This window comes from Psammomys obesus, unplaced genomic scaffold, assembly GCF_907164565.1.
Source record: "Psammomys obesus unplaced genomic scaffold, mPsaObe1.curated_primary_1811, whole genome shotgun sequence".
Lineage (NCBI taxonomy): Eukaryota > Metazoa > Chordata > Mammalia > Rodentia > Muridae > Psammomys > Psammomys obesus.
In genome coordinates, this window is record NW_026596088.1 from 14,974,644 (window position 1) to 15,045,312 (window position 70,669).

The 70,669-nt window shown below is 48.7% G+C and overlaps 2 protein-coding genes across 3 annotated transcripts in view; one reads left to right on the plus strand and one right to left on the minus strand.

Annotated features, from left to right (window-relative positions):
* The first annotated feature begins 18,808 nt into the window (after positions 1-18,808).
* On the plus strand, positions 18,809-60,614 carry Dkk3 (dickkopf WNT signaling pathway inhibitor 3). Of its 2 annotated transcripts, XM_055627595.1 has the most exons (8): positions 18,809-19,100; positions 19,635-19,870; positions 26,988-27,125; positions 29,255-29,338; positions 55,133-55,225; positions 56,340-56,484; positions 57,299-57,455; positions 58,220-60,614. In XM_055627595.1, exons 2-8 carry the CDS (start codon positions 19,658-19,660, stop codon positions 58,431-58,433), a joined length of 1,044 nt encoding a protein of 347 aa, XP_055483570.1. In that variant the 5' UTR covers positions 18,809-19,100; positions 19,635-19,657; the 3' UTR covers positions 58,434-60,614. The 2 variants fall into 2 exon arrangements, with proteins under 2 accessions (XP_055483570.1, XP_055483571.1); XM_055627596.1 differs by lacking the exon at positions 18,809-19,100 and having other exon boundaries at positions 19,606-19,870.
* Positions 60,615-66,390: 5,776 nt separating this feature from the next.
* Positions 66,391-70,669, minus strand: part of Usp47 (ubiquitin specific peptidase 47) — an 82,861-nt gene continuing 78,582 nt past the window's right edge. The window contains exons 25-28 of the mRNA XM_055627357.1: positions 69,800-69,930; positions 68,202-68,249; positions 67,981-68,111; positions 66,391-66,919 (exon numbers count right to left, since the gene is read on the minus strand). Of these exons, the coding sequence (XP_055483332.1) occupies positions 66,745-66,919; positions 67,981-68,111; positions 68,202-68,249; positions 69,800-69,930 (485 nt within the window). The 3' untranslated portion in view covers positions 66,391-66,744. The remainder of the gene's footprint in view (positions 66,920-67,980; positions 68,112-68,201; positions 68,250-69,799; positions 69,931-70,669) is intronic.

Here is a 70,669-nt window from a genome sequence, read left to right on the forward strand (position 1 = left end):
TAAATATTAAGCACCTGTAGTCCCAGCACTTGGGAGGCTGACCTGGGCTGCAGAGTATGACGCTGTTTCAAAAACTAAGATAAAACAACATGCACCGAGCTGGATGATGGCTCAGTTGGCAAAGTGCTTGCCCTGAGAGTGTGGGGACATAAGTTTGGATCCCCAGAACCCACATAAAAAGTGGGGCCCTGTGGCCTGTCGCCCCAGCACTGGGGAGAGGAAATAAAGACAAGTGGGTCCCTAAAGTGTATTCACCAGCCAGTCTCGCCTATCCAGCGAGGTCCGGTTTACCACAAAAGCCTGTCTCGGAATGAGACCACAACAACGTCAGCCTCTGGCCTCCCTCTGCACACACATGCCTCCCCCTCACACGGCACACAGTCACACAGGCAACTGCACACATATTCAACACACACACACACACACACTAAATACTGGCATGTGGTACTCCTGTAGCAATTCTATAATTCAATAATTACAATCCTATAATTCAGTAATCTAGAGCTGTATTTAAGATGGACTTCACGGAAAACATTAGAAATCATTAAGAAAGGGTCTGGGCACACGGCTCAGTGGTGGCACAGGCCTGTGAGCCCAGCCCTCAGGACCTGGGGACAAAAGCAGTGGAAGTTTAAGGTCATCCACAGTTGCATAGTGAGTCTGAAGACAGTCTGGGCTACGTGGGATCCAGTCTAAAAAAAAAAAAAAAAAAAAAAAAGTGATAGTTGAGGGTGGCTTTGGGAGGGGAGTCCTTTTATTCAGTTATTCCGTGGAGGAGCCACTGATACGTTGCTCCAGTGAATGACCTCCCACCCATGCTCACACAGGTAGCACTACTTCCGCTCAGTGGGTAACACACGCAGTAAGAAGGAGAATACTTGTAAATAGGGTTCCAGCAGGAGAGGGGGCTAGACATGGTAACAGGAGTGAGGAGAAATCATAATTAACTATAAAGTTAATTGTAAAATATATGAAACAAAGAACAAAAAATAAATTAAGGGCACTTGCCACCATGGCTGAAGACCCAAATCCAGACCCTGGGAGCCACATAGTGGAAGGAGAGACTTGACTATTGAAAGCTGTCCTCTCGTCTCAACGGGTGTGCTAACAGTCTGCACATACCTGTGTGTGCATGCACCAGAAAACGTTAAAATTGAATTTAAAATGGAACCAGTAAAAATAAAAACAAACAAACAAATAAAAGAAATTTAACGATGCTGGCACGCAAGTAATGAAAAAGAAGTGGGACCAGAGTCTGTCCTTGCTGAGACCAGGCTCTCCGCCCTCTTGTATTTTACGTCTCCAGGGCCAAGCATAATGGCGCCTCCTCTGTGTTCCACACAGCCACCCAGTGACTAAAGAATATGACACAGACCCATAAATAAACGCAGTCTGTCCTTAAGACATGTAATTAAAATTCTGCCCAAGTCACTGCCATTTCTATCGCCCACACAGACAGATGCTTTCCCTGGAAGCCTTGAGGAGAGAGCCTTGAGGATCTGTGGCTCTTTGTCTTGTGTCCCTGAGGACACCAGCCAGGGCGGAGGCAGGCTTTCAACGGTGCTGCTCCCTGCAGTACGGCTGCCGTTCAGCTCTTACGTTCAGAGAGTGTCTTCTTCCTACTTACTCGGGATGGCTACGCCTGAGTCCCAAAAAACATACAGCAGGTGACTCAGATAGGGTGCACAGTCATGTGATAGGTCAACACCAAAACTATGGGGTGGTCGAATGAGAACTATGCCCCACAGGCGCAAACATTGGCACCCTTGGTCTCTGGTTGGTGACGATGTTTGGGGAGGCTTAAGGGGTGTGGCCTTGCTGGAGGAAATATGTCCCTCAGGGTGGCTTGGAGAGTGTGTAGTCCCCATACCTAGTTCCCTCTCTCTGCTGGGGCCTTTGGTGATGTCTCAGTTTCCCATTCCTGCCTCATGACTGCCACTTGCTACCATGTCTCCCCAAGACAATGGGCTTGTAGCCCCCTGGAACAGTAAGCCAAACTAAACTCTCCCATAAGTTGCCTTGGCCATGGTGTTTTCATCACAGCAACAGAAAAGTGACTAATACAAGGCTAAAATGAAAACATTTAGGAGATAGAGAGACGACTCAGAGGTTGAGAGTGTGTGCGTTCATTTCCCAGCACTGTGATAGCTCACAACCACTTGTAGCTCAGGTTCTAGGGGACCTGACGCCCTCTTCTGGTATCCACAGGTACCTGCATGCATGTGCGTGTGCGTGCATGCACGTGAGTGCGCGCATACACATTTTAATTAATTAAAATAATCTTCAAAACAGTGAGAGAAGGGTTAGCTCGGTGTGGTGACAGAATATGCCTGCAATCTCAGTATTCTAAAGGCTTAGCCAGGAAAACTGTGAGTTTGAGGCCAAACAGATGTTAGTTCAAGTTAAGTGGGCATGGGGTCAAGGGGGCAATGATTCACAGTTCAATATTGTGACAATATATAAATTAGATGCTATCACATACCAGAACAAGAGCTGGTAGATGTCTGCTGTGGTTTGGGGACAGTTCGGGTGGCTTCCTCAATCGTTTGTGTCCTGAGGCCTGGGCCCCAGTGTGACAGCATCGAGTGGTAGACTTCTTAAGAGGTGGGGCTCAGGTCCTGGGGGTGTGCCTCTGAAGGGATTAATCTGAGTTTTGTGGGTGACTTAGGCCTCGGGGGGAGGGGTTGGTTCGATATACAGTGAGGGTTTTCCAGTGTAGCTGATCTCTTTTGCTGGATCTGTGTCCATTTCTCCCTCATTGTGTGACACAAGGTCAATGAACCCCTGCCCATGTACCAGTAACATATTTGGACCTTCCTAACATCAAAAAAACCTCTGGTTTATGAAGTGTCCAGCTTCAGCGATAGCAACAGGAAATACCACAGACCAGAAGAGAAGCAGGGGTAAGACAAGACAGTAGAGCTTGACAGATGGACAAGACTAGTGCATAAACAGCCACAGCTGAAGGCAGCTGACAGTGAAATGCTGCAAGCGAAGCGTCCAGAGCCACTAGCAGTGTGGTTGCTCCCCACATTTTGACTGTCGCTGGATGACCAAGCACGTTGTCTGCAAGAGTAGCACATCCTCACTACACAAATGGACATGTGCTATACACTCTTTCCAAAGGGCCTTCCTCGTTAAAACAGTGCGAACAGCTTCCTTCATTCTGAAGACCCTTCACGTCAATCACCCTGGCTCTGTTCCCCGTCCCAGATATAAGGCTAATGCCCTGTAATGAGGGGTAAAACATGGTCCCTGCTCTCAGGTAGCTCCATCTAAGTACGCTATAGGAAGCTGTTTTCCTCTTCTATGTACCTTTGGAACTCTTTCTATTGATGGAGACAGTGCTGGTGTCACTTTTCTGACAGTTTGTTGATCAGCTACTGCAGCATCGTGATTCCAGTCCTGTGGACTCTGGGGTGCATCTGAGCTACACCCTGCTTGGCTGTATCTCGACCTTCTGTGGCATCAGACAAGGCATTGGCTGCAAGGAGACTCCTGCCACACACTTGGCATGGAACTGTGCTATACACGATTTCCAACAGTTCTGTGGTCTTTGAGAACGAGACTTCCAGAGAGGAAGATAAGGAGAGACCCAGAATCTCAGCACTCTCAAAGAGACGGCGGGGAGCTGGGGCGACGGCTCGGCGGGTAAAGCACTTATGATGCAGGCATGTGACCCAGCATGTGTGACAAAAGCATAAGGCCTTGTCAACATCCACAAAAAAAGCTGAGCAAGAAGGGCTAGAGAGGTGACTCAGTGGCTAAGAGCACAGCTGCTCTTGCAGAGGGCTTGGATTCCATACCAATGTCTACATGGCTTACAGCCACCTGTAACTCCAGTTCCACAGGATCCACTGCCCTCTCTGGCCTTCTCAGGAACCAGGCACACAAGTGATAGATATGCATGCACATATATATATGTGTGTGTGTGTGTGTGTGTGTGTGTGTGTGTGTGTGTGTGTGTGTGTATAACTAGGCAAAACATTCACACACATAAAATAAAAAGTAAATTTTTAAAAAAGTGAAGCAGGGAAGGGTTAAGTCTTCAATCCAGTCTGGGGACTGCAGGGGTTGGTGGCAGTCCTCAGAATTCACTGGTCAACCAGTCTAATCATTCAGTGAGTTCCAGGTTCATCTCAGTAAGAGATGCTATCTCAAATCAAATAAAACATGTAAGGTGGAGAGCTATCAAGAAAGACATCTGAGATTGACATGTCTTACACACACACACATTGACCTACAGTGAGCCACTTCCTCCAACAAGGTGCCACCTCCTAAATAGTCCATAACCTTTCAAAACAGCACCACCAGCTGGGGGCAACAGGCTCAAGCCAAGCAAGGGTCCTCGGGTGGTGGTGGTTCACATTCAAACCACCTGGACGGCACAGTGAGCCCCTGACTCAGCCAGCCAACCAACCAACCAACCAACCAACCAACCAACCAACCAACCAACCAACCAACCAGACAAACCAACATCCGGCGATGAGGAATGAGTCTGGCTCACGACATCATCTACCACATTTGTTGCTCAGCTTGGACCTTCGTGCTCACTTTCACAGCCTCCACTCAAGTCACACTTCGGCAGAGCTAGGTCTAAGACTCCCTTGCTGTGTGACTGCAGAGGCGAGGACAGCGTGGGCAGGAAGGACACGTGGCTGACACAGACTGGGTTGTTTTTGCTTGAGCTCTCACATGGAGTGATGGAGCCCAGAACCAAATTTACTCATTTGTTCCGTGGTTCCCAGGCAGTGCTGTGTGCTAGTTCCTGCTAAATGCCAGAGCCCAGGAGACTAACCAGACGGTGCTCCGGAGATCTGGAGGCGGGAGACAACTGGAAGAGGGTGACACAGCCTAGGTGCTGAGTGAGCACACCCAGGGGCTCCCAAACCAGAATGAGAAGGGCACCAGGGAGAGGAAAGGAGACAATAGGACAAAAACAAAGCAAAGAAAGAGAGAGAGAGAGAGAGAGAGAGAGAGAGAGAGAGAGAAAGAAAGAAGGAAGGAAGGGAGGGAGGGAAGGAAGAAGGAAGGAAGGAAGGAAGGAGAGAGAGAAAAATAAATAAATAAATAAATAAATAAATAAATAAATAAATAAATAAATAAATAAATAAATAAATGGAGCTTTGGGGGAGCTTTGGAATGCTGTCACAGAAAGAAGAAAGCCTCTGTGTACTGCCTTGCTCATTATTGTTAAATTGCTTGCTTATGGTGTCTTTTTTCACTTAGTTTCAGCTTGGTTGATTTTTGTTTGTTTTGAACAATGTCTCTCGGTGTAGCTAGCCCAGGCTGCCCTCCATTTGGAAGGCATTAGAATCCTACCTCCGCCAATCAGAGGCATCACTTGGCCCATCCCGACTCCCAGAGCCTTTGTTTATCTGTAGTTATCAAAGCAAAGGCGGATACTCATAGCCAAGCTTTGGGTAGAGGTCATAGAATTTTATAAAAGAAGGGGGAGATAAAAAGACTTGGAGGGGACAGGAACTCCAAAAGGAGAGCAACAGAGCCAAAAAAATAAGCTGAGCCCTGGGAGCCCTGCAGAGACTGTTACCCCAACAATTCATGGAGAGGAAACCCCAGCTCAGATGTAGTCCATAGACTCAGTCTCTAAGTGGGTTCCCTAGTAAGGGGAACAGGGACTGTCTCTGACATGAACTCAGTGGCCTGCTCTTTGATGACCTCCCCCTGAGGGGGGAGCAGCCTTCCCAGGCCACAGAGGAAGACACTGCAGCCAGTCCTAATGAGACCTGATAGGCTAGGGTCAGATTGAAGGGGAGGGAGTCCTCCTCTATCAGTGGACTAGGGGAGGGCCACAGGGGGAGAAGAGGGAGGGAGGGTGGGATTGGGAGGAGATGAGGGAGGGAGCTGCAGCAGAGATACACAATGAATAAATTGTAATAAATGATAAAAAAAAAAAGAATCTGCTGGGAGGCTGGGTGTGGGGGAGCACGCTCCTGATCCCAGCACTTGGAAAACAGAGGCAGGTGGTCTCTATGAGCTTCAGACTGGTCAACAGAGATAGTTCCAGGCAGGCTACATGGGGAGGCATTGTCTCAAAAAATAATAGCAAAAGAGGCCTAAGGGAAAAACCACGCTGCTTGCCTGCCTGTTTTCTTGTTGGCAAGAGTGTCTGTCCTGTTTTGATTGCTGCTACGGCCTCCTTCGAGGCCGTCACACTCCAGTTTCTCTGCCCTCAAACATGAGCTGAAGACCAAGAACTCCTGACAAATCCTTCAGCACCAGACTGGGACTGCTGGGGCACACGGCGCTCGCACCGAGCAACCTGGTTGGACTCTCAGCATCTCCAACGTGCAGGTGGCCGTTGTCAGAGGACCCAGCCTTCGAAAGCCAGTCCTGTGAACGGCTTTTCAGAACATGTCTTCCTTCTATTGCTTTTGTTCCTCCAGGGACCCGTGTCTAATCTGCACCCCACCTGTGAGAGAGAGCTACGTGAGACCACGTCTTGAAGAAAAGAAAAAGCAACAGTGGAATTTTGTATGGTTCATCTACGCCACTCCTGAGTATCCGATCACAGGGTTGTTTGCTACGGAATAGCCACATACCAAGCTTACCACTGCAGCACTCACGAGGGCCAGCCTAGCGCCCATCGGGTGATTTAGAAGCAAAGAGAATGCGATATATAAATGTACAGGGAGCCAGTCAAGCATAAGAAACAAACAAGTCATCTATTTTCAGGAAAATGCACGGTGCTAGAGTTCCTTTCATTACGTGAGATAAGCCAGACACCCACAGCCCAGTAACCATGTTCTCTCGGCCGCTGTGCCTGCCATCTGTCCAGCCACATCAACTCTTTCAGGTGGGTGTTACGGACTCAGACTCAGGTCCTAGGTCCGTGCAGCCAGCAGTCTTAGCCACCGTCCACCACCCCAGAGCAGCACATGCATTTTAAAGGAACATTTAAGGTCCAAACCATGGCAGTCCCTAGACCCTCTGAGGTTCTGAGACGGTGGCATACCCAGAAAGAACGTAGAAGCTCCACGTATTCATTATGGTTTTGAACAACTGGTCTCCAGTGGCTGGCACTATTTTGGAAGGTACTAGAAACTTTGGGTAGAAGGACTAGATGGAAGAAACCAGTGATGAGGGCTTGGGTCACACCCGGCCTCTCTGCCCCCTATTCACTGTGACATGAGCAGCCTCTGCCCCACGCTCCCACCACCCAGAGGGTCAAGAGAGTCAATGTCTATGAACCCAAACCTCTGAAACCGTGGGCTAAAATAAGCCCCTTTCCCCTTTAAGTTGCATGTGTCAGGTATTTTGTGACAGCGACAACGCCCTCTCCATTCCTTGACCTCTGCATTGCTTTTGGTTCTAAATTTTATCCTTTACAATGAACTGATAACAGGAAGTAAGCCATTCTTCTGGTACTGAGTGAAATACAACAAAAGGTAATAGGGAAAGTGTCTTTCTGTGAAACGTTCTGGCAAATTCTGAGAATGAGTCGCCAGAACCTCTAATTACAAGAAGTCCAGATGACAACTGGAGACTTTCATCTGTCACCCTTAGTAGAGCTGTTCTTACAGGACTGACCTGGGGGGTGGGGGGTGGGGAGATGGGGGGCTGCACCAACCCATGTAACTCCAATTAGAGCTAGACTGCACTGTAGACCACCCAGATCTGAAGAGCTGGAGAAGGTGGTGTTGTCATGGAAACCTCACATAGGTCGCTCGCCTTTCTGCGAGTCTCAGGTCCCTCACCCACATCATCATATAAGTTGTCTTAGAAGCCTGGAGAACAGGCCCAGGTATTAACCGCAAATCACATACATGCTACCTGACATCAAGAGAAATGAAGAAACACAATGTCACTAGCTTGGCAGGGTGCTGAGGGCAGAGCTGGGGTTTTAGCCCAAGTTTGCCTCTATATTCTGCATTGATTTTTATTATTATTTAGAGGTGGGGGGTAGGGAGAGCAACCCTAGGTATCTTTCTTCATGAACATCATCATCATTTTGAGATGGGGTCTCACTGTGTAGCCCTGTTGTCCTGGAACTTACTATGTAGACCAGGCTCGCCTCAGACTCACAGAGATCCACCTGCCTCTGGCTCTTGGGTGCTGGGACTAAAGGCATGGACCACCATCCCCAGCCTTATAAACCTTATTTTTGACACAGGCTCTTATTTTTGACCTGAAGCTTACCCATTAGGCTAGACTGGCTGGCCAGTGAGCCCTAAGAATTCTTGCATCTGTGTCTCCCCCAAGGATGAAATCAAAACACATGCCACTATGCTCAGCACTTTTACACTAGTTCTGGGAATGGAACTCTGCTTCTTGTGCCTCCATCTTTTTCTGCCCCCTCCTCCCAAGTGTTGAGATCACATTCTTGTGCCAGCCTGCCCAGCTCAACTGGGAAGGTTCAAGACCTACTGAGGCCTACAGGATCCCATTCACCGTTGGTCACCTACTTTAGGGTTCACCACGCCAGCAGCTCGTCAGGGCAGCCTGCTCTCCTCCACCTTATAGGCCTTTTGCATAACTGGGCCTCAACTGCTCATTCCAACCTGCCTAGAAGCCACCTTCCAGGCTGAATCAAATCTGCGCCCTGCTGCTTCCCCCCCCCCCAACCCCGGATGTGGCACTCATGTTTGCCCAGCTCTGTTTTCTGTGTCAGTTGTGCTCTGCAACTGACTTGGTCCACCAGTTTTCAGGGTTTTTCTACACTGGTGCATTCTATACCACTTCCTCTCTTGGTCCTGTCAACCCCTTCCCTCTTTTGTACCCAGTAAAGCTAGCAATGGCCCCAGGAGTTAAGAACAAAGGTTCATATCTGATCAGTTGGGAGGTTGGCACTGTCTGGTCCAGGAGTCAGGACTGTATTCAAAGCCTGTGTTGAATACCAATGCGGCCTCTCCAGGCACTCCTGATGCCTGCTGAGGTCTGGGAACCATCAGCCTGGAGGATGCCCGATGCTGGCATATTTTCCTGGCAACCCTGGCCAGCTCAAGGCCAGTGGCAACTCTCTGAAGCTGCCCCACCAAACAGGCAAGCGGCTGGGTGTTTCAGAGATGGGAAGCACATAGAGCCACTACAGTCATCAGAGCAAGACCATGACAGAGGACTCAAAACGAGAAGGCAGGAGCTGAGCTGTGTCTAGCCAAATCATTATAATGGTAGGAAGTCTCTTCCTCATTCACAGTGGGACTTTGGACAAAACTTTTCATTTGAATCCTGCTCATTTTTCATCAGACAGTTGGATGGGTGTCCTCCTGCAGGAAAGGATGCTGAGGTCTCAAGATACTTTCAAAAATAGAAGTTTTTTATTTTATTTTATTTTTTTAAATTTGAGACATGGTCTCAAGTAGCCCAGGCTGTCCTTGAACTCACTATGGAGTAAAGGATGACTTTGAACTCCATATCCTCTTGCCTTCACCTTGCTGAGTGCTAACGTTACAGGCTAGAATCCCCTGGTCAGATTTTATGTTGAAGTTTAGACCCAGGGCTTCAAGGATGTTAGGCAAGCACACTACTAATGAAGCTATGTCCCTGGATGTTTTTTTTTTTGGGGGGGGTGGGGGGGTTTGGAGACAGAAGCTCACATAGCTCAAACCGGCCTTGGACTCACTGTGTAATGGAGGATGACCTTGAGCTCTTGATCCTGTCTCCACCTCCTAAGTGCTGGAGTTTCAGGCGAGCATCACCATGCCTGGTTCAAGTGTAGCAGCCTCACACTGTGAGCCCCCCAGCAGCAGCACCCAGGACTGGGTGGGAGCGTGTTCTGGATGCCAAAGTTGTTTATTACATGAACTTCTGACCCGGCTATCCTGGCAGCTCTGGACTGGGAGGCAGATAAAAGGTTTGCCTGCGTAAACAAAAAGGGCTGTCCGCTGGACCCTCCATAACCCTTTGTAGTCCTAGCAAACGAGGACACTCCCTTGCCGGCCTTCCCTAGAGCTTGGCTGGACCCACACAAAGGGGCTCTGTTCCTGCCCACGTCCATTTGTGATAAAAGGCTTAAAGCTCTGCCAGCCAGGCCTGGTAATGATGTTGCTGATGGCTGTATAATCCTGGCCAGGGCTCCCCAGGGCTCCCCAGGGCTCCCCAGGGCTCCCTAGGAGCCAGGCATTTTGCTGTGTGCTTTGAGGAGCTATTTCTCACAACAGACCCAGGAGGGAGATTGAGTTCCTGCCTTCCTTTTATAGAGGAGACCAACCTAGCTCAGACAAGTGGAGAAAACTGTCCAGTCACCAGGGAGACTAGGGAGTAGTATTGCCTTGGGCCATGCTTTTAGACTTGACTTGCAGGGTTAGGGACTGGGGAAATGGCTCTGTGAGCGAACTGCTTGATCCCTGGCACCCATGTTAAAAAAGAGAGAGAAAAAAAAAAAAGCCAAGCATGGTAGTGCACAGTTAGATTGCTCCACTAGGGGAATGAACCTGAGGTGGCCCTTTAACCTCAAAATCCACATGCCCAAATGCATCGCATAACTATGTTCACCCTACCCTCAAACGCAGCACCTCCTGGTGAGCGTCTTCTTTTTAAGGTAGGTTTTGCTGTTCTTTTGTAATAAGAAAGAAACAGTATTGTTTTTTAAGTAAAAAAAAAAAAAAAAAAAAAGGGTTATAAACAGTGCCTTATCCAAGATTATGAGTCTAGAAGGGTTTGTAGAATAGCACCTGGGGCCTAGCTGCTGAGCCCTTCTGTGAGAAGGCCTGCTGAATAAGCATCACCCTGTTGTATCTGGTGTGCTCTGTCTTTGTCTCTGTCTCTACACACACACACACACACACACACACACACACACACACACACACACGCACTCACATATACTTTGTCTTCGATTTGTTTCCCATTGGTGACAAAATACCCAGACAAAATAAAATTTCCGGAGAAGGGGTTTATTTGGCTCACAGTTCCAGGTTATGGGCCATGTGTGCGTGTTAGCATTCAGCTCCCTCTCTCTGCTTCATTCAGTCCAGGACCCTGGCTTATGGAAAGGCGCTACTCATGGAGAACAGGCCTTCCACACTTGATTAATGGACTCAAGGACACCCTGCTCTATACATAGCCAGAGACCTGCCTCCTACGTGACTCAAGGTTAGGTCAAATTGACAACTAAAGCTAACTATCACAGATTCACATTCAAAAAATTCCTCTCTTTGGTGGCCAGTGCTGTCTGTGCCTTTCAGTGTATAGGCTTTGAAGTCACATGCCTGCCATCAAGATGAAGGAACAGAATCTTCCAGGGTGCTCCAGCTTCCTCTTCAAACCCTCCTCACACCAGCCTCTGACAACAGGGCATCTGTTCATAGGCCCAATAGTTTGACTTTTCTAGAACATTCTAGCAGAACTTGCTGCTTTAAACCTAGCTTCTTTCTCTTAGTGTAATGTATGTGAGGTGTGTTCATATTCTGTGTATAAGTTATAAGAGTTTATTCTTTTCAGCTGCTGACTGGCAAGGATCTTAAGGTCACAAAACCCACAGGAGTCCTTCGCCCCCTTGCTCTTCTGAAACCATTTACCAGGTGAGCGGTGGCTGGTGGGTCCTGCCTCAGTATCTTCAGAAAGGCTCTGTCGTCCTGGTGGTGGTGCTAGTGATATGACTAAAAGACAAGACTGATTCTTAGCTGCACAAGCATTTCCTAGAGGCCTCCGTAGTGAGGTGACTGCTAGCTGGTAGGGTTAGGAGCCCAGATGTTGGGGACTAATCTGCCTATCGGTACTGTCCAGCTCTAAGCCCACCCCTCTTCCTGCTTCTCCAGCAGTCTCCAAGTACATCATGGGGAACTGTGGCATTGCTGTGGTGGACCAGCTAGTTGAGAAGCTGATGGGAAGACAGCAGAAGGCTGTGTCAAGGCCTAACCACAACATAAAAGGAACCGCCTGCCACACCAACTCACCCAGCACCTCTAAACATGGCAACCAGGCACCTGGTTTTTCAGCAAAAGCTATATAAGTGATATGGCTCCTATTCAACCAACATTTAAAAATCAAACAAGCCAGGCATGGTGGCACACACCTTTAATCCCAGCACTTGGGAGGCAGAGGCAGAAGGATCTCTGTGAAATCGTGGCCAGCCTTACATAAGCGAGTCCAGGAGAACCAGGGCTCTGTTACACAGAGAACCCTGTCTCAAAAAATTAAAAAAAAAAAAAAATTAAAAAAAAGTATAAAATGAAATAAAACAACCAAACAGATAAACTATTCTAGAGAACAAATAAAGATGTCATTCAGACCCCAAAGCAGTAGAGTGGAGGGAACTGGGTAAACACATTTTTAGGTTTTCTTCCTAGACAGTTACCTAATAGCTTGGGGATAATCTTGAATTTCCCATTCTCTTGCCTCCATCTGCTAAGCAAAGGGAAAATAGGTGTTTTCAGATATTCCTTCCCCAGGGAGATATGAGCAACACCTACCCTCCCTATAAGGCCCTGGTGACCAACTAAAGTGGGGTTTTACCAAGTTCACCCTAGGGGAACCAGTGACGTCACTGGGCTTCTTTACAGAGCAGGGAAGAGGCTGCCTGCGGCAGTGTGGGGTCTCCAAGTAGCCACACTGGGAAGTCTCCACCCAGTGTGGATGATGCTTCCCCAGAACAGAGCACCTCCAAGACCCTGAGCCCTGAGGGTAGAACTGCACACAACTGGCTGGGAAGGGTGGGGGTGGGGTGGGGTGGGGAATGGCTGGAATCACAAAGGAGCATCCTGGATCTCCTACACCTCCTGCTTCTCTAAGGGGACGCAACAAGCCTGCTCCCTGTGGTCTTTGTAAAGCTTTGCTTGGAGGACCTCAATAATTGTAAGCTGTCAGACTCTACCACATGTTTTTGTGTGTGAACTAGTTCCACCAAAACCCTCCTTGTGTTTGTTAGTCATCCTGTATTTCAGACACAGGCGGGAACACAGAGAGCCCACTGATCCACCTGCTAGCCAAAGAAAGACGGCAACCAGCCTCAAGGTTCTTCCCGTCCTGTGCTGTGCTACAAGGATGACGGCCAGGAATAAGGTCCTCTGGGTCTCTTTTGCACCCGTCCATGGAAACTTGGCAAAAGAAACATGTATTTTGGATATTCAGTGGCTGTTACTCATGGAAACCCTGAATCCACACAGACACTCTTTCCAAGGGCAGTTGGAGTTTCCATTCAGAAAAATCTTGGCATCCGTTTCTTCTGAACAATTGTACATTACAGGCAGGATCTGGAAAGGCTCTGGGAAACCGTGTGGCTGGCATTGCCAAGCGGAGGCTGGCTAGTGAAGGGGAGGCGCTCCTGGTGACCTGCCTCTGCTTCTTAGGAAGTTCAAGGGAGGACAGTACTCCTGTGAGTAAGCAGAGCACCTTGAAGAGAACTGTCTCCTTAACATGAAAGGGAGAAAGCCAGGTCCAGCGGTTCACACTTGTCATCAGGCACTTGGGAGGTAGAATAGGAAAGATGAAAGAGTCAGGTCACCTTGCCACTTAGTGAGCTGGAAGCTTAGCGTCGGGTACATGCCATCAAGTCTCAAATAAGTGAACAAATGACAGGGGAAGGAGGGAGGCGAATAAAGACTACACCAAACTGAGCAGACTATATGCAAACACAATTCTTTTATGGGTTGAGTATTTGTAGGGCTCCTAGAACAATCCCCCAAGGACTTGAAGAATCCAAGGGCAGATGTCTCAGCTAAATCTCAGAAAGATTCATAAGAAACCAGAGCCAAAGGTCAGGGTGGTGTCTCGTCTTCTCTCTCCTCCCTCTTTCCCATCAGGCTCATGAACTTCACTTGAGTTTCTCCTTTCCTCATTTGGATGATTTCTTCAGCTTCAAATCCAAGAGAGAAGGAGATGGGTCCAGTTTCGCTGAGCTGCCCATCCTTGGTTCCCTTGAATGAGGTGGTCACCTGTGACAGTTCAGCCTGATCCCCACCTCCATCGCTTTGCGGTGGAGCAGGTATGGTGGTCCTTCAAGTTCCTTAAGAAAAGTCAGCTTTGGCCTTTATTTCACTGCCTAACCCCCCTGCCCTGCCTTGTCTATTTACCTGTTCTTCATTACACTGTGGCTCCACAGGCTTATGTTTATCTGGCATGTCTGTGTGGCCCCTCTGGGATTCACTGAAGGTGGCTGCAGAGACAGGTGTCATGTGTAATCTCACTTGGCTTTCTTTGGAGCCATGAAAACAGGTGCCAGAGATACTCTCTCTACCTACAACTCTACCCATTTTATTCCAACTTATTTGGGGGTTGGTATGAGGGGAGGAAGAATTTATTGGGTCACATGTCCAAATCACAGTGGATCACTCAAAGAAGTCAGGCCCAAACCCAGGACTAGCACCGCCCACAGCAGGGCGGGTCCTCCCACATCAACTGTCAGTCCAAAAATAAATAAATAAAGAAAATAACCCTACAAATTTGCCTAGGGGTCAATTCCTCCTCAGTTGATGTTCCCTCTTCCCAGATGACTCTAGTTACTATCAAGTTGACAAAACTAAGCATCACAGACACACCAGACACCGTCGCTGGAGCTATCTGAAGATTCAGAAACTATGGAGTGAATATACTTAGCTCTGTACAAGTGCACTGTCTGTTACACACTTTGAATAACTTTACAGAATGAGACAATTTCAGCAAAGCCTGTTAACCTTATGAATTATTCCAGCTTCCACATGCCATAATCTGTTTCAGGAGGAGAGAGCCAAGTGCGGTGGCGCATGCCCACAATCCTTTTACTTGGAAGGTAGACACGGGAGAATTAGGAATTAGTAAACACCTCAGCTACACAGTGAGAAAGCCTCTGTGTGTTTTCCACTGCCTCCCACATAAAAGCAGGCTGTGCAAGCCTGTGTTATATCTGCATTTGTTACTATAAGCAAAGATTCTTCATAATATCTGCTATTATTTTGTGTTTTTAAAATACCCACATACAGTAGTCTGTGAATTTCATTTTGCAAACTGTTTCTTTCACTCTTCATAGTGTTTTTGAGACTTAGTGACATTGTTGCCTCTAAGTGTCACTCATTTTTATTGGCACACAGCATTGGGCTGTGTGTAAGAGCCACAGTTTATCCTCTCTCCTCCTGAAACTTGCCAGTAAGTGGCCTTTGGAAGCTCACCAGCACACAGAGAGCTTTGATGAGCAGCACCGTGCAGGCTTCCTTGGTCCAGGTTTCCAGTGGGTGGAGAGTGAGATGCAGAGCTGCTGAGCAGCATCTAACTCTCTAGGAAATGAGTGACGAGCATGCTGGGACCACTTCTTCATCCGTGAAGTGAGATGTTTTTGTCACGGTTAGTTCTCAGAGAGAACATGTGAGAATTTACAATGTTGCATAATTACTTCAGAAAGTGCTCTCAATACCCTGAGGGAAGACAGACAAATAAATGGAACAACACCCCTGTGGTAGTTTGAATCAGAGATGTCTCCTACAGGCTTGAGTATTTGAACACTTGGTTCCCAGGTGGGCTTGGGCTTGAGATTACAAACACTCACCTACTTGCAGTTTGCTCTCTCTGCTTCATGTATGTAATTAAAAGCATGAGTGCTCTGCTTCTGGTTTCCTGCTGCTTGCTCTGTTAAGCCCTTGAGTCAAGAATAAGACCACCACTACAGTTTTGAGCCAAACTTGAAGGAAGCTTTAAATACTGGCCAGGAGGATGGACTCTGGCTAGGTCCATCTCTGGGTTCCCAGGATACGGTCCCAAGTCACATTTTACAGGGGCTTAAAAGAAAAAACCTACCATTCACCACATTTCCCATCAGGTCCAATCAGGGGCAAGCATCCATCCTGACATACCTCCTGCCCTCATGCGATCAAGGACATCCATTGTGGATGGGGCAAGCAAACACAGGACAAACAGGAACTTAATCCTAACTGTTTTAATTGCATACAGAACCCTTAGCCTGCAAGCCATGTATTTCCTGTGTTGTTCTCCTATTAACTTGCAATGTGTTTTGTTCTTGTTCCGTTTTGGTCTCCCAGTTGTCATGCCTTCACTCTGCCATCATGGACTCTTATCCCCCTGCAACTGTAAGCCAGAAATAAATCCTCTCTTCCTTAAGCTACCTTTGGCCGTGGTGTTTCATCACAGCAACAAGGTGGTAACGAAACCTCTGCTATCGCTCCTGATGTCCCTAGATCTTGGACAACGACATAATTGCAATCGTGGACTTTTAGAAGGCTCGTTCCATCAAATCTGTGCAAATCTGTCTCCTCTCCACGACAGTCCCAGCCCCTGCCCCATTTCACAAAAGCCACCTAGATCGGGACTCTCCTACTAGTCTCCGGAGTCGCTGGGCTCCATGCCTGGACTGAGGTGGTGTCCATCGCTCCAGCTTGTTCAGTGCCTCTGCTGCCAGCCTGGGGGCTATTTGCTAGATTGGCTCAAGGCTAGGCAGGTAGAGAACTTATAATTGAGTCATGTCTAGATTCTTTTCTTTCGTGATGATTTTGCTTAATAACAATGATTTTTCTGCAAAGAATGATGGTCAGAAAATAGAGATTTTTCCCCTTTTGAGAAAGCACAGCCCTTTGGCTGCCACTGGAAACAGCTCAAAAGAGACTTTGTAATTTGGTTAGTAGTAGACCTTAAGGTGGAAGACAGGGCTTATCTGGGGAGATTCTCAGAATTTTACAGCCACACAGAGGCCTGGAGAGCGAATCTGGCCTCTTGCAGTTCCTCATCCATCTGTGGATACGATATACTACACACACACACACACAGACACACAGACACACACACACCCTCCAGATCAGCTTTCCTCTCTGCTGGTGAGTGAACACTGAGCTACAGCGACAGGCGGGGCATCTAGAAGCTCAGCAGGAGGCTCCTTGCATGGGTTCAGCCATCTTCAGAAAGCTAACAAGTAGCTGAGCAGGGCCTGCCAGACACCCAGGGGCATAGAGCAGGACATGCTGGGGTTGGGGCTTTCCTGGGACTCCCATCATTGGGGATGAGGCCTTTCTTTGGTCTGGAAGCTGGAGAGGGGCTAGAGGTTCTAGTTCTGCCAGAGGCAGGTGTGTGGTCATTGACTGTTACCTACCTTCTCTGAGGCTGTTCCCATTCTCTGCCTGTGTAGCAATGGCAGACCTCTCCCCCTGGATCAGCAGCGAGCCGCGCCCAGTGCGAGGACGCCTCCTCGCAGCCGCCACTGCTGTGGACTCAGGTGTAGGCACACGCCGCAGTGGCCACCATCTCTAACACTTACTTTCTGTGTTTTCCCAGGAAATTGCTCATCTCCTGCTTCTGAGCCACCTCAGACACTTCCCTGCTGGAGTGCAGTGGAGGAGGGTGACAGTTGAAGGTGGACGCTCTGGAGGCAGCTTCCAGGGTTCAAATCCTCATTAAGTCCTTACTACTTTGGGACCTTATGAAAGAGTCCTTGTTTGAGACCAAAAAGTAGCAGCACCAACCTCAAAAGGCTGCTGAGAATCCAATGAGTAAACTGAATAAAGGATAGATAGATGATAGATAGACAGATAGATAGATAGAGTAGATAATGCTTGCCACTGTACTGGTATACCAGTAACTAACCACACCACTGTACTGGTATACCAGGAGCCATTGATTTAACCACTACCCCATCATTGCTCAGGGACCAGGTATGTGTAGGCCTGAGGCCCCGCAGATGCAGAGGAGCTCCTGGCTCCTGATTGGTGGGGGTAGGGTGACCGGAGAACAGACCCCTGCAAGTCAGTGACCTGGGAGCATTGGGGGGGGGGGGTGGCAGCTACACCAGAGGAGAGAGGGGGTGTGTTCTAGTTTGACTTTCTATTGCTGGGATAAAGATGGTGACTAAAAGCAGCTTGGGGAGGAAAGGGTTAATTACATCTTACAGGCTACAACCTACCCACCAAAGCAAGCCAAATCAGGGGCTCAAGGCCCTGGTTCTGGAGTCAGGAACTGAAGAAGAGATGATGGAGGAAGGCAGTTTACGGCCTTTTTCTCCTCTGGCTTCATCAGCTACTTTTCTTATATAGCCCAGGCCCAACTGCCTGTGATCATCACCCACAGTGTCTGGGCCCTTCTCCATCAATTAGCGATTGAGAAAATGCCCCACGGCTGGAAAGATGGCTCAGAGGTTAAGAGCACTGGCTGCACTTCCAAAGGACCAGGTTCAGTTCCCAGCACCCGCATGATAACTCTAAACTGTCGGTTCTCCAGGGAATCCCTCAGACGAGCATAGACTCAGGCAAAAGGCCAATGCACATGAAATAAAAATAATTTAATAACAAAGTAAAAGAAAATGCCCCAACATATACCCACAGGCCAATCCAATAAAGGCAATTTTTTTCAGTTGAGGTTCCCTTTTCCCAGGTGACTCTACTTTGTGCCAAGTTGACAAAAAATTAGCCCCCACAGGGAGGAAATGGGAAAGGTTGAGGGGCTAGGCTGGGGGACGGGGTGGGGGCAAGCCAAGGGGCAAGAATCAGGACTAGATAATCAAAGAAGTGGGAGAAAAAAGTACCCCCTTTTCTAGGCACTGAGGAGATACCTGCCAACAGACAAGGCTGTCACACAGCCCATTCCTGCATCCCGACCTCTCTTCATGCCTGCATATCAAGTAGGAAGTACACGTTCGGCAATAGCCTGCAGCGTACGTCACGCTATGGCACAGACCAGTCTAGTCTGGCAGGACTTGGGCTGTTGGTGTCGGTTCTAGCCACTCTGCTATGTCTAGGGGTTTGCTGGCGTTCTGTTGACCCATTCTAAGGGCCCTAAGTGGATTTTCCTGGCAGGATACCGGCTAGACCCGCCAGTGACGGCCGAGGGTCTGGGATTCCATCCCTTGGGCCAGCTTCTGAGGCGGAGGCGGGCTTAGGGCCAGCAAGTGCGAATGAAGAAAGCTGTAACAGATAAGCCGAAAGCAGAAACCCGGGCTGCAGAGGCAGGGGCCTGTCAGGAAGAGGGTGGGTCTCTGCAGAGGGGGTCGCCCAGGATTTAGAGGCAGGTTTGAGTGGAGTCGCGCGCGGCCGAGAGAGCTATTGGCTGCGCGAGCGCCCCTCCCGCGGGGCGGAGGCGTGGTGGACTTGGGGCGCGGGCTGCAGGATCACTGGGTACCGGAGCTTCTGCACCCGTGCCGCGCAGTGCTGATTCTGCTCCGGCTGCTCAGTGGCAGCCCTGTGACCCGTCGTGGCCGGATCCTGCTCCCAGCTCAGCTCTGTCTCTTTGAGGTGGGTGCGCAGTGGTCATCCTCGTGGGAACAGCGCAGCTAGGTCTCCCCTAGGTAGAACGGGAGGCGTCAAGCAGTTGGATCGCGATGGGAGGAGGATGATCTGGGCTCTGCCCAGCTCTGCTGGGTCCTGGGAGAGGCTAGAGCCGGAGTCGGGGGGCAAGCGGGTCCTCAGCAGTAGAGTTGCTCTGTGAACTAGTAGAGGAAGGGACAGGACTCGAACTTGTAGTTCAACCAGGGTGATCCTGGTCCGTGGAAGGGGAGCTGCTTTTAGAGTAGTGTCCTGGGTTTCTTGGTTGGGAGCTGGATTTCCATTAGCGTGTCAGGAAGAGCTTCCCCGGGGTGGGGGGTGGGGGGGCTTGGAGGATGCAGAGGGCATCCTGGCTGGAGCCGGTTGCGGTCTCCGCTGTTCCCAGCAGGGGCTGAGTCTGGGAGGGGGCTGGGTCTCGCTCCATCTGGGGGCGGGCAGAGCAGCGGGGCGGGGCGGGCGAGAGGGGTGGTCCTGCAGTCTCTGATAGCGTTCCGGGACACACAGGCGGCGGCCAGCGCGGAGCAAACATGCAGCGGCTCGGGGGCATTTTGTTGTGTCTGCTGCTGGCGGTGGCTGTCCCCAGCGCCCCCGCTCCTGCCCCAACGGCGACTTGGACTCCGGGGGAGCCGGGCCCGGCTCTCAGCTACCCGCAGGAGGAAGCTACGCTCAATGAGATGTTCCGAGAGGTGGAGGAGCTGATGGAAGACACGCAGCACAAACTGCGCAGCGCGGTGGAGGAGGTGGGTGCGCCCCGACTCGGAAAGGGCTAGAATGAGTAAGGGAGTGGGCCTGGGGAAGTAGCGTGCCCAGCGATGGTCGCAGCTCGGCCAAAGACCTGGCTTTGTGCAGAGCTGGGAAGGGCCTGACAGAGTGGAGTGCCCTGAGCGCAGCGCTGGGCGATCCTTGCTCTCAGCTGGTTCTGCCTGCCGCCTGCCAAAAGGTCTGGATGCATCCTTGTCCACCCCGGGGCTCTTGGCTGAATCCTTCCTGGGAAGCCTGGGCCACTGTGTCGCAGATGTCTTTGGGTCTGCAGCTGGCTTTCTTCCTCTGTCGGAGCTGAGCTGAGATTGGGGCCACTCTGGTGTCCCAAACACAGTGGGTTTTCAGAGGCTGGGGGAGCTGCAGGCGGCTTCAAGTTCTAACGTGTCCCTTGGGCATTGAGCCTGTACCATTTCCCCCAATATACACTTAGGATGCCAATCGGAGTTGGGGGTGGGGGTGGTGGAGGAAAGATAAAGAGTCTTGGGCTCTGCTGGCAGTGTGTCTAACTCCCTTAAACGTGTTGTGGGGCAGAAAAGGAAGGCCGAAGGAAGTCCTAAATCCTTGCCGTAGGGATTGGCCAGAAGATAGGGATGAGAACGTGAGCAGCGACCCGACTTCACCAACGCCCAGTGTGTTCTGGAGCTCAAGGTTCGGAGTCTCTGCCACTCAACAGCAGGTGGGCAGTGGTCAGTCATTTAGCAGCCCGGCCCTCAGTTTTCTGTGAGAATTAGATGCAATGCCAAAAAATGTGGGCACCTGGCTCATCCTCCAGGTGCCCACACTTTGGATGGTGCCCCGCTCTGTTTTCTAAGATAGGCTCCAACGGTCTTGAAAGCTGCCTGGGCCTTGTTGATCACTGTGCAGCTAGCTGTCCTTGGCACTTAGTGAGATGGGCATTTGCACTGCAGTGAGCCGGAAACCTGGGTTGGGCTCTTTACCGGCTCTATTGTGGTAACCCCCTGGGGCAGTTTTAAATGTTGGCCATTGTCCTCTGGGATAGGTTGCTTTGCTTCGGCCTTCTGTGGTTTGAGTATATTTTGTCCCGATGGGAACACTGCATTGAGAGGTAGCGACTATGAATATCTACCAGACAGACCTGGGTCCCAAGTCCTGTGGGTGTTCTGAGCTTATGAAAGTGTGTAAAGTGATTGGGGGTGGGGGCAGCCTGATCCCAGCAGCCCCTAACTCTGTAGCTAAAGATTGCAAGGAGCTCCTGACCATTCTGGCTCAAAGCACGGCTACTGCTGTCCTTTTCTGGGTTTTAGGACTTTCCCCCATGCACATGGATTCCCAGGAATGTTGACCACATTGCTTTCATGTTTTAGCTCACTGAAAAGTGCCTGCCACAGTTCAGAAGGTTTGCAGCAGGGCTCATCAGCTTCCGATGAGTTCTGCTTAGTCCCTGCATCGCAGTGCAATCTGGGACCCTATTAGCCCTTAGTGCTGTGCTTTTCCCGTGGAAATGTCATGGCTCCACTCTTGCCCATCTGGACAGATCTCTGAGTTGTGCAGACTGGCTGAAAAACCAAAGACAGCAGTCAACCGAAGTCAGTGGTCTTTTTCCTAGATTGTCCTCATAGCCTGTGGAGGTGGGATAAAATGGGTTGAGCACTCTCCTGACAAAATTCTAGACAGTAGGGACCAGCTTTCTCTCATTCAGTTCCAGCACTGCCATCTCTTAGAGGTGGGATTCAGGGTCCGAAGTGAAAAAATGCCAGTCTCTAGGTAGGTCAAAGAGAAGATTCTAGAATGCAAATTACCTGGACAAAGAAAGACTGGTCTAAGAAAAGCAGGTAGATATAAACCAGGTGTTTTCCTCATAGGTCATTGTAAGGATCATGGGGAATTGTTGTGTCTCAGGAAATAGTGGCTATCTTTATTGTCATGGTAATACTGGCCAGACTTAGTGGTAAACACCTGTAGTCCCTGCCCAGGCTACATAGTGAGACCTTATATTACAACACACACACACACACACACACACACACACACACACACACACACGGAAAAAAAAAAAGGAAAAAACCAGTAGTAGCATGAATAACATGCTACTTACCAGCATTTGATAGATTCTCGGTGGAGTCCATCTTGGAAATGTCTTGGGCTCTGAGTATAGCTCAGCAGCACCATGCTTGCGGCTCTGAATTTGATTTGGATCCCCAGACAGGAGGGGGATGGGAAGAAAGAGAAAAGAAAAATGTGAGGTATTAAGAGTCAGTCTTAAAGCAGTGTATGATTTCAATAGATGGTGGCTGTGGGCCTTTAAATAAATAACTTATTTTTATCTATTATTATTGTATATTGCATGACATGTGTGTCTCTGTGTGTGCATGTATGCATACCTGTGTGCCACAGTGAGCGTAGGAAGGGCAGAGGACAACTTTTGCGAAGTCGGTTCTTTCCTTTTACCTTTGTGTGGGTTTCAGGGATTGAATTTAGGCTGTCAGGCTTCCATAGGAAGCACTGTTACTCTCTGGAACATCTACCAACACAGTTTGTTTGTTTGTTTGTTTATTTATTTAAATTTATTTAATAAAGCCCATTAAAGCTGGGCATAGTGACTCTTGTGCCTTTAATTCCAGCATTCGAGGAGGCAGAGGCAGGCAGATCTCTGTTCAAAGCCAGTCTCAGTCTGTTCTACAAAGTGAGTCCAGGACAGCCAAGGCTACACAGAGAAAACCTGTCTCAAAAAAACAAAAACAAAACAAAACAAAAGCCCTTAAATGTCATAAACACAGGACCGTGCTGTTTAGCTGCTGTCCAAGAGAATGAGAAAGGACCGGGGCCAGCTGATGTTTACATAGTTGCATCATGAATCTGCTTTCAAGTAACTTCCTGGCATTTTATTTTTTCCAGCTGTCTCAGGCTGTTGATGTGTCTTAAGGCACAAAGTAGCAGATTTTCTAGGATTATCTTTAGAGAAAGCAAGTCCTAACAACCCCTTTGAGCTTAGAAGTTCCTGTTATTCTTGTTTTATTATCTTGTGTCATTAAGAAGTGCATGTTAAGGATACAGGCACTTCATCCCTTCTGCCCTCATTGCCACATCCGGTATTGGTATATTTGAAATGCTTTTGTATATGTAATAACTTGGTGTGGTGTGGTGTGGTATATGTGTGTGTGTGTGTGTGTGCCACTGCATACATTCTCTGTGGAGGTCAGAGAACAATTTAGGGAATAGACTTTCTCTTTCCACCGTGTGGGCCCTAGGGATTGAACTCTGATTTTCAGGTTTGGTGGTATACCTTTCCCTAAGGGCCACCTCCCAGCCTGTAAGTGTCATATTGTAGCGGGCCTTTACGGCCTGACTGAGTCCTAGGAAGGGCCCCAATACCAGGCCTGGGTTTATCTGTTCAGTTTTCCTCCTGTGCTTCTTTAATACACACAGATTGATGGGCTGTGAGGGCCGTTTTTACAGCATTCACGTTCTTCTGCTGTGGAGCAACGTTTGCTCCAGGCTTCAGTTTCTCTTGCTGGTGGCAGTAATCACTGTGGTTGAAGATTCCATGGTAAACTGTACTTTTAGTTTATGGTTTCATTAAATAGTCCTTAGCTCATTGTGTTGAAATAGACACTGGCAGAGAGGGGATAGGGTTTGGGGGTTGGGGGGACTGCTCAGCCAACAGTAGCCTGGAGATTTGGGGACTTGCCAGTGCTCTGAAAGCCAAACTGTATAATTCCAATTCTAATGGAATTTAGAACAGATTAAGATAGTCTTTTTTTTTTTAGATACCCCCTCTCCGGTATCTTGTTTTCCTTGTTCCCAGCTAAACCTTTGTCCTCGCTAAACATGCCAGGTCCTTATCTTAAAAATATTGCCATTTCCTGCCCATCCAGGATGGGTCGGTTCCTTCTCTTTCTTCTCTATGTTGTTATAATGGGAGCTTTTCAGAAGCTCCGTGTTGGCTGCCTGCCCCTCCCACTTCTGCCAAGCTGGCGGCTTCACCGTCTCTTTCTTACAGGATGCTGCTGTAAGAAGTGCAGAGCAACTCATCGCTTGTTAGCCCTGCAACAGGTGCCGTGTCAGTGCTCGGATGGGGACCGCTGACCAAAGCGGGGGGCCTCCTCACTGCACAAGCTGTGGTTTAGAGGGGCCAGGCGTAGTGTTCTGTGGTTATCTGGGGTAAAGCTAGGGCTTAAGCTCACCCTGTCTCGCTCCAGAACCCTGGCCCGGCCTCCCAGGCTGCCCTTTGGTGATGCTGTGGCAGTTGGTTGTCTAATTCGGTGCTCATCTTGGACCTTCTATACTTTGCAGGAAGCCTTTGCTACCAGAAGGCTCCTCCTTCCAGACTGGATTCTGGCCAATCCCCCGACTCCAGTCTCTTCCTAACCTGGTCTCCAAATTATTTCACAGATAGTACAGAACCTGCTGTAGCCCTCAGTTGCCAGGAGCAGGGAGAAGAAAATCTTCCCAGTTATCCAAAAAACCTCACTGATGTGTGGAGCCCTGCCTCTAGAAATGACAATTCAGTACATTTAGGGAGGTACCAGGTATTTATTTATTTAAGATTTTCAAATGACCTTGATGCCTCTGGTTGAAAACCAGGCCAGCATCTGTGTTAGAGAAGCTCTTTAGATATGTCTGTTGACCTCTTACTCAATTTTCTCCGGTGCCCAGCAGGGTCCCTCTGCTCCAGCTCCCAGCATGCACCATGCTTGCTTGTTCAGGATGCTACAACTTTGCCTCTGAACTCTGTAGCATTCTCAACCCCTCTGTCACCCACGGGGACCAACCCAATCCTGCGACCTCCTCCTCCTCCTCCTGAAGCCTTACTTCTTTTGCTGGTAGACACCACTGTGTGAGAGGGGCCACAGTCATCCTTAAACTGGTTTGTGTGGGACTTTTCCCATAAGTGTGTAAGTCTCCGGGTCAGAGGCCATCTTGGACTGTTTAGGAAAGGAATGCTATTTGAAGTCAGAAAGACCTAAATCTTAATCCAAGCTTTGTCATTTGCCAATTGCTGTGATGACCTCTGTTAGGCTCGTTTTTTCTCTGCCACTAACAGGAGAGTGAACAACACCTCCCCCGCAGGCGGTGCTGTGAATATGCACAGAGCCAGGTGTAGAGGCCACACCCAAGACTAAGGCTAGAGTTTTACTAGCATGCAGTGGTGGTCCCGTGCTGTGGCACTGGTTCACCTTTAGCGTGTCAGCACAGTATGTCCAAGGCGGGCACCTGAGACTGTTGGATGAACTGTGTATGCTCAACAGGTTTCTCCTCTTCAAGCTGTGTGTGTGTGTGTGTGTGTGTGTGTGTGTGTGTGTGTTGTCTCTGTTTTCATTGGCTTGGCCTTCTGGGCGGGGGAGGTGGGAAATCGGTGTTATAGTATTTTAGGAAATGAGAGTAGGTAGGATGTTGTGGCTCGTGAAAACACTCGGGAGGTGGAAGCAGGAAGTTAAAAGCAGGTCTCTGGCACATTGTGAGTATGCTAGGGCTAGTCTACATGAGACCTTGACAAGAAGAGGGGAGAGGAAGGAAGGAAGGAAGGAAGGAAGGAAGGAAGGAAGGAAGGAAGGAAGGAAGGAATAAATTAAAAGAAAAGGGAGGAAGGGAAGGAGGGGGATAAAGTGATTGTTTTCAGTAGGAAAATGTTTTTTGAGGATTTATTTTCGAGAATCAAAATAGGTCAGATAGCATATTAGAAAGCCCCCAGCCCTTAATCAGGGTTCTCTACGGGGTCTTGCATTTGAGATTCCTAGACACAGCATCTGGTGGCTCTGGAGTCGATGACCTGGGCTGCCTTTGTGTCTGTGGAGCTGTGAATGGCCGTTCTACCACCTGCCCACTCGCCAGACTGGAGATGTGACAGTCTGGAAGGAGAAAGTGGACGTAATCACGTGTGACTGCTGTTTGTGACTCAGGTGTCAGAGGATTTGAGGGCATGACCTCAGAAGCCTGACACCAAAGAAGAGCTGGTAAATGTTTCCCAAGAACTAGAAGGGGCGTGGGCCCAGGAACCCATCTATTGATTCCATAGAAGATCCTCCCAGGGCCACCAGGAGATGGGGTGGGGAAGGGAACCATATGGCAAGGATATTCTTTCTATCCGAGTTTCACTCTCTATACACCAGACCCTGCAACAAGAATTGGGCAGAAAATTGTTTAGTTGGGGAACAAACCCCAGAAAATTCTTGCAGGGATTAAAAAAGAGGTGGAAAGGAGAAAAACAGCAAAGGTTGGCCCTGAGAAGGATCCTGCCTTGGCCCTTGGGGTTTAATCCCACTAGGGCCCACACAGAGACTTGTCTTGCAAGTGGGAAAGTTGGGGTACATCCCCTCAGCCTGTTCCTCATTGGAGATACTAGCACGTGAGCCTTCCAGAGACTGAGCACATTTCTGTGGCCAAAGAGAGCCCTAGGTGCTGGCTGACTGGGAATTTAATGCAGGTGAGCTCTGGGTTAGGCCGCCAGGGCCTGGGCAAGGTACCAATGCTCAGATTTCAACTCCAGCCTACAATGGGCATCTTGGGAGTGTCTCTAGACTCTGTGAGCCTGAGTTTTCCTACTTGCAAAATGTGGATATTAACATTCATGTCCTGGGAGGTTGTGATAATAAAAGGGGAAAAAAAGATTGGCGTGGCTAACGCCAAGCCACAGATGTAAATGAGATCAACAGAATGCAGATTGAAAAGCAGAAGAGTCGAGGGTAGTGTTTAAGGGGAGAGGCGTGTGTGTATGCATGTGTGTGCCACGTGAGTGTGCAGCAGATCAGAGAACAGATTTACAGGCGTCAGTTCTCTCCTTCGCGTTGCTGAGGCAGGGTCTCTCTGCGGCTCTGAGGGCTCCCTGCTGATTCTCCCCTTTCCTCCCCTGATACTCTTGTAACCATGCTGGGATTACAGTTTAGAGTCAACACATTCTAACTCTTTTATGTGGGTTCCAGGGATAAAACTCTTCAGGCTTGCCGCATAAGCACTTTCACCTTCTGAGGTTGTCAGAGGCCACTGTAAAACACTTGGAGCTCCAGTCTAATGGCTCCTCGGTGGCCTGCCACTGTCACCAATCTTTGCACCTACAGAAGAGGAGAAAAGACGGTGGCCCCTTTTCTCCACCTCCGTTAAACTAAAAGAAACAATTTTGCTTATTCAATTTGGTAGATGGAGGCAGAAGAAGCGGCTGCTAGAACATCCTCAGAGGTGAACCTGTCAAGTTTACCTGCCAACTATCACAACGAGACAAACACAGATACCAGGGTTGGGAATGACACAGTCCATGTGCATCAAGAAATTCACAAGGTAAGGGTGGTGGCGCAGCCATGTCTTGTTCCTGCAGGCAGTCCCATTGGGAAAGGGGGGGGGGGCTTGTGGACACATGTCGTTCAATGCCACAAGTGTTTATGTGAGAGCTATAGAAAGCAGATTAAAAACCAAAGAAGAGAGGGTACTGCCCAAGGCCTTGGACGAAGCGGCACCTGCACTCATTACACAATGTATTGCAACTGCATCTTTGTCACAGGTGGGAAGAAGGTGCTCATGGGTGTGAGCCTCTGTCCGGTCTGAAGAGACCTTATGGTAGACGGGTCTTCACCATTCCCTTAGGAGCAACTCATTGGTGACACATCCCCCTTCAAGGAGGGAAATCATCAGCTGGTGTGGTGGAGTACACCTTTAATCCCAGCACTCTGGAGGTGGAGGCAGTTACAGGACAGCCAGTACAACACAGAGCCTCCCTCTCAGGAAAAACAAAAACAAAAACAAAAACAAAGCAGAGAGTCGATTTTTAAGATAGGTTCTTACAGTGTAGCCTGGGCTGGCCTTGAACTCACAGGGATCCATCTCCCTCACTCTTTCTAAGGTGTATGCCAGCCTGACCCATGAGTAATTCGGAGGAGAAAGCTGCTACCAGCACAGGCTCTCAAGGGGCTCCATGGAGCACTAGCCTGTACAGTGCTTCAGGAGGGAGGTGCACAGTAGCAATGAAATATATCCAGAGAAACAGCATGCATTCTTTTTTCTAGAGATTAGGAAGTGCATGTTGGGATAATAAAAACACCAAAAGGGCCTTTAGAATTAAAAAAAAAAAAAAAAAAAAGACACTGCTACATAAAACTACCATGAAGAGGAGGAGGAAGAAGGGGAAGAAAAAGAAGGAGAAGAACTAGAAGGGGCGTGAAGAACTAAATTACAGGATGCTGCTGTAAGGAGTGCAGAAGAGGAGGAGGAGGAGGAGGAGGAGGAGGAGGAAGAAGGAGAAGAAGAAGAAGAAGAAGAAGAAGAAGAAGAAAGGAAGGCATCATTCCTTTTCACAGGGAAGAAATACTTAGGTGAAAATGAACCAGGTGTAGTAACTCACATCTGTAATCTCAGTACTTGGGAAGTGAAAGCAGTGAAAGTGAAAGATCAGGAGTTTAAGGCTAGCCTTGGCTGTCTAGTGACTTTGAGGCCAGTCTAGATGACTTGAGACCTTGGAGGAGGAAAGAGAGAAAGAGCAAAGGAGAGCCCAATTGTAGAGACCATCTCTTGCTGCCCGGGAAGCTGGTCCCTTTCTGCACACTGGACCTGTCCGCATGGTTCTGCCTTGGTTTTACCCTTTAAAGCCGGCACTGACTTTAAAGATGCCAAAGTGAGAAAACTGAACCAGGAAGGGAAATGACTAGATAGCTGCCGGCTACTGACCCAGGGCTCAGAGAACATTTCTCCTGGTCCTAGGCCAGACCCATCTTTACTCCTGGCCTTGGAGGAGGCGGGAGTGGCCCTGATTCTTCACTGGGTGCAGGACAGGCTCAGGGCAGCCCACAAGCAGGCACAGGGGGCAGGTTTCCTGTGTGCTTCAGGGCTATCTCGGTGAGATGAATAGCTCTATAGAATCAGGAGCTGGCGGAGTGGCCGGAACCTTCACCTTCTTGCCTCTCATGAAGGCATTTGTTTGGCTAGATACACAGAGTGGATATCTATTTATTTATCTATTTATTGAGACAGAATCTCATGTAGCCTAGTGTGGCCCCCGTTTAGTATATAGCTAAGGATGGCTTTGAACTCTTATCCTTCTGCATCCGCAGCCCAAGTGCTGTGATTACAGGCCTCCGCTCTCAGGCTGGTCAGACTGGAATTTTGTCAAGAAGAATCTTGACACTCAGTATCAAGTGATGAGCCCCAAGGGTGGTAAAAATAGCTGGTGTTGAGTAGCTTGGAGTTGCTCACAGGCGCCACTCTTGTGCTGTCCCCCTGACACCTTGTGCCTTCTGCATGGTTGCCTGATGATGTGGATTCTGTTCTCTGGCAGCACCATGATTATAACTCATCAGGGGGAGTGGGCATTCCCCTTCAGAAAGGGACTTCCACTTCAGAAAGTGAAAAACAAAGTCTTGAGATTTTTTCCCCAGAATTCCTTGTTTCATTTTTACTACCCCTGTGTTTATCTCTAGGTAACCAACAACCAGACAGGACAGATGGTCTTTTCTGAGACAGTCATTACATCTGTAGGGGATGAAGAAGGCAAGAGGAGCCATGTAAGTTCCCATCTACCCATCTACCTCTGTGCCTCTCAGTCTGCCGACCTCAGTCTGCAGGCCATGGGGGATGGGTGCAGACTCCCACTCCTCTTCAGCCTTGTCACTGCCAACTGGTCCCATTGCACCATCTCCCGTCTGTGGGAAGACTACACCTTCAGACACATGGGTCAGAAACAAGGGCCCTTGAATCCAGCTGTGATCTGGGCCTCAGATTCAAAAGGGGAGCAAGTGCCAGGTATATATATCATTTGGTGACAGACCCTGTGTCCCAGAGGATAAAATGCCCAGAGACCATGGGATGGCTCATGCTCTCTGTAACTCCGCTTGGTGAGCCTAAAGGTGAAGAAGGCTGCCTGTCATCTCTGGCGTCAGGCTCTGGTTTCCATAACTGCTATTGCAGTTTTTCTGTGGCTTAGTTGAAAGGTGTGCTGGATTTTATAGGATTATGGACTCCCTAAAGTTAGCAGGGATATGACGTGGTCTCAAGTCAGGGAGAACCCAGTGGGAGTCACAGATCAAACCTCCAGGCTAGAGAAGAAGTCCCCGCAAGTGGATGTGGTCACCGGGAGACAATACCCTTCCTTGTGGGGAAACAGGACAGCCTCTTTGACCAGATGTCTCTCACAGCCCTGGCAAAGGCATGCAGGATTTGTGCCCACTTTCGACCTCACTGCTGAACTAGCGGGTTATTAGGAAGGTGGTGGTGTTTTGGTTGGCAGTCAGCACTCTCTTTTTGTTTCTTTTTCTGCTTGTTTTGGCATAGCGCTCCAATGTGGGAGGAGTTGGTAGACATTTAGCACAGGCTTGGGGGCTGGTTGGCTGTATGACAGTGGCAACCACCTTTCAAGGGAGACTGCTGGGAGGTGGAATGAGCTCTGCCATGAACTGGAGGGGCCTGGCCACAGAGCCAAAAGCATGAGCTTATCACGCTCTATGAATTGGGACACCTCTGTCTCCTAGTTATCAGCTCATACTTTGTACCGTCTCTTGGTTTAAAAGGACAGAAGACAAAAACAGGGCACACAAAGGCTGGAATGGGGTGGGGGAGAGGCCAGCTTTCTTTTCTTTTCAGTACATGCATGTATGTATGTGGAAGCCAGAGGAGGACAATGTTGGCTGTCATCCTCAGGAACACTGTCCATCTCCTTCGAGGGAGGGTCTCCCACTGGTCTAAAGGTCACCAATTAGGCTAGGTTGTCTGGCCAGCAAGTTTCCCATTTCCGTGTGGCTCCCTGGTGCTGGGATTATAAGCATGGACCATCATACCAAGCAGTAAGAACCTCAGGTCCTCATTCTTGCAGGGCAAATGATTTACTTCCTGAGTCATGGGCCCAGGACTAGCTTTTAAAGCAGAAAGAGAGAGAGAGACAGAGACAGAGAGCGGGGGAGGAAGGGAGAGAGAGAGAGAACACTTAAACCAGCCAGCCATGGCACAGCCATGGCACAGCATGGGCAGTCTTCCTATGGGGAAAACATTAGAGAGAATTTCTGAGTGAAGGCTGTGCTCCAGGCTGGTAGGAAGCAGAGCCTGGGTAGAAGCTAACGGAGTAGAAACGGCAGGGTTAACAGAATTCAGAGGGCTGTCAGTCAGAAAGAAGGCCTTTGTTCTCACTGATAGTTCCTCTTGACTCCAAGAAGACCCAAGGACGCTGCTCAGATTTCAGAGGTGCACATGCACGCATTATATGGGGCATCCCTAATGAAAACACATCCTTGCACACTCCTCGCCCTCTCCAGCCCCAACGAGGGCCGAGGAACAGAGCTGAGTACTGTTGAGGGGAGTTGTGATTCTAAGAGCTGTGGCTGGGTAAAACCACAAGACCTCAAAGATGCTCATAGCACCCCTAGGCCAAAGGACAGCTGTGCTGGGCGCTTGTGACTGATGCCAGATTTCTTGAGTGTGCCTGGCCTGGTGGGTCCGTGTGGTCCAGTTTGGGTCCTTAGTTGAAAAGTCCACCTGGCACCTGTTCACCAGGTAACAGCGGACATAAACACGGCACTTTGTGTGGTACATAATTGGAACCCCTGTGTGTGGTAGCCTGCAGGAGGCAGCATGCTAGAGGGGTGCCACACAGCCAAGCCAGGGGCTGGGGGCTCATCGCAATTTTTCCTTGCGTTTTGCTTAGGCCCTAGGAGGTGAAGGAGCTGAGTTTCTCTGTGAGAATAAGTGTCGCTCTGATTGACCAGAAGGGAGACCTGAGTTTGGGTGCTTGGCTGGCCAGAGCTGGCTCTTCTTCCTGCCCACTGTCAGTCTCACAGGGCTTTAGAACAGAGTGGAGGCTTTCTCAGCTCCCTTGAAGGGATGGCATATGAGAGGTGATACGTCTACTTCATTATAGGGCCTGGTTAGGGTCACAAAGGCATGTCAAGTGTCAAGAGAGTGGCACCTGGCTTCCAGTACCTGCAGCACTTCATTCAACTTCCTGTCCATCCTTGGCTTACCGTGGTGAACATTAAACCAGGTCGGGTGGCATGATAACATCTGTCTGTCTATCTGTCTGTCTGTCTTGTGCATGCGTGTGTGCACATGAAAATGCATATGCACACATGCATGGTAGCCAGAGAACAACTTGTGCAAATCAGCTCTCTGGGGATTGAACTGTGTCATTAGGCTTTGGTGGCGTGCCCCTTTACCTGCCGAGCTCTCCTGGGGGTCAGCTATTTATTTATTTATTTTTGTTTGTTTATTTGTTTGTGGCAAGGTTTCACTATGCAGCCCTGGCTGGCTTTGAACTTGAAATGATTCTCCTGCCTCTGCTTCCCAAATGCTGGGCTTCTAGGTGTGCATCATCACACTTGGCTGTCAATCACTATGTTTTCTTTTAATTTAATTTAGTTCTGTATGCGTGTGAGTGTTTTGCATGTATGTAAATACGTCACACAAATACACGAGTGTGGCCTACTGGAAGAGAGTTTCTAATGCCCTGGAACTGAAGTTACAGATAATTATGAGCACCATGTAGATGATGGGAAACGAACCCTGACCCTCAGCAAGAGCAACGAGCATTCTTCAGCACTGAGCTGTCTCTCCTGCCCTGGAGGGCTAGCCTTATAGGAATGTGAAGTTTCCTTTTCTGAGCAGGAAGCTGGGTCACTTGGTCCCATTTCATAGTTCTGCAACTTGATGATTTTTACAGGTGGCCCTAACAATACTTCACACTGCAGCAACTGTCCTGTCCCAAAAAGTAATAGTCACAGCCCCCTCAAACCTTCATCTGCCATAAACAGGGCTAATCTATCTATCTATCTATCTATCTATCTATCTATCTATCTATCTATCTATCCATCCATTCATTTATTTATTTATAGTTCCCAGATTAATTCAGTTGAAAGCAATCATCAGGCATAATGTGTTTTTCTTTCTTTAACCGAGGAGCGCATATAAATATGTATGGTAACCCGAGGAGGGTTCGTGGAAAGTTCCAGACAGTAACCCAAGTAACACTATATGCCTGTCTAGAAATTTCCCAGTCTGTGGAAGGCACTGGTCTGTTTTTGCACTCAGATGTGAGAGGCATGTAATTTCACCTGACGTAGATAGGGCCCGACATCTTTGTAAGGGGCCTTTGTGTCGAGCCTTCAGCCAGGCCCCTTTGAGGGCCAGGGGCCAGGATGACCACTGTGCTTCTGCCGGATAGGGGACCAGGAGGAAATGGCAGTTAGGCCCTGCAGAGGACAGGCCACCGTGCATTCTCGGGAAGCTTTTCTTCATGGAAGTGTCTGACCACCATTTTGAAAGGCTGTGTTCCTCTGATGAAAACATCCTGCAGCTACATGATTTAGGCCCCCGGTGCACTGTCTTTCGGGTGTCGGTCTCCTCGGTGGTATAAGAGTGAGCCTTTTTTTGTTTTCCTCACAAACACACCTAGTTTGAAGCGATGGGTTCCTTTGTATCTATAAACTCCAAGATACTCGTGGGCAGATTTCATCATCAAAGCCATACAGCCAGTAGAAATGTGAATGCCTCAGTCACTTCTTTGTTCAAGACAGTGTCCAGTGCTGATGCCGCCCCTCTGATGGAGGGGATGGATTAGGGTAGTGTGCCCTTGCTGTGAATGCAGAACCAATGGCTGCCCTGGCAGGACATCACCCTGCCTGTTGCTCCTGTTGGATCCCGGGGAGGGTGGAATGTTACAGCCTGACAGAACTTCAGCAAATGTTTCAGATGCCATCCCTAGGAGAGACAGAGACCAGAAATGAATGGGAGGGGAAAATGTGTCCAGTGGCCTGAATCTTGCTCAGGCCTCTCCCACTGGCAAGCCTGGTCACACCTCACAGAAGAAAGGCTTGCCTGGGCGTGGCTTTGTTCTCTCTGTACTCTCGATTTCTGCTGCTTCCTGCCTGTCAGGTTAATGGATGCCAAGATGCTGGGGATGTGTGCGTATGTGTGCAAGTATGTGTGGAGCCCAGAAGCCAGCCTTGGGTCTTCAGTTGTTGCTCATTGTTTTTGAGACAGGGTCTCTAACTGGATGTAGGCTAGGCTGGCTGGCCAGTAAACCTAGGGATCCACCTCTTTCTGCCTTCCCAGTGCTGGGAACTCATGTCCTCATGCTTGCATGACTGAGCATGTACCCCTGAGGAGGGTACATGAAAGTCTGAGGCAGTCTCTAGAGATTTTGCCTCCTGGGAAGTCCTGCTGGGCCAGGTCAGCTTGGAGGACTGAAGTGTAGCCCTTTCCTTCAGTTGGCTTGGGACAGGATGGTACACAGAGAGGCAGGAGGCAGACAGTGCCCTCATCCGTTTGGAAGACTGACAAAAGCTCTGCAGCACTCTCATTGTTAAGGCAAAGCAATTAAAGCTGGGCTGTAATTGGCAACTGCCCTGGTTCCCAGCAATCTGCTGGGAAAAAGAACGGGACTAAGCGGCAAACAGAGGCTGTCTGGAAGCCAAGGCAGCCGTGGGACAGTTTCTTCTCTAGTCAACATGCTTTGCTGGAGGTCTTAGCCGCAAGCTGATGGTTCTGTTGGTGCTGTGTGCTTGGTCCATGTGTCAGCAGGCAAGGAGAGGAGCTGATGGGCAGGTGACTGGGCGCAAAGTGTGAGGCCTGGGAGCAGGTGTATGCCTGCTTCTGTAGAAGAAAACGGACCTGGTGTTCAATGGAGGTGACTTGGGCTGCTGTGGCTCTCCATAGCCATCCCCTACCCACACAGAGTGTGACAGCAGGCTCCTACATCAGGGCGAGTAGAAGGCCCTTAATACCATAGCGAAAAAAATTACGTGGAAAACTGAAGAACTCTGCCACTCTGAGACATGGATAATTACCCCCAAATACACTTGATGTGGGGGAGACAGACTCACGGGATTGGTATGTCCTCAACCAAAATGCCCTTTAAAAAGAAACCCTCCATCATCTGTAAATGATTCCCTGTCTTGAACTGAAACACTGTGGTCTTAATAAATGAGTGTCAGACCTGGAATGGTAGAGTGCTTGCCATTGGATGGAGGCCTGGGTTCCATCTCCACCACAGGGTAAACGGGGCATGGCGTTGCACACTCTTTTTGAATTTCACACCATGCACCCCAATCCCATTCTTCTCCCTGTCCCTTTGTATCTGCTTTCTGCCCTTGCAACCTCCCCCACAAAAAGCTAAAACAAACAAACAATCTGGTTGTAGAAGCTATAGTGTGTTAGAGTGTGTCCCACAGCATTCCCTTTTGTTCACACATCTGTAATTGCAAATGTTCATTGCAATGAGTCACTGGTCTGGTTCAAGCCCTCTGGTTTCTGCTACACTATCAACACTGGATTCTCACCTGGACTCTTGTCATTGCCCTGGGTCATGGAGATCCTGCAGCTTTGGATCTGCAGGACTATCCCCTGTTAAATGCAAAGTTTTTTTTTTTTTCCTCTATGTCCATTCTAGCTCATAAATGACATGGAGACCTTATATTATTTATTAAAGGCTTTGGGTACTACAGCTGGGCAGGTACTCAGTTATTCTAACACTAACCTGGCGATGTGGCCTGTTACCTGCTCTCTCGCTTTGGCACCTGCTTCTTTTCCATCTATGTCCTCATGGTGACTCCCTTCTCTCTGGTCCCCACCTGAGAACCCCTCACTGGGATCAGAAGTCCTGCCTTACCTTCTCCTGCCCAGCTATTGGCTGTTTACCTCTTTATTAATCAATCAGAAGGTGACAGAGAACAATGTATATAACATACCAGGATAGGAGATGCCGGGGCCAGCCGGGCAGAGTCGAACGGTTCTTGAGTTGGGAGTGAGGATTAAAATTAATAAAATAAACACACAGCACACAGGAAACTTTTTAAATGTCCAGACTCGACAGCCATGGCAAAAGGCAGGCAGCTGCAGCAAGCAGTGCCAGCAGCAAGTCTCAAGTCTCTGCCTGCCTCCTCTCTGTTTCCTAACATTTAGATTTCCCACATTATACTTGCTTTTTGTGAAATCTTAGGTCTGGTTCATGCTCCACGTCCTCTAAGCTCTCTCCTCCAGCTCTGCTCTCCTCTTGCTTTCTCCTGGAGCTCCTCCTCCTTCTCACCCCTTCCTGTTCTCTAGTTCCTCCCCTCTTTCCTGTCCTCTGGCTCCTTCCATCTCACAACATTGTATCTAGTTGCTTATTTGTGTACTGTTTACACAAGAGTCAGCCTTCTTCTGCAGTAACTGTCGGCCTGTCTTTTTATTGTAGAGTTTCTAAGCCAGAGTAGAAATATCTCAGAAAAATGGTTTAATTTGCACAAGGAGCCTGAGGAAGAGGTGTGATCCTCACAAGCTATCCTACCTGCTGTCACAAACAAAAGGAGATGGACTTGCAAATTCTACCCTGCCTTTAGAGAAGGTCTGGTAAAAGCAGTCTCTCCGCTGAGATTTAAATATCAAAGCAAGCCACTGGAGTCACGCTCCCGACCAGGAGATGGTTCATAATAATTACAATGCCAACATCCAGCCTCTAACCAGATCTCTGGGTACAAAAATCAGCATTTGGATATACAACACACAAAAAAACATCTCCCAGCAGGCCCCTTCAGTGCTCCAGCAGTTCATAGAGGGAGTAGATGTTGGGGTGGGCTGACTTGAAAGCCTGGATCTGGGCCGGGGTGTTAGCTGAGTTGGCCAGCCTACCAGCTCTCCCATGGCTGCCCACCAGGGCGAGCTCTCCATCACTGCTGTGTCTTCCTGAAGCACAGAAGGGTCAGGGTCAGCTCTCCCTATATCATGCCCTCACGGCTGCCTCACCCAAGCCTTCACCGCCAGAGCCAGCTCTACTGTGCTGCCAAGGCGAGGTGCAGGGCCTGTTCTCCCAAGTGCTGCAGAGAGTGAGGGGCAGGGCTACATCTCCCACTCTCGTGACAGGGACTCTGTCTTTAAAAAAAAAAAAAAAGTAAAATAAGTTTCAGTTCAGTTTAATGTAAATTGGTATAAAAAGATAAAAGGATATCTTCAACAGGTTGCTAAGAAAATCAGTTTCAGAGCGGTACATATATAAATTATATAAGATATATATGTGTAACATATAAAAATATCTGATTTTAAGGAAAAAAGTATGTGTGAAAAGCTTGATAAAATATATACTAAATTGTTAACAGCAGGAACCACTGGAGGAATTTCAGCTTGTGTAGACTTTATAGATTGCTATTTTGAAAGTATTTACAATGGGATGGAGAGATGGCTTAGTGTAAGAGCACTTGCTGCTCTGGCAGAGGAGCCGTGTTTAGTTCCCACTTCTCACTTCAGAGGGTTCACAACTGTCTGTAACTCCAGTTCCAGGGGATCAAACACCCTCTTCTGGCTCTCTGTGGGCACCTGCTCACATATGGCATACACATAAGATGAAAATAATCTTCAAAATCGGTTTTAAAGACCCTGTAGATTACTCATAATTTCAGTACAGACAAGTATTTTTGTCGTGTGAGCTTGGAGGCCAACCTGCTTTGGCAAAGGGTGAACACTCCTAGTATTATGAGAACTTCCTGCAGAACTTCCTACCTGAGCCTTGTGCTGGAAATCTCAGCAGTCTCTCAGGCTTGTTACTGGGCAGCCTTGGCTACACTGGGGGTCTCAGTGGGTGTTCTCGGGAGGCTCAAGGAGAAGCAAGAAAGAAGAGCTTGTTTGTGGTGTATGTTTAAGGTCAAAGAGGAGGCCATTGGGACTATAAATTGAAGCAAATAGAGTCTTGAAGTTGGCCTCAGTCCTCTAGTTCTCTTGGTGTCAGGGAAAGGTCAGATTTGCATTGCAGACTATCCCAAGGCCAAATACCACCTCCTCCCCTCTCCTCCCCCGCAAGGGGCAGATAAGGAGGTGGAAGTCCCAGCAGGACCCAGCTGTGTGCTCAGTCTGTGAGCTCATGGGTTGAGTCACATGGGAGAAGAGATGACTTAAGAGGCTACCGCCTCCACCTCTGGAAAATAAGAACAAAAAGCCCTCCTTCCCTCTGCTCTGTGCCCCATTCCTCCCCTTCCCATAGGAGTTTAGATGCCCCTGCCAGAAGCTCTTTAGCAAGTTCATTAAGGGCTGGCCACAGGTAGGTCAGTTCAAATAACACTCCTGGTACTTATTAGCTGTGTGACTTTGTTTAGTGGCTTAACTGCTTCATACCTTAATTTCTCCATAGGTAAAAATGAGTTCCTCAAATTTCCTTCCAGCCAAGAGTGGTAGTCCTAGCGATCAGGAAGCAGAGGCAGGAGGATCATGAGTTCAGGGTTATCCTTTGCTACACAGATAGTTTAAGAGTAGCCTGAGCTACATGAGACCCCCCCCCTTTTAAATACACACACACACACACACACACACACACACACACACACACACGACAGTGAATTTGTTCAACATGTATTCATGAAGTTAAAATAGTGTAGATAGATCATCGCTCAACTACTGTTTTTATATTTTGACAACCTCCAGTCCATGCCTATCATAATCCCCTGTGTTACTCACTCAGCCCACTCATTACTTATTCACTAGCTCTTTGGACTACTTACTATGTTACTGGCGGGTGAAAGTGTAATAGCGTTTCTAACATCAAAGGGAACCCAGGCTCCATCAACCAACCAACTAAAATAAGTAGTTACAATATGAGCCCATAATTTATTTCTTTTTAAAGATTTCTTTTACTTGTGTATGGCTGTGTGTGCGAAGCACTTGAGGAGGCCCGAGGAGGGTGTCCGATCCCCTGGAGCTGGAGGTATAGGCAGTTCTGTGCTGCCTGGCATGGGCGCTGGGCGTGGAGCTGAGATCTAACCTCTGGGCCACCTCTCCAGCCAGTTTCTTTCTTTTTGAGACAGGGTCTTGCTATCCCTGTAGTAGTCGAATCTGATGCCAACCCCTTGCCTCAGCCTCTCCGATGCTATGGATTATGGGTGTATACCGAAGATATGTAATGTTTAAAGCAGAGCTTAAGCCAGGCAGGGTGGTTGGGAGGGATTCTGCATAAGCTGTCATGTTTCTGTTTGCTCCGTAAGCCGAGACACTAACTGCCCAGCTGTTCTGGACTTTAAGGGTGGTGTGTATGTAGACTTGGGAGGAAAGGGCTATTCTCCCTAGCATGATAGAAGTGCTCCAGCATCAAGGTTTCGTTCTGTCAGCTTCCGGCTTTTCAGGTAGGAGGCGCAACAGGTGACATTTTCCCAGTGTGTGCGTGCAGCTTAGGGAGCCAGAGGACTGTCACAGACTCTGAGCTCACACTGCTTCTATGCAGCTGCCATCAAAGCCCAAATTTGCCTCCTACCCTAGAGTCTTGTGTAAAACAGGAGGGCTCCCTTCACCTTGAAAGCAGGGGAGACTCGGGCCCTTTGCATTCTTGATGGGCTTCCTGGAAGAGGTGGTGGCTAAGCTGTATTTGCAATGGTGTCTGGGAATCAGTTGCAGGGAGGAAGGGCATTCCTTGTTCAAAGTCAAGACACTGGGATATAAGAGCTGCAGGGCAGTTACTTGGAATGCCAGAACCTGGTAGAAAGAGCAGCTGGAGCTGGGAAGGGGTGGGGTTTGGGTCAGGAGACTTGGAGAACCCAGCCAAGGAGTCAGGAGACATGCTGAGTTAGGCACACTGTGTGTCGGAAAGCCTTTACCACTTCCTGCATTGCATACATGAGCTATCACATGATCCCAAAGGCAGGAAGCAAAGAGGACATGGTTTGGGTGGCAGAGGCCATCTCTGAGGTCGAAGCTTAGCTAAAGCTCGACCCAAGTCTCTATTGGGCTCCAGTGTCTTGTGTCTCCAAGAGCCTGGCTTTGGGCCTAGAAGTCTGGAACATTTTACTTGAAAGTGGAGCGTGCACCAGGTAAGTCACACCAATCGTGCCTCTAATCTGGTTAGCCCAATGCCGTCGGCTGCAGAACAAGCTGAGTTCTGTGCTCTCTAGACATGCTGAGGCCAAACAGTGTCTCGTGCAGGCGTGTGGCTGTCTTCTGCCCGGGGAACTTGGGGATTCTCCCAGGCACTGGCCCAGGGACCTTCACATCCTGTTTGTCAGATCTGTGCAGTCTTGCCCTTCTTCGCCCTTGGCGGTCGTTGTTCCGAAAACCTCACAAAGCTTGTGAGCCCATCTTGCTTTGTTTTTAAAATAATACCACAAATGTAATAATAGTGGGGTCTGCTGTGCTACCCTAAGGCCCCTCATTTGGCCATTGTGACTGGGAAGGCCATCAGATTAAGCAGCCCCTCCCCCACCCCGGACATTTGTGAACCAGGGTGAATACTGGCTGTGGAGAGATGACTAAGTGTTTCCTAACAACCAGCGATTATGATGGCATGAGGGTTCTACACAATGGAAGCAAACACCGCCTGCTGTGTGCCAGGTTCCCATGAGGGGTCTCTGGTACCCCTCCCACCATCTGCGTGACAGCCATCCAAGGAGGGCACCCACTGACCCCATTTTACAGATGGCAGTACTAACAGGAGGGATAAAGAACTGAGGTCTTATTCACGCCAAAAACTTCTAAAACATGTATTTTTCTTTAATGGGTTTTTTGTTTGTTTGTTTGCTTTTTAGCTTCTGCAAAACAAAACAAAACACAAAGCAAAACAAAGCAAAAAACAAAGTCCAAACCCCAAATAACTGATCTTTTTTCTCTTGGCAGTGCTTTCTAGTTCTGGCTCTGGAGGTGGCCTCTCCACTGTGGCAGCCCCAAGCCCGGCTGCCTTAGCAGGAGAACCAAGCAGCACTGCTGTCCCTGCATTCTGAGCTGGCATTGGGGTCTCTGGCTGATGTGTTTAAGACTCTGTCTTATACGCAAGTCTATAACTTGAGCTCTGGAATAACAAGATGAGCTTTTGGTAGCTTTCTAGGAATCTACTCCCCCAACCTCTCTATGTGAGGCCCCGCACCCGCTCTCCAGCCTCCTGAAAGAACACATTCCCCCTCAGTCATGTCCATTCTTCCCTCAGAGTAGGACAAAGGGTCAGTGGAAGGGGATGGCTGGGATGTAGTGGACAGGACAGAGGCCGTATTTCATGCCCTTGAGGAGTGGCCATGGTGTCATGGTTGGACAAGCCTCGCTGGTGTCCCACGTCAGGCAGAATGCTGCTGCTCTGGTTACCTCCCCAGCAAGGGAAGGGAAGTGACGGATGGAGACGAAGTCACGGCTCTCATTGCTCTCTCTAGACTTGCTGTCACTGCCATTTTCACTTCTACAGCAGTGAGAAGGGATAAGATACTTGGGTGCATTTCAGAGTGGCACAGTATGGTGGCATTTGGAATGTGAACGGCTGTGCATAGAAGAAGCCCTGTTGTGTGCGGCCAATATCCCTCACCCCTGCGTGTCAGGCCTGCTTCGAGGAGAAGAGCATTTTCTGACAGCCTGAGAAGAGAGGGAAGCCATGAGCTGGCAGAGCAGCACACACCTGTAATCCCAGTACCGGGGAGCCTGAGACATGAGGATTAGGAGTTGGGGAGCTTGAGGCGAAGGGTCAGGAGTTAGGGGGCATCCTGGGCTATATAGCACACATACATACACACACACACACACACACACACACACACACACACACACACACACAATAAGATATGGTGTGAATTTCCACCTATGACTTAATTCTTGGCCCCTCAGGGTATAGGAAGGCAGTAGACTACAGAGGATGAGTGTGATAAATCAGGAATGGTGTTTATTTTCCTGTAAGGTTGCTTCTAATGCAGTGACTATGAATTTCTACGAGGTGACAGTGGCCAAGGCGCCAGAGCAAACAGATGAAAAAGTGTATGTGTGCAGACAGGCCCTGTGCCAAAGAAAATGGAGTCTCTCACAGGATCTGGCAGGTATATGTTGGAGAACCCACAGGGCCTCCTGGCCTCACTTCAAGTTCTTTAAGGAACCAGGGGCTGGGGTGTGGCCCAGTGGTAGACTGCTTACCAGGTATGCACAGAGCCCCAGGTTCAATCCCCAGTGCTGTAAGAACCAGGGGAAGTGATGCAGTCTAGCACTCGGGAGGTTGGGGGGAAGGCTCAGGGATTCAAGGCCATCCTTGGCTACACAGTGATTTTGAAGGCAGCCTCTGCTATTCTTGACTCTGCCCCAAAACAAAGCAAACAAAAGAAGATATAATGGAAGCACTTGGCACAGAACTCTGAAATGCCCCACCCTATGGCAGACATCACTAATATATTTCAGAGTCATTCCCTTATGAGTGCAAATATATCAGTATTTGAACTAAGATAACACTATAAGCAGTTGCCGACAGGTAGCTGAACAAATTCTATTTGTGACTCACTTCTCATCCCTGTTTGAGGGCAAACGCTTCATTTGTAGATGAGGTACAGAGCTGAGGGGTGTGAGTTTTCTTCAGGAGTGATCAGTTTATCAGACATGGACCCTCATTTCAGGTTAGTTCAGGGTTTGCTAAGCCTGGAGTTCCCTGTCACAGAGGGTGAGTCTAGGGTTGTCACCGAGGATTAGTGACAAGGAAAATGGGGTTCCTGATAATAGAGGAGATATTGTGGCTGAGGAAGGAGACTTCTGGGAGTTCTGGCTAGGGAGAATGGGCATTTCATGAAGTACAGGGAATTTTCTGAATGGTTTCGAGTCCTAGGAAGTCAGGAGGCTCCTCTCAGTCTATGCTTAGCATGAAATGGGCACGCAGTAGTTGAGGGGACACTTTTAATAGATGAATTGGGAAATGTAAACAGGAGAATTCTTGAAGACGACAGCCAGGAGAGAGTATTTGAAAAGGTGTGTGTGTGTGCGTGTGTGTGTGCGTGCGTGCGTGTGTGCGTGCGTGCGTGTGTGCGTGCGTGCGTGTGTGTGGAGGCCAGATATTGGCATCAGCTCTCTTTTCTCATTCTCCCTTTTACTTTTGAGACAAGGTCTCTCACTGGACCTGGAGTTTGCCTGTGCAGCTAGCTTGGCTGGCCAGGGAGTCCCAGCGCCCACCTTCCCTGCCTGCCCAGCTCTGGGACTGCAGGTGTGCACCACCACCCTGGCCTTTGTGTGGGTGCTGGGGAGGCAAACCCAGTTCACCTTGCTTGTGTCGCAAGCACTTTACACGCCAAGCGCCTCCCTGGCTTGGCGGGAGAGTTTCACCTATTAGAAAACCATGCACTCTGAGGGATTGTTTTCCTGGCCTCACTCACTTCTTTGTTCCTTAGCATCACTTTTCGCTGAGCGGTGTCCCTGCGGGCTGTGGCATGTTCTGTTTTCAATCCCTGAAATCCTCCACAGGTATTGTTCTGGGGAGAGGAAACAGGAGTTTGGTGAAGTTAAATATCAAAAGCTACAATACAATGTTAAATGGTAGAACTAGAATTTAAAAAAAACTGCAAATTTTGGCCATCTCAATTAAAGTGTGTATTTCTGATAGAAACTGTCACGGCACTTGCCGCTGTAATTTTGGGTAACCTTGGAAGGGTTATCAGAACTTCTACCGCCTGATTGCAATGGGCATCATTTAGCTCAAGCTCCGCTGGTCGCCAGTTCTCTTCCCTTCTGAAAAAGGAGACAAATTCATGAAGGACAGCCAGAAACAACATCACAGGGGTCACCCCCTTCCCAGGGTGGCAAAGCCCTGTGGGTCACAGAAGACAAACGATGGTCTCTCTCATAGCGCTGCTGTCCTTTGTGTATGTGTGTACTGTCCCTGGGTGTGCACACGCACATGTGTGTACATACGTGTAGGGGCATGTGGAAGCCAATACTGGCTGTTTTCCTCAGTCACTCCCCACTTACTCATTTTCTGAGACAGGTTTCTCGTCGAGCTGGCAACTCACAGATTGCGGTGAGCTCCAGGACTCTTCGTGTCTCTGTCCCAACAGTGTGAGGATCCAAATTCAGGTTCAGGTCCAAATGCTTGGAGAGTGAGTGCTTCACTGACCAAGCCATCTTCTGTCTCTTTTTAACTCTTGCTGCAGAGGGTCATTCTCAGCCACTGAGGCAGAGAATTTTCCGAGAGTGCTGTCAGTGTCAGAAGACACTGGCCACTGACAGCATAGCAACAGTGGGGTATGGAAAACACCGCCACAGGAGGTCAGCCTGGATTTTCCAGTTTCATCAGTTAGGACCTCTGAAGAGGTGTCAGGTCCAGGGGGCAGAGAGAAGACTTCTCAGAATGGAGGGACATCTAAGTTCAAAGACTGAAGCAAGCTATGTCCCACACGCAGGGTCCCTGGGCCTAAGATTAGGCGTAAACCTGTCTTTCCCCGGCCTGGCAGCAGAAGGCCATATGCTCAGGTCAGTTCCCAGCAGCCTTTGCTTCTTCCACTGTTTCCAGGGTCCCTGTCTTGGAGCCCTCCTTCGCCAGGGAGGACATGCATCTTGTAGCAGAAGGGCCAAGTCCAGTCAGTTCAGTGCCACCTCGTGTAGAACACTTTCTCTGCCCCCTACAATGTGCTGGGATTTAGAAGGTGAGGGGAGAGGAGAACTCATTTTCCCAGGCACCAACTGTGTGCCAGGCTGTTTTCCCTCACTCCTGCCAGTGCCTAAGTGGTAAAGTAAATCAGGCATGTGAGAACGGGCCAGGCTCCTGGGTGTGCCCTGGGCCACCTGCACGTGGCTTTTCCCTTGGAGGCAAAGCTCCCGTGTTCTCTACCAGCCCCTGAGGGTGAAAAGGACTCAACCACTTCTGAGAAAAATGAAGTCAGGCACGATTTTATTTTCCACCACAGAAGCAAATTAAAACCTTTTCCAGGCTCATTAACATATGTGGCTTACGTGGAAAAGTCTAGAAATTCCAGGAGCCCCTACTCGCCTTGCTGTGGAAGAATTTTGTGGGTAGAGGCTGGGAAAGGAAAAAAATCATGGTGCAAAGGAAAGCTGGAGAGCTTTCAAGCACACGAGGGGCCCAGGGACATATTTTCTTCCGTACAGAGCTAAGCAATTTGCTTTTGTTCTGAGTAGCTTTGAATTCATCTTTTCCTACTTTTCTTCTCAAGGAAGCTGAGGAAATTCTTTGTGATGTAGTTTTTAAACATTTGTTTATTTTTTATGTGTATATGGGGGACATGCCAGGGTGTGTGTGTGTGTGTGTGTGTGTGTGTGTGTGTGTGTGTGTGTAATCAGAGAACAATTTACAGAAGTTCATTCTTGTGGGTCCTGGGATTGAACTCAGGTCAGCAAAGCACCTTTAACCTGCAGAGCCATCTTTCCCTGTGGTATATTTTTCAAAGGAGGGTGACATCTTGGTGACTTATACGGAGAGGTTCTTAATCATGGGTACCCACCAGCCTCCTAATCTCCTCAGAGAAAGAACATGTCTCTGTTTGCACCCACTTTTTATTTGTTCTCCGTACCTGTGTTTTTGAGACAGGGTTTCTCACTGAATCAGAAGCTTACCAGTTCTGCTCAGCCGGTTGGCCACTGAGTTTCGGGGATCCGCCTGTCTCGCCAGCCCCGGCCTCACAGATGTGCCTCACTAAGACCAGTTTTATATGTGTGTGCTGGCCATCAGCTTATGTTCTCGTGTTCTCACACAGCAAGCACTTTACCCACTGAGCCATCTCCTTGGCCTCCCTAGCTTTTAAATTATTTCCTCCAATCTTGAATGTCTTAAAGGGAGCCCACCAGCTATGTATTATCAGGTACTGATGTCATCACAAACACTTTACCGCTTTCTTGTGTCTGTTTTGTTTTTTGAGGTAGAATCCCCCTATTCATAGGCTAGCCTTGAACCAAGTTACGTATCCAAGGATAAAATCTTTTAAACTTCCAATCCTCTGACATGACCCTCTCTGGAGCTTATCTCCACTTTTTTTTTTTTTTTTCTGAGGTAGGGTTTCTCTGTGTAGCTTTGGCTACCTTGGACTCGCCTTGTAGACTCGGCTGGCCTGGAACTCACAGTGATCCCGTTGCTTCTACTTCCCTGAGTGCTGGGATTTATTTATTTTTCCTTGTGCATTGGTGTTTCCCCTGCATGTCTGTCTGTGTAAGGGTGTCGGATCCTCTGTGGTCACGCTGTGCGGGTGCTGGGGCTTGAGCCCAGGTCCCTGGAAGAATAGCCGGTGCTCTTAATCACTGAGCCAGCACTCCAGGCCCCTGCAGCCACTTTCAAACAGCACTTGTGCTCAGCCCTACCTCAAAAAGAAAAGCTGCCATTAGACCTTACCATCCAGGATTCAAATAAGCCATAAAGCACTAACTCTGACTGGGAGTGATGGCGCAACCAGCACTCGGAAGGCAGAGGCAGTCAGATCTCTGTGAGTTTGAGGCCAGCCTGGTCTACAAAGTGAAATTAGGACAGCCAAGGCTACAGAGAGAAACCTGTCTCAAAAAGCCAAACCAAACCAACAACCAATTAAACAAACAAAAACCAAAAAATTAACTCTGTTAACTATAGTTAGGTTGGGGTCATTCTTGCTTCTTACAAGCAAGAATGACCTACCTAACCCTTATCACGCCCCATTATCAATCTAAATGCAGTATTCTGGGAGGGTCCTGAGGCTTCAGCCAGCTGCCAAAGAGGTTTTCTTCTCCTCCTCCTCTGGTTGTTGTTGTTGAGATAGGGTCTTGCTATGTAGCCCAGGATAGTCTCAAACATCCTCCAGACTTAGCCACCAAACAGCTGATATTGCCAGTATTAGGAACCATACCTAATAGAGGCTCCTTTTGTTTTGTTTGAGTTTAACTCTGCCTAGTTTGGCCCCAGACTCTCAGTGGTCCTCCTGACTCAGCTCTCCAAGAGCTGGGATTACAGACACATGTCACCATGCCTTGTTCTTTGTGCTAGTCTTTGAGGGGAACTGCAGAACAGGCAAGTGAAGGATTCTAGATGTGTGAGCCGGAATCTGGATCCTAGGGAGATCAGAAAATCAGGTAGGGCAGAAGGTGGGGAACTGACCCTCGAAGCTATGCCAAGAGCAGAGTTTGGATTCCAGGCTGTGCTTGCTGCAGGAGGTAGGTGGTGCCCTCAGAATGGAGGTTTGCCGAGGCTCTGCCTTGATGAACTTTATTAGGCAGGTCCCCTTGAGCGGGGCAGACCCAGACCTTGCATATCCCCAGCCCTCTGGCTAACTAAACTCAGACCTTCGTGCAACCAGTTTGCAGAGGCAAACAGCTCCCTTTTTGAGTGATAGGACTGTGAGAGTCCCTCCCACATGCCCCCTGTCTGATGTTAGTGGTAAGGATACAAGGTTGTCTCCCTGCAGGTTGCTGGGTAAGTGAGGATTAAAGCCACAGGGGGTCAAAAGATTGACCCACACATTGTGGGTTTCAGGACTCCGAATTATTAGGGTAGACAGCGCCTCAACTGTAGAACTGCAGCCTCCCACTTCCTGGTCACTGGGGGGAAGTGATGTGTTTTTTTTCTTTTTCCACTCGGGTCCTCCTTGTCACATCAATTTCTTACACAGCATTTCAGATGCAGCTGTTCCTGAGGCCAGGAAGACGGCTGTCTCCTCCAATTACATGTTGATTGAAATCAGTTCAACCTCTGCCTTCTCCAGGGCCCCCAACCCTCCACCTTCAGAACAATTGTGATCAGGGATATGCATAATTAAGTTTGTCTTTTTAGAGGATGACTCTGGCATTGTGGGTAAAGGGGTGGCTAGTGGCTGGAGGTCAGCATTTTTGTTGCTGATTTATGTAGAGAACTAAATATGAGCCGAGGGGACTGAGAACAGGAAACCTCACCACTGAGCTGAAGCTATGGGTACGTTGAGCAGAGTTGGTAGAGTCTATGCCCCGGTTCCATCCCCAGCACCATGTGAACTAGGCCTGGTGACCTTGTGTGCATTGTGAGGCATCCACTGGAGAAGACCACTCAGACACAGGTTCATCAGGATAGAAAGTCTTTACCAGCTGTCCAGCACTGGATGTTCTGGAGCCAAGCAGAGGCCCAAGTGTTTCTCAGGATGAGCTTTTAAGCACAAAAACCACATCCTAGGGTCCCAAACCTCAGTTAGCAAGAACACTTAGCCAGAAGCAGAACTACAGAGGCCAAAAAGAAGGTGAGTACATCTAGGGACTTTCGCAGACCTATTGACTTTGGTGGGTTAGGTCTTTGTTCTTGTTTTTGGTGGGTGTTGCTGCCTACTTGCTGGGTTCCAAGGCCTGAATGGCACCTCCGTCATGATGTCAGTTGTGCTAAGGTCTGGGGGCCTTTTACAGTGATGCCGCCGTTCTGCAATGCCAGCACTCAGGGAGGCGGAGGCAGGAACATCAGAAGTTCAAGTTTATTCTTGGCTAGCCAGTAAGTCTGGGATATGTGAGGCCTCAGAACACTCCATCTGCTATATGTATGGAAACCCCCTTTTATGTCTGAATCCGAGAACCATAATCAGAGCTCCTCTCCCAAACGCCATTTTTGGGAAGAACTGGCCATCAAAGAGCTCCTTTGGGAGGGTCAGGTGAGCAGAAGTTTCCCTTTCCTGTTTCTCTCTGGTGTTCCACACCTTCTCTAGGGACCGAGGTCTGGATTTAGTTACTGGGAACCTGGCAAAAACCTGACTGTTGGCCATTTCTAGACCTACCTGATCACATGGCTCTGAGCTTTGCTGGGCCTACAGTCCGGGGTTTGTAGCACTGACTCTCAGACAGGGACTGAGCAGAGGCAACAGCATGGGAGAGGGCCTGAGAAGGCCTGACCCAGGTCACCTCTGCTCGACTAAGGGAGGATGAATGGGCCTTGCTGTGGGTGGGGAAGCATGGCAGAAGTGGGGTGAAGACATGAGAGGCTGGGGAGGTGAGGGGTTCTTTTTGGCATCATTTGCCCTTTTGTCAGGGTATCAGTTGGCTGTCACTGTGAAATCAATTGTAAAGGAGGAAGTGTATTTTGGCTCACGGTTTCAGTGTCTGGTGAGCTGTTTTTAGGGACTGTGAAGAAGCAGAACTGCATGGCAAGAAACACATACATGATAGCATAGGACTACTCACATCATGGTCAGAGGAAAGTAGGAAGAGAAAAGAGAGAAGGGAAAAGGGAGGGAAGGAGAAGTGAAAGGAGGGAGAGAAGAAAGAGAGAGAAGAAAGGTAAAAGAGAGGGAGAGAAGAAAAGCAATCAGTTGACTAAATGGAGGGTGAGAAAGAGACTTTGGTTAAAGCAAATCTTGGCATAGTTCTCCAGAGGAAGTGCTGACTGGAGGACTCAGGCTCAAGGAATGTTCTGGGAAGCCAGACACTGGGACCAGGTCCTAATGCATGGTTGCTAGCTGTTCTATACAGGATGTGCCTCCTTACCTAAGGACCTGTGGCTGACGCAAAGGAGGCTGTGAGAGGAGTCCAGGTGCAGGCTGTGGGTTAGGGTCAGGGTGTACTCCTTACTTCAGGGTGATAAGCCAAGTCCAGGGTGGTGGGTGTGTCTCACCAGGGTGGGCATAGATTATTACCCTCCTCTTCCCTGGGTTGCAGAATGTGGGGGAGGGTGAATTGGCAGGAACAGGCCACCCACCCAGACTTTTGCTGATGCTAGCATTGAAGGAGAATAAGGGCTGGCATTGACCCCCGGCTCCTGCCCAGAATTTTCCACAGGGCTGTCTCTACAGCAGGGGCCAGGCTAGAGCCCTGAGTGAAGTTGCCCCAAAGCCCTGAGCTGGCAAACAGCTTGCAGCCCCATCGCTGGGAAAGGCTGCAGGCCCCACTTTGTTGGAGACAGATGTGCAGGTTTCTGTTACAGGCTCCTGCAACTGGCTTTATTCGGTACTCTCAGAAGAAAGGACTCTCAGCAGTGGGCGAAGACTGAACTGGAGGCGCGCGCGCACACACACACACACACACACACACACACACACACACACACGTGCGCATGCTCGCATGAACACTCACACTTTAGAATTTACCAATGTGGAAATCAACTGAAGAAAGAGGCCACCTACCATTCTCCTGGGTACCTTGAACCATGACCAGCCTGAAAGAGCCTGCCCTCTTGCAGCCAGCAGGGAGGGTGCCCCTTCCTCAAGAGCTCTAGAACACTCACTGCCTCACACTGTCACCTCCTGCCCCCTGATTGCCTCAGTTTCCTTATGTGTAAAGCAGGGCTTCTCTGTTCAGTGTGGGAGAGAAGGTGGTGTGTGGGCGGTGAGTGACGGGGCTGATAGGAGGTGAGAGGCGGGGGTCGGCCTGCAGCACTGCTTTGTTGGTTTATACTTTCTGCTGTCCATGATGTGCCTTAGTCTTCGGTGAGCTGAGCAGTCTTGTCTGCAGTTCTGTGTCCCTGTCTGCTAACAGAGGGCTCTGGGAAGTTGAGTTGTGATGCCAGGCAGAGACCTGGCCCCATGTTGCTGGCCATTCCATAGAAAAAGTCCTCACTTAAGAGAACGAGGCCCACCAGCCCAAAGTGACGTGACTCAGGTTGCTGGAGTCTTCCTGAGGCTTCAGTGGTGCTCCTGCCCTGAGGTGTGGGTTCTGGAGATGAGGGCAGAGGTGGGAGGCCATGGGTCACAAGGGTGTTTACTTAGACACAGAGGTGGCCAGTGGATGCTAAAGGGAGAGACAGACAGTCTGAGATAATGTGGCTTTAGGCATGCAATATTCCCATACCCCACCACCCGGAAGTTCTAATTAGTCAACCTTGTAGCATCTTTAACAGAGGGGAGGCCCTTCCTAGGGAGTCCAGTTCAAGGCCTCATTTGAATTAACTTGGCCTGCAATGACCTTATCTCCAGAGTAGGACACGTTTTAAAGTATTCGGCAGCTAGGGCGTCAACATAGGAATTTTGGGCGGGGGAGCAGATGGGAAATGAGGCATTAACTATTTATTGGTTATGGTTGCAGGGACAGAGTGCACTGATCATGGCATGAGCACGGAGGTCAGAGGACAGCTTTTGGAGTGTTCTCTGCCCCCACCTTTGCACAGATCCTCAGGATAGAACCAGAGGTCATCATCAGGCTTCTGTGGCAAGCGCCTCTATGGGCCGAACCATCTTGCTGACCCACATGGGACATCTAGAGACTATTGAAAACAGCAGGCAGAGTGATCCCCGGAGGGTCTGAGGGACCTGTGTTTAAATCTCCACTTTGCCTCCCACCAGGACCTGAGGCTCAGTTTTCTTTTTTGTAAAGGAAGCCCAAGCTGAGGGAGCCTGCCAGTGGCCCCATATGGATGCCTTAGAGGCTCTGTAGGGACCCATTGCTGTCCTCCAACCCTCAGGCTTTGGCCACTGCTTCCCAGAATCTCCTTGCTGATAAACTGTGAGCTTAACAGAGATGCCAAGTGACTCCGTGATGTTTCCCACCCTTTCAGGGTCCCATCAAGGCACTGGACCAGTTTCTAGGCAGTCCTGGCCCAGGCTACACTGTTTTCAGAAACCAGGCTTCCTGCCTGGTTTTCTAAATATAGCTCCAGACAGAGGGGGTGGGGTGGGGGGAACCTCCGTGGAATGGCTGTAGCTCACAACCAGCTTTTGGGCTTTCCGTCAGGCTGAGGGAGGAGCAGGACAGACAGACAGGGCATGGCTACAGCCGCACAGAAGCCTGGAAGGCCTATGCCGCCTTTGCCATCCCAGGTGCCCAGAGCCTTTTGCCTTGGTTTTGTTCTCAGCCCTGGTACAGTCGGGTGTTGATCGGCTGCAGCTCAGGTAGAGGAGACGGGCTGGGACCGAGGAGGGCCTGGCTGGATATACACAGAGGTAAGGAGATGCCTGTGGCCAGCTGGGTGATCCTGGGCAGATCCTTCGAGCCCTTAAAACTGAGGTGGAGATGTTGACATCAAACAAACAGCAACAAAACCAGCCATCACCTCAGAGGGAGTAAAAGCTTTTTGGCAGCCAGCTATGAGGGACCATGGCCCCGGGAACACGGGTTCAGGTTATCTCATGTTCTAATGTGGTGATGGTTTCATGAACATCCTTTTATCTTTTTTAGTAGTAGCAGGAAAAAAAGACAGTCATAAATCAAGCCTCTTTAAAATACATTGGGGGTATAACACATAGATGAGTTATAGCAAAGTGGGGAAAAATCTGCTGTAGGCCTCAGTTGTTACCTGATGAAAACAGCCTGTGGGTTATTGGAGGTTAAAGGTCAGTCCATACATTACAGAGAGATTTCGCTAACAGTCACAGGGATGGGTCAAATAATAGAAGTGGGAATGGACCAAAAGGTATAGGACTAAAAATAGCCTGGGACAATTTGGCTCTGCATTTGCAACATTCTGACTCTCCACAGTCACTTAAGGTCTAGTCAGAGAATCTATCCTGCAGTACCCTCTTCACCGGTGTGGCTGTTTTGTTTTTGAACAGTTTTGTTCTGAGAACTTCAGCTCACCAGGATCTTAACTGTGTTGAGGGGATTACAGGGAGCCCGTGCTGTTGGGTGAGCACTCAGCTTGCTGTGCTAGAGCCGTGTGTGGTGCTGAGATGGCTGGCCCCCGAGACTGCTGCTGGGCAACTTGGTATCACATGCCTCCTGCTGGGCAGCTTGATGAGGCCAGTGCCCTCCCTGGCTCTAACCTTGGTCTTCAGCCCTGGTTCTGTTTTGAACAGCACTTCACCTTCAGTTCTGAAATCTAAGCAGTAGGAGGCCAGTGAGGTCCTCAGCCCTCAGAAATCAAAGCACCCAGAGTTCATGGCCTAGACAGGAAGCAGCACAGGCTCCCAGCATCTTGCCCTTTTACTTCAGATCTCAGCCGCTCTGGCGGCCTAGGCACAGCTGGGTTCCTAGGACGCTGTAGGGTGGGCTCCAATGTAGATATAATCACACAGGAAAGAAGCTGAAGAGGAATGAAAAGCTGGATTTCTGGGCTGTGTCAACCCTCCCTTGTCAGTTCTACTTAGGTTAGAGGCCCTGGCCTCCTCCTCCGGATTGGATTTACTTCTTTTCTTTTGTTCCTTCTTATGGTTGAATTATACTTTCCTTCCTTCCTTCCTTCCTTCCTTCCTTCCTTCCTTCCTTCCTTCCTTCCTTCCTTCCTTTTTTCCTTCCTCTTCTTCTTTTTTTTGTTGTTGTTTTTTGGGACAGGGTTTTTCTGTGTAGCCTTGGCTGTCCTCTGTAGATCAGACTGGCCTCAAACTCACAGAGATCCACCTGCCTCTGCCTCCCTGAGTGCTGGGATTACAAACATGTACCACCATAGCCCGACTTGAATTAAAAATGTCTTAAAGGCAAAGGACCACCTCACAGTCATGTCTGCCCCCATGCCTGCTGGTTCTTCCTCCTTCCCAAGTGTCACCCCTCCCATTCTGTTCTCTTGCTGTTGGGTTTTGGAAGAATACCAGGAACATCCTGTTGCGCCTCCCAAGCTGTGTATGAGAGCTGTCCTTCCTGGTGGTGTGCCAGGAAGGACACCTTGTGATTTAGAGCCAGCCTCAGTACCCCAGGATCCACACCCACCACAGCCAACCCGTTTTAAATAGCATCTGTACCAAATCCTGTGTCATTTTCCCCTAGACAGTACAACATAACCGTGATTTCCACAGTGTTCACATTGCATTGTATTAAATCCAGAGATGATACAGTATGTAGTAGGATATGTGTGAGTTAGATGCAAATCCTATGTCCTTTTAGATAAGGGACTTGAACATTTGTAGAGTGTGAGCACGTGTGGGTGGGTGCTGGTGCTGAGGGGTGGTCAGGGGAGATGTTGGGTGCAATCCCCCAGGGATACAGGGTCATCTTGCATCCTCATGGATCTCTCTTGCCACTATGGGGTCCTGGGTCCAGCAGCTACAGGCTCAGCTCCTTACATAAGATAGTCTGTTTTCTCCCTGGTATAAGGCAAAATGTAACCCTCCCGCCATTTCTGGGCTGCTGTGCTGAGAAAGTGAGGAGAGCACGCCATGCTGGGTGAGACCTGCGCAGCACTGTCGGCTCCTACAGCGCTCGGCCCACTGGTGGGAGATGGGTGGGCACCTGCAGCTTCTGAGCCAGCTGAACAGGACTCCTGGCCATGCGCAGGAGAGTGAGATGAGGTTGTTTTGGGGGTGTAGGGTGGTGGGGTCTCCTTTGGCATTTTGTTGAGAAATTGCAGTTGATGATTTCCTGGTCTGAGCCACTGTTGAGCCACAGCTTGCTTGGTGATTGACAGGTCTCTCTCTCAGCCTTCAGAAAGGGCTGCGAGATGATGTTGTAGGTGACTGGCTAGGGAGCCTTGCTTGGTGTGCAGAGCACAGTCCGAGCTCCCCCTGGTGGGCACTGTGGCTGCTCTGAACGAAACACCCATCTCCCGAGACCTGAGGGGTTGGCCAGGGACCACTCAGTATGACTTGGGTAAGGACACCAGCTACTTCTCAGTCATAGCACTCAATAATAGTAAGAGACCCAGGGCCTGTTTGCTGAGACCCAGCTTGGGCATGCTCAGGGCCACTGGCCTCCCCAGACACCCTCTGTACCCACTGGCACAGTTGCCTCAGCTCACAGGGTGGAGCTGAGGACCGTCTCTAGGCACTGAGGTCTCTGTCTGACACAGCGTGCTTCTGTATGTATGTAGGGCTCCTCACTGGGTCTTAGGATGGGAGACACTCACAAATGAGGCAAGGCAGGCCTTGTTCTTCACAGAGACCTTTCTAGAATGTTTGCCAGAGTCCCAGGACACCAGGTCTCCAAGAGCCTGCCTCATCTCTGCTTATTGTATTTGGGGATTTGGGGCCTGGAGCCCATCCACTCAAGGGCTGTGGTGAAAAATAACCCCTCAACCCTGCTTTGGCCATATCTTGCAGGATGCCATAACCTTTCTGTGCCATGATTTCCCAGTTGGCAACATAAAAGTGCCCCACCCCCCACCCCCGTGCTGCAAGCTGCCTCTTGCTGAGAGTCTCTATCCTAGAGAAGCGGATAATGAATGGTGTCATTGCCTGTCTTTTATCTTCTCCTGCCCCCTTTAACTAGGGCTGAGCTTGACCATGGGTCTGACTCACTGACAGACAGATGGTCTCAGCTGAGTGGAGCTGGCGGCCATGAGAAGTCCCCTGGGCTGGGAGGGCAGGATTCCAGTCACCCCACTTTTACTTTCCAGCTCACCTTGCCTCTTGGCTGCTCCTTAGAACCCAGGAGCTGTTGGAGGGCCCTCTTCAGGCAGGCCTGTGGCTTCCAGGGCCAGTGCCAAAGGAGGAGGTCTCCAGTATCTGCTTAGGCAGCAGGGGCTGTTGGGCCTGGCCTCCAGCCCTTCCTGTGCAGTCACACAGGGCCTGGAACTCATTAACACCTTTTATTAAAACCATCTGCTCTATGTATGAGCAACTTTGAGTCCCCATCTTCCCAGCCCGGGGTGGGGTGGGGGTGGGAGGTCACTAAACACAGACGGTGATTGTGTGGTGGCTGTGCGAGGCTCAAGGCCCCTGGGAGTCTTGAGAAGATAGACCCCCATGGGAACTGCAGCTGAGGGGTGGGTCAAAGGCACCAGCGGGCTCAGGCTCTGGGGTGGCTGGAGCCGGCAAACACTTCTGCCCGGTGCTTCACTCAGGACTGGGATGGACCTAGACTCTGCAGATCTACCTACTTCTGAGTTTTACGGACCAAGCTGTCTCTCCTCCCCTTCACTCCCCCAGGAATGTATCATTGATGAGGACTGCGGGCCTACCAGGTACTGCCAGTTTTCGAGCTTCAAGTACACCTGCCAGCCGTGCCGGGACCAGCAGACGGTAAAGATCCCCGTGGTCTCCGTTGTTGTGCCAGGGGGACAGGATTAGAAGTCCCAGGTGTTCTCAGCAAGGCTGCTCGCAAGAGCCTTTCAGTGATGGGGAGGAGTCCCAGAGAGCCTTATTCCTGGAATAATCAGGATAGCATTCTGGCAGAGCTGCAGCCACCCCACCCCACCCCACCCCACCCCACCCCACATTGTGTGGCTCTCAGGTAGCAAAGAGGGAGGAGAGAACGGGAGGCCTGCGCTGGCCCCTTCCTCTGGGACAAGAACAGTATCAGACAGCAGTGCGCACACACGCAGTCCCAGGCAAAGGAGAGGGCCACCTTTTTCCTCCTGGGCTGCTTCTCAGATCCCTTGAGCTTCCAGTTGGATTAATAAGTGTGCGGAAGGAGGAGGCTGGAGTGCTCCCCCAGTGTGGAGCCTAAGCAAAGGAAACCCTCCAGCCCACCCAGCAGGGCCTTTTGGACAAAGCTCATGAACTCTTGACAGTTTCCTTATTTTGACAGGAAAAAACAAACAAACAAACAAACAAACAAAAAAACCCCACAATAAGTTCAGGAAATAAAGGATCCCTGTGACCTTGCTCAGTTCATCATAAGGCGGGCCACTGCCACACCACAGAGCACAGTCCTAGGAACCCTGGGGCTCTGAGTTCCTGCTCCAAGTATGGTATCCCCAGCCTGGGCCTTCCTGGCTCTGCCTTGACTGAGCAGCTTTTTAAAACCCCCTGCCTCCACCGGTGGCCTGAGCCGCCTTCCCTTCTGACGAGGGCAAGTTAAAAGGATGAAAGATACAGTTGTGGGATGGAGGCGCCAAAGATACACAGGTGTTTGTTGAGAAGTCTTGATCTGGGTGGAAAAGACTTAGAATCCACCTTCTCAGGTGTTGTCTTCCCAGAGTTTTGACTCTTCTTGTACCAAGAGCCACATTTCTCTGACAGCTCCTTTAGTTTCCACTAATGCCCCACCCACCTTGGGCCTGTCTCTTCTTTCCACAGGGGAAGGGGTAAGCCACCTTTGATTGGTCTGAGCAGGCTAGAGCAGCATGTCAGGCTGTCCAGGCTTGTAGGCTAGTAAGAACCTGGGTCTTATGTTTTCCTCCCTTCTCTGCAGCAATGCACCAGAGACAGCGAGTGCTGTAGAGACCAGCTGTGTGTCTGGGGACACTGCACCAAAAAGGCCACCAAAGGTAGCAATGGGACCATCTGTGACAACCAGAGGGATTGCCAGCCTGGCCTGTGCTGTGCCTTCCAAAGAGGTATGCGGGATCTCCGGTGGCTGTTGGGAAAACGTGTCCCAATCTCAAAGGCCCAGAATGGTACCCAAACCTTTTCACCTCCGCTGCTTTCACGGTGTGTCCCAGCCCCACAGCCTCCTACCAGAGCAGGGAGAAAAGCACCTGCTTTGATTTCCTCCCAGGTTTTGACTCTGTGAGTTAAGTTCTTTCAGGATGCATGCACCCTAGATGGGTGGGGGGTCCAGAAGCCTCTCCTCCATCCCTCCAAGGCGCCATTGGCCTGGGTTCTTTGTGTGGATTCTCTCTTCAGTTCCTCAGTGCCTCTCCCTGTGGGCTGGGACAGCCCTCCCCTTTGGCAGGAGTGTGTCTGAACGCTCTCAGCTGCCTCCCAGCTCTTTCCCAGACCCACCTGCAGGTGCCAACCACCTCAGTGATTTGCTTGGAGGACAACAATCTAGAAGTTGTTCCTCTAGCGCCCCCCCCCACCCCATAATCTCCCACCTGTAAGGCCTTATCCACCCAATGCTCTGCCCTCTTTATCTCTACTCCTCGGCCCAGCTCTTCCCACTGACCCAGGCCTTTTATTGGTGCTCTGCCCCTGCTGAAGGGGCCTTGGTTTCACACTTCATTTCTTCGGGTGGTTTGGCCTCGAAAACTAGCTCCCCTCTTCCGGCAGACCACATAGCTGCTCCAGTCCTCAGTCTACCTTGAGTGTGTTCTGCCATTCTTATTCTTTCCACTCCTTCAATTCTAACCTCACCTGAGGCTGAGGGCGAAGGGCAAGGCCGCATCCACTTCCCTGCCCATCCTCATGGTGACTCTTGGCCGGCTCCAGGCCTGTTGTTCCCTGTGTGCACACCCCTGCCCGTGGAGGGCGAGCTCTGCCATGATCCTACCAGCCAGATGCTGGACCTCATCACCTGGGAACTGGAACCGGAAGGTGCTTTGGACCGATGCCCCTGTGCCAGTGGCCTCCTCTGCCAGCCCCACAGGTGAGGTCCCTTCCTTGGTGATTGTACTGGGGGCTGAGAGCAGTCAAAATGTCATCCAGGGGGGCTCAGAAGCAGGTTTGGCTACGAGGTGTCCCCAGGTCACTAGGACGAAGGGGGTCCACGCAGCATGAGATCTGTAGGTCGGGTTTCTGTTAGATAATTGAAGCTTCCCAGTGGGTGCTCTAGGGGGAGGGTGTGGAAGGAATGAGTGCAGACCATACCATCATGGTGGGAGAGGCTACAGACAGGCAGGAGGGGAAAGGCACCTGTAGGTTAGGGTTAGAGCCCTGAAGCTTCAGGGCTGACAGGACTGTTCTCTACATCCTTGTGCCCTGCCCACAAATTCTACTGAGCCTTCCGTTCTACCAGAATCCAGGGTCACAGGGAAGATAGACAGACTTCCTCCCCTCCCCCACAGAGGCCCGGGGCCACCATGTGTACAGCAGAACCCAAATGGGGGAGAGTGTGAGGGGACCCCGTGTGGCGGTGAGCTTCCAAATCCCCATCACCAGGGCTTGCTCCAAGGCAGACAAGCCAATACTTAGCCACACAGATAAGCAGGCCTGTGAGTGCCCTTTAAGGACATTCTGCCAGCCGACTCCTCAGTAAGATGTTGACAGGAAGCACCCTAATAGGAAGTAGTGGTTAGTGAGGCCCACAGGCCCACGGAGAGAACATGGCCCAAGGCTGACACACTCCAAGCCTGGCTTCGCTCTCAAGGGTAATGGAAAGAACGCTGACCAGACCTCACCCCTCTTCCCCAGCCACCGTCTGGTGTACGTGTGCCAACCAGCCTTCGTTGGCAGCCATGGCCCAAATGAGGAGAGCCTGCTGCCCAGGGAGGCCCCCGATGAGTATGAAGATGGTGGCTTCATCAGAGAGGTGCGCCAAGAGCTGGAAGACCTAGAGAGGAGCCTGGCCCAGGAGATGGCATTTGAGGAGCCCGCCCTCGTGGAACCACTGGGTGGAGAGATTTAGACCCAGCCCCAGCAACTGGTCTGGTAGATGTGCAATAGAAATGGCTAATTTATTTTCCCAGGAGTGTCCCCTAGGTGTGGCGTGGCCACAGCTCTTTCCTGGTAGCTCTTCCTCTGGCTTGACAAGGTGCAGTAAATCTCTTCCAGCTGCCCCGCTTCTCGGCTTGGGGAAGACAGGCTTGGTGGGTGAGGGCAGCAGTGAGCCGCCCAGCTCTGTTGCCAGACATGCTGTTCTTTCCTTCATGGACTGGATTTGTTTGAAGGGAGAGGATGGGAAGAGGTGATGTCTGCCTATGATGCAGTTGGGGGACACAGGGAGGAGGGCGCCTTCCTTGCAAAATGGACCTGGCAAAAATGTAGCCCTCGCCTTTGCCTTGTGACCTTCCCACGGGCCGAGGCAGTGGCTACACAGGAGCTATACTGGTCTTGTGGCCTCCCACACATTCATCCCTCAGCCCTCCCAGTTCCTACCTCACTGTCACCCCAGCTTGGGAATGGTTCCTCTCCAAGCCCCGTGTTCTCTTGCTCAACCCCACACCAGCCTCAAGGCCACCACAGTGCTTCCAGAAGAAGGGGTGTGAAATCCTTTTATTTTTATTTTTTCACTTCTCTGAGGTACGCCTGGAACTAAGGTCAGCAAGTCTGCATGCCCCTCCAAGGTTAGCAGCAGTGTGGAGGCTGGTGGTAGACATTGTCCCCACACCATCTGCTTCGGTAACTCTGAAAGTCAGTGTTTGGAGTGCAGTTTGTGTAAATTAATTTGCAAGAAAGATACTTGGGTGATTGTAGGGCCAGGATTGTAAATGAAATTTGCAAAGTCGCTTAGCAACAATGGAAGGCCTTTGTCAATCACGCAGAGAAATGAAAACCAAGCCAGGCTGTGTAAACTATGGCTGTGACATCCAGACAGAAGGCCGGGCTCAATGTCAGGCCTCAGATGACGGTTTCAGGTGCCAGGAACTGTTTTCATCCAGGGTCATTAAATTTTAAAGTTGCACACGATGTATACGCATGCTTTCTTCCGAGTTTTAAATTATGTATACACACATGTGTTATAGTCAAAGGTCATGCATGAATTACTTCAGCTACTCTTTGGTAATTCTTGGGCTTTTTTTTTTTTTTTTTTACTTTCAATAAACATAACACCCTTCATGCAAAAAATAAAATAAAATAAAATAAAACAATCTGTAGTGTAAAGACAAAAAAATATTTCCATAGAAGCAGATTTTCCAGGCATATGCAGCTCACCTCTTTTAGATTCGGAAAATGTTGTAACTCTTATTCTTGTCTGGATGGGTATTAGTTCTGAGAGAGAAAATACTTTGCCGTCTCCTGAAAGAGCAAATGGAATATATGAGTCTTCTCTTGGAGGCTCTCTGTAATCAAATGCAGTTCTGGGCCCGTGTTAGCATTATTACTCTAACAAAATTTCTGAAGTAATTAACTTACACATTTAAAAAGAGGGCTTATGTGGGTTCACCATTTCAGGTTTCGGTCATGATCCCACTGCTTTGAAATGGCGGAGAGGTAGCACCACATGGGGAGGGCTTGGCAGGGTCAAGCTCCCTTCCTGGCTTAGAGGAGAGAGGGCATGGCGCAGTCCTGTCCAGGACACACCCTTCCCCTCAGGATGTGGGCCCTCTGCAAGGCCCTAGTCCTTGAAGGTGGAAAGCTCTGCCATATTGGTTTTAGCTGCTTTTCTGGGTGTTGTGGCCAAATACCTGGCAAGAAGCAATCGGAGGGGTGAGGGCTTATTTTGGTCCTGGTTCAGGGGTCAGTCCACGGTGGCAGGGAAAGTATGGTGGGAGAGTTTGGGTCTGCTTCCCACAGTATGGAGGACCAGGAAGCAGAGAAACAGTAAAGCAGGACTCAGCTTTCTCCATTTTCCCCTTTTTCTTTATCCTGGACCCCAGCCCATGGCATGGGATGGTGCCACCCATGATCAGGAGGAGTTTTCCGTCCTCGGTTAGAACTCTCTGGAAACTCCTTGCCTCGTAGACATGCGAAGGGCTGTGTCCCCTGAATGACTCAAAATCCATTTGGTTCCAGGATATGCAAGTGCTGTGTACAAACTTCCACATAGTACTGTGCACCTCTTAAAAGCCTGTAAATCTAATCTGAAGATACCACAGTAAAGAGATGTAAACATTTAGCAAAACAATAAATGTAATTGATGAGGTCACCTGTGTTCATGGTATGGGTCCATTTGTCATTAAAACCTGTGCTGGTTGGGATTTGCTGTATTTTATCTGCTATGCTGAAATCCTCTGGTTTTTCTAATAAATGTTATGATTCTGAATAACTGAACAACATATTAAAAAATACACTCAGGTTGATATAGAAGATTATTGTAGCCTCCCAATAGTGCCACGGGGACCGAGCCTTTAACAAGTAGGTCTTTGGGCAGGGGACACTTTACCTGGCCTGTAACAGAGTTGTGACACATTAAGCTCTTTAAGGACTAGATTAATGAGGTCACTGTGTATTTAGGTCAGCAGGGCAGGGGACACTTATTTATGACGTCTCTGCATTCCATGAGATATTAACAGATGAAGAAATGGCGCTTCAAAAAGATGGATTGAGGTAGAAGTCAGATGAAATGGCATCCGGGGTACACTGATTATTTTACTATCAGACACAGAGGTGGTTCTGGATTCAGTGTGAAAACTTACCAGAGCCACTCTATCTCATGGATCGCCTGACAGCTATGTGCCAAGGACCCCCCTCAGAGCCAGGGGTTGTGATGTGCCCCAGATGAGAGTCACAGCTCTGAAATCATCGCAGTAGAAGGCAGGACACAGCTAGACCAAGCAATGACTAACAGTCAATCCAGTATGGAGTGTTAGAGCCCAGCACAGTATATAGCTTGGAGGGCTGGCATAGAAATGGGCTGAAAGATGGTAGGCTTACCAGGAAGCCAGAAGGGGGATGCAGAGGGGAAATGGACAGGATTCTCAATGGATAGGGTGACTGGAAGCCGAGGCGAGCTTGAGGAAATGCTTAGAGATGAGGCTGAAAATTGTTTTATCAAACAAACAAAAATAGTAAACAATAGCCTTGTTGGGTAGCCATCATGTATCAGGCCCTGTCTCAAGAGCCAGAATGAGTCGTGAATGAGGGATAACTAGGGTCCTTTCCTGGGCCTAACCACCAAAATATAAGGACCCTATGAGAGGCCTGCATGCTCAGCTGAGACCACACCCCACCGTTGTTAACCGTGTGTGGCTCTCACCTTTATGCCTGCTCTTTTCTTGGAGCCAGTTTATGCCATGGAATAGGTGGCAGGAACTATAGGTCTGGCGCCTTAGCAGTGATCCCAGGTAAAACCCAAGCTGCCAAGGAGGGATTTTCCCCTTTGCCTGACAAGCAGAACGTGAAGCGCTCCCACTTTCTGACCCCAGCCCCATTCATGGTTTCCAGGACAGGTGCTCAGGATGTGATATTCGGCTTCACAGCCCCTGGGGAAGCGACTGCCAGATTACCTTCCTCCAGGAGCCTGCAGAAAGCGCTTACTTCTTAGGTGCTGTTAGTCTTTAAGCTGGCAGGCATTCCTTGACCCATGCCCATGTATGACTTTGCTTATTTCTGTGGCTATTACTATCTGACAAGAGCAACTTAGAGAGGAAAGGTTTAGAATTTGGAGGTGTGGAAATGACTGGTCACATGACTTTCCTATCAGGAAGCAGGGTGAATGGGAAGTGGGGCAAATCTAAAGGTCTGCCTCCAGTGACCCATTTCTGCCAGCAAGGCTCCACTTCCCTGATGTTCTACAACTTTCCAAGACAGGGCTGCAAGCCGAGGACCAACTGCTCAAAGACAAACAGGTGCTGGGTGTTTGAACGAGCAAGCAATGTCCTCTACAGTCTTAAGACATTTGAATACTTGGTCCCCAGTGGGTGATCATGTTTGGGGAAGTTTAGGCAATGCAGCCTTGTAGGAAGCAGGTCACTGGGAGGCAGCCTTTGAGATTGTACAGCTTTGTCTGTCACTCTCTGCCTCATGTTTTTGGTTCAAAAACATATGAGCTGTCGGGGATGGTGGTGCACGCCTTTAATCCCAGCACTCAGGAGACAGAGGTAGGCGGATCTCTGTGAGTTTGAGGCCAGCCTGGACTACACAGCGAGTTTTAGGACAGCCAGGGCAGAGAAACCCTGTCTCAAAACAAACAAACAAACAAACAAACAACAAAGTTGTGAGCTCCTAGCTTCCTGTTCCTGATGCCATGCCATTCTGCCAACATGGGCTGTGAAGCTGTAAGCCAAAATAAACTCCTCTTAAGTTGCCTTTGGTCCTGCTATTTTATTACAGGAACAGAAAAGTAATAAATACAGGTGGTATTTTACATTCAAACTACCACAGCGAGTCCTTTCTTTAAAGGCAGTGATAATGGGATCCTCTGGGTTTGTACATGGAAAAGTTCTTTCAAGGGCTTATGTGAATGTAACCCACATGGACAGGATAACCTTTACCCTGATGAAGTCTCCTTAACCATTATCACATCTTCAACCTCTGTACAGCTGCACCAGGTTCCTGGGACTGTTTTTGGCCCTGGGCATCTCTGGGAGAGTTACACTGTCTAGCCCAGAAAAATTTGAGGCCTAGAAGTTGAGAACAAAAGCAATTCTGGTCACAACTATCAATAGTGAGTATGTGTACGCAGGTGTTCATATGGATGTACGCATCGATGTGCACGCACACATATGGACGCAAAAGATGAGGTCAAGTTTGAATAGTTGTGCCATTGGCTGATGGGACCTACAGGCATCTACCATTAAGTCTCTAAGAGGGGACAATGACCTCGCTGCAGATGGCTGCTCATGAACATAGTTCTCTCTTTCCCACCTGCCACTAGCAGTGGTACCGGAAGAGCAGACAGGTAAGTGACCATACCTCTCCTCCCCATCCTGCATCTGGGAGCACAACAGACTGCAGGGTGCTGAAAAAGCACACTATTTTGAACACATGACACAAATTTAAGATCAGTTTGTTGCAATAATGCAAAGCAATGCAAGTTACAGACTGCACTGAGAACAGGCTTCCCAGTAGGAAGGGCCACCCAACAGGGCAGAAAATTTACTAGAAAAAACATTTTCTTCTGTCTCCATAAACTGGCACTAGGCTACCTGAGCAGTGTAACCTTAAACACAGTATGCTTTGGCAGGAGGCTGGGAGTAGTCAAAAGTGTAATTTGGGGGTGGGGGTGCACCAGTGAATTCCCAGTTCCAACCAATCATGACCAACTTCTCTGGGATGGTTAGTAGTGGCAGGGGTGGGAGGTTGGGTGGGGAGCAGTGACAACAAACTCTAAAGTCCCCTTTGCCTTCCTACCATGACCATGGTGATTCCTGCAGTTCCTAAATGATCACACACATCATTGAATTGAGTTTATCCGATGGTTTTTGGTAGCTTCCGAAAGCCAACTTGTGAAAAATGGCCTAGAGCTAGGAATGAGGGCTCCTCTCATGGCTGCCCTGAAGGACTTCATGTCCACTCAACTGAGGTGTCTAAGAACCTCTTTTGAGCTGCAAATGGGACACAGGCCATCTAGTAAGGCCCCTAGAAAGTTACATGCGTACCATTTTGCATTTGATTTCAGGATTTATGGCCTTTTTATAAGGCTATTAGCAACTGAAGTACAGTTTTGATTTCCAAAATTACACAGAACTGTTTGTATGGCATAAGGATCCACATAATTAGATACTAGACTGATTTACAAGACTAATTTACAAGGCTGGGGAATTGTGAGGTCTTTGTTGCTGAGCAGAGGTGGAGCCCAGTGGGAGAATGACAATACCCAACTGAATGGAAATCCTAGGATGACCCAGCAGGGAGGATCTTAACTGCATCCCAGAGTCACAGGTCACGTGTAGATTTACTAACCACTGCATTGCTGTGATGTTGGGCGCTCAAGTGGCTCAGACTATCAGGCTGTCTCCTATTTCAACTATGGGTGTGCCACCACACTCCGCAGCATGGCTGACAATGAGTGGCTCTCCTGATTACTTTGTGGCTGGGCCTGGTATCATCTGTTTTTCTAGTTGCAGCACACTTTTCATTACAAAGCGCTAAAGCTCTAGCGTAGGCTCTTTCACTTTGTCACAACTATCCCCTACATATATTCCCTTGGTTTGAGAAGTGGACCTTCAGCAAGCATGCCTCTGTAGGCCTGCTAAATGGTGCACAGCTGTGAAAGCAGAGCTATGGATTCCTTCAAGAATGCCCTTCACCTTAGTCAGGGCCTCAGAAGCACAGCCATGCAGCTGTGTGTGCCTGCTTGACACAATTCATGTGCCCTACATAAAGGCTCTTCAAAACTTCTGTGACCCCTAGAGAATAGTCACAACTCAATGTATGTGGCCTGACTCTACCCATTCTTGAAAGCCTAGAGGGGCTGAACAGCAGCAGCCTCCCACTTCTCACTTCACTGTGAAAAGATCCTTGAGCTTTGCTTTCACTCCCATGCACTGAGCGGCGAGTTTAAGCTTTCTTCTCTATGGAGCATCTCCTGTTTTTGATATGTGCAACATGCCTGCAATGACTCATGCACAGCAGCAACACACCCAACCCAGGCGGCACAAGAAGGGGTAGGCAGATGGAAAGAATTGTGCCAGGCCCTGAGGGACACTATGCCAAACGAGAGCAAAGGCAACCAAGTCCACAGGCCACCGAGTCCATTCTGCTGGTAAGCTGGCTTCCTCTCCTTGCCAGGAAGCCAGTCTCAGCGAGCAGACTGATGCCCAAGTCCCAAGTAAGCAGGCCTAGACCAGACACAACAGACTTTTAAGACATAGAATTCTTAATTATATTCACACCAGAGTCAACATTTGCTAATATTCTCATTAAGTATTTCTTTAAAAAAAAAAAAAAAAAAAGGTAAAAATCTGATTCTGAAATACTGTCAGGAAGTTAGATAGTAGCATCGTTTGATCTGAGAACTCTACTATAACACTTTATCATACAATGAAATACTTATTCCACATAGGTAACAAAGGGCCATACTTAGAAATGACAAATCCATTTTATACCCAGACTCACTGTCCCCCGAAGTTTAATGACTAAAATAACACAGCAACATGAACAAATGTTTTATTGGCGTGTTCATTGTTGTAAACAGCATCTTGCATGAAAAAGTTTTACCAAAACCTTTTATTGACTTTTATAAATTAGATAGTATTTCAAAGTTTATGTAGAATTGTGTTCTTTAAAGTTGTACTTAGCAAAGCAGGAGCCTGCTGACTCTAGCACACTCTGCAATGAATCATGTGGCACCAAGTCTATGCCAAGGCCCCCGAGAAACTTTATTCCATATGATGGGCAGATGGTTCCCCAAAGTTAAACTACAGAACTACAAATAGACTCTTAAAAATTAGAACGGGACTTTACAAGAATTCTAGAAGACTCAAACTTGAAGCAATTCTTTGAAAAATAAATGTACAGAGAAAAGATCTTGAAGCTACTGAACAGAGAACCCTCATTAACGAGCAAATACATCCTATGGAGTCTCACTGAGGAGTACATAGACGGATGGCTAAGCTTCAGTGTACACAAATGTACATGATGAATGAGCGGCAAAGAACCTTGGCAAACAGCAGAGCTGCAGCTGGGAGACCTCAACAGGACCATTTTATTTACATGCTGAGTGAAGGAGTGAGACATTCTCTACATCCATAGCGTAAATACAGTTGGTTCTAATCACAAACCTGCAGCAACTGGAGTGCACCTGCTGGGTGAAGCCCAAGGAGAGAGATGTTGGGCTGTTTTGCTAAGGTTCTTAATACTTTGCAAAAACTGAAACAAAACAAGAACACACCTTCTTAATTCCTCTGTGGGCTACGCTGGTTCTAAGAATTCCTTCAGCTCCTCTTTGCTGCTTTCCAAGAGCCAACACAGTTGCATTTGCTTCAGAACTGTCAATGAGGTAATGTGTGTATCAATGAAATAAACAGAAGATTCATTCATTCATGGCCTTTGCACAGCTTTTATTATTAAGCTATGAGCATCCTGTTTGAGGCTAGTTTTACTAGCGGCTATGTGCACATTTGTCCGCAATCAATGAATCTACTCGTCCCCCTCCCCTTTCATAGTAGCAGGGTTTGCTTGTTTCTCTTTGCACATCCTTGGCTTTACAGTACATCTGACCATAGTGCACAACATGATTCCAAGTCAAGACAGTGGCCCACTGGGCACTGAGCTTCTGATTGGTGAAGGGCGGTCCAATCAGTGCTGGTGTCATGGGGTTACCCCAACTATGTCCGGCCAAAATGGCACTACCCAGCAGTAGTGAACCCTCAGGGAAAAGGCTACACTGGCAGTCAGTCTTGAGCCACATCTTTATTTGGCGCCCCATCCAGGTAGATCTTGAGTGCTTTCTCTTTGCGAGGGGAGTACGTTACACGATGTCCAGTCTTCTGCAGTCGGCTGCTTTCCTTTTTCATCAGTTCATTTCTTTGCTCATCTGTCAACTCCATTACTTCTTCTGTTCTATCCCTTTACGTAAAATACAAATACATTAGACCAGTTGTCCACTTGCCATGTTCACTTACACCTGAATGCTATGGTGTTTTCTTCCTCTTGCTCTCACACACAAGGATGCACTAGGTAGCTAATGTGAATCACATGTGCAAAGAGCTCATTTCTTAAAATGGCATAAAACATCTCATGTGAGCATCAAATGTATACAATTAGCATTACTGCACATCTAGTTATAACAGATTATAGCTCTAGGAAATAGCTTGGCTTCTCAGCGAAGATAGCACCATGACCATTTTACAGATAAGAGCTAGGAAAACAAGAAAGCTAGATTTGAACACCTCCAGGTTCTAAAGACTATTTTCCTTTGTATACGTGCTGTCCAAAATGGTAGCTAGAGAGCACCTGAAGTATGTCTTGTTCACAAAGAGCCATGCTGGGAGTGATACACAGCACCTCTTAGACATCTGTAAGTGAAAGAATGTAAACAACCCCTAATCATGACAGTGATATGCTGTAGTAGTATTTTGTATGTACTGTATTAAAAGATTCTTGCAATTACAACTGATCTCACTGGTTTCCTTTTTGTATTTATTTATTTGCTATGTGCTATTATGAATGGGCATATGGATGTCATGGCATGTGTGTGGAGGTCAGGGGACAAATTGGGGGAATCGGTTCCTTTCTTTCTACCATGTGAGTTCTGGAGACTGAATTCTTCGTATCGTTGGTGATAAGGGCCTTTACCTGCTGAGTAATCTTGTCTGTCCTCCCTCACTTCTTACTGTTTTTTTTTAGGGGAGGGTTTAAGATAGGGTCTCATGTAGCCCAGGCTGGTTTCAAGTTTATTCTATTTCAGGGACCGGTTCTGAAGCCCGATCCTCCTGCTTCTACTTCTCTGTTGCTGGGGTCACAGGTGTATGGCAGCACACTGAGTTCTTTCTCCTATTTTAACTAAGTACTCCAAGCTGCAAGCTGTGACATGCAGCACTCACTGCATTTCCACTGCTCAGTGGTGCTATGTCAAACCACTATAAAGATAAATCAGCACTAGCAGCAACAAAATCATTGCACTTTACCTATAAAATATGACGGCACCATCATCACAGATATAAAGAGGCCAAACATTCAGTGTAGAGACTTTAGGATTCCAGTCCAAATCTTGATGAATATCAAGGACGGAAATATCACAGGGGAAGGTTCCCCTACCCTAAGGAGAAAAAGAATGAGTAGATGAGTCACACTGTGAAATACATCTGTGGGACACCAGCACTGGGGTGCAAACATTCTCAGGCTTTACCTTAGCAAATTCAATGTCTTCCAAAGGAATTCCACTGATTTCACTAAGCTAGAAAAAAAAAAAAAAAAAAAAAAAGGCATATGTAAGTTTATTAAAAAATTTCTCAAGAAGCCGTTTTCCTTTTCTTCTATAAAATTAACTGGACTTAAAAACTAATACATATGATATTAAAAATATTTGATATAAAAAGTCTGCTTCTCTGCTACCATGTAAAATTCATGCCCCTAGAACATGCTAGCATGTTTCTTCCAGACTTGACTCTATACATATCACATTCATACATTTCTAAAAGCATAGAGTTCTATTTTGAGCTATCTCTACATCCATTTCACACAGCCATTGTAGAAGCATAGAATCCAGATTAACTTCACAGATTACACTGCTGACATCTGAAAAGCTGACAGCACCTAGACAATCCCTGTCATGCTGAAAACTTACCAGAGGGATACAATCTTGCCCATCATCCCCAAAGCTGGACAAGTCAATTTTCTAAATTTTCAATTTCTAAATCTTCACCAAGTGAAACACTCAAAAGGATGTTATTTATTTTTTGTCTTTGTTTCTCTTCTGTAAGTTGCCTGCTCATGTCCTTGGCCCACCTTACGATTAAGCTGCTTATGTTCTATTTATTAAGACAGTGGCTGCTTTTAAACTAGGGGCATTAGTTAAGTGTAGCACATGCCTTTGCTCTCAATGCTGGAAGACATTGGTGGGAGATACATGAGTTCAAGGCCAGCCTGGTCTACAGAGTAAGAAGCTCAACTCAACCAAACCAAGTCCTCTACCACAGGGAGAATTGCATCGTGTTCCATGCAGGTTTCAAATACTTTCTTCCTTTCTTGTCTTCTAGCTTTGTTTGTAAGCAGTTCTATTAAATTATTATTTGGGGGTCACACAGAACATTTAAGCTTTTTTTTTTTTTTTTTTTTGTAGTATATCCAGCTGGCTTTTAGCATTATGATCAGAAGTATTTTCCTCCAAATATTTATCTATCATTTTTCTCTATTTCTTATATAAATTAAAAATTTAGAGTTATTTGGGGAATTAAATCAGGGCCTTGCACATGCCAGGCAACTGCAACTGAGTTACTTCTCAAGTGTGGGAACTACAGACACACATGATGGGAATTACAGGTTTTAAAAAATGCCCACTGAAGTAGTACCACTGATGGAGGGGGCAATTCCCCCTTCTCCTAGACACTTTAATTACTGTAACTGCAAAGCACATCTTCATTCTCTATTCAATTCTCCCCTTAAGTGCAAACCATGCCCAAGTTTGTTTAGCTTCTGTGATCAGACACCACAGGGTATGTTCATAGTAGTATGACTTAGGACCTCTCTTCAATTCTCTCTCCTTTGTTCATGTAGCCATACCAGTTTAATAACTTCTAACCAATCTTAAATATTAGGACAAAGTTGGCAATGTAACAAAAATTGAAGGCCCTCCTCTAGACAAAGGAGAACAAAGTAATTGCAAAAAATATAAGAAGCTCCAAGGGACAAAATGTAAGAAGCTCTTAGTGGTACAAAGTATGACAGAGACCAAGAAAGACTCCTGCCAAGACATGTATTGGCTCATATTTTTTCAAATGGATTTACCTTCTCTCTCAGTTCATCAACACTATTGCTCTCCAACACAAGCTCCTGGAAGGGATCCAACTTCATCTCTGAAGGCCTCCACCGTCTTGACAAAATGGCAAGCTGTGACATGGACTTCATCTTCTCTACACCTAAGAACATGCAGGATTACACCCAGCAGCCTATTTTCTCTAAGGGTTTATAATCTTACTTTCCTGTAGTTCCTAACTAAACAAAAAGATGTATTCATTAAAAGAAAAAAAGACATTGTGTGTGTGTGTGTGTGTATATGTGATGCAAGTGCTCATGGAGGCTAGACGGTGTCAGAACCCTTGAAGCTGAAATTAACAGAATTTAATTCTGTTAATGTTGATGTGGGTGATAGGAATCACACTTATGTCCTCTCCAGCCCCTTTAAAAACTTTATGTACTTTTATGTGTATGGGTGTTTTGCATATATGTGTGTGTAGTACACAGACTGATATAGGTCATTATACATACATAAATATAGATGTACACACACGTCACTGCACCTTTCAATCATCTGTGATGCATGTTTGGTGTCCATGGAGGTCAGAAGAAACATTAGATCTCCAGAACTGAAGTTAAGCATGGTTGAGAGGTACTATTTGAATGCTAGTAATGGAACTTGGGTCTTCTGCAAGAGCAGCCAGTGCACACAGCCACTGAGCCTTGCCTCCAGTCCCTGTTCCTTCTTTGAAAGCAGGTGCACACACAACCCTCCACTCTGAGAAAAAAAAAACCTCTCCTTAGCCACCATCTGCTCAGAAGTGTTCCTAAATGACACGGCTCTTCCAGTCAACTCTCCCCTTAAGGTCTTCAATCTGTTCCTGCTCCAATCTAAACTGCCATCAAGCCACCTCACCCAAA

Bases quoted from the DNA above. Each gene is read 5' to 3' on its own strand.
- Dkk3 (XM_055627595.1), top strand. From the start codon at position 19,658: ATGCAGCGGCTCGGGGGCATTTTGTTGTGTCTGCTGCTGGCGGTGGCT. The intron at 19,871-26,987 runs GTGGGTGCGCCC...TCAATTTGGTAG, and splicing joins TGCGCAGCGCGGTGGAGGAG to ATGGAGGCAGAAGAAGCGGC. The intron at 29,339-55,132 runs GTAAGTTCCCAT...TCACTCCCCCAG, and splicing joins AAGAAGGCAAGAGGAGCCAT to GAATGTATCATTGATGAGGA.